This window comes from Pelophylax lessonae (assembly GCF_965119305.1).
Source record: "Pelophylax lessonae genome assembly, chromosome: 8".
Taxonomy (NCBI): domain Eukaryota; kingdom Metazoa; phylum Chordata; class Amphibia; order Anura; family Ranidae; genus Pelophylax; species Pelophylax lessonae.
Window position 1 is genome coordinate 56,905,106 of NC_138775.1, and position 72,089 is coordinate 56,977,194.

Sequence of the window (72,089 nt, forward strand, 5' to 3'; positions counted from 1 at the left end):
CTGTGTGCACTATGCCCCCTTCACACCTGTACCCACTCAGCCCCCTTCACATCTGTACACACTCAGTCCCCCCACACCTGTATGCACTTAGCCCCCCACACCTGTATGCACTCAGACCCCTCCCCCACACACACATGTACGCACTCAGCCCTCCCACACCTGTACACACTCAGCCCCCCACAGCTGTAAGTACTCAACCACACACACACATCTGTAAAACACACACAAAGCTCCAGCCCCCCCCCCCCCCCCCGTACACAAACAGCCCCCTCCTGTCACTTGTACAATACATACTGCAGCTACTTGTAAAGGAGGTCTTCTTAGTCCCAGGTCTTGTCTATAGAAAAGCTGACACATGTCCCTGAGAGGAGAGCAGCTGGAGCAGAGCACAGTACAGGATACAGTAGAAGCAGCGCACACATGAGGCGTGCACATGCAGGAGGTAGCCACCGGTGGCAAGAAGGAGCCTGATGTGAGAAAAATTACTCAGAGAAGAACAACTTCCAACTATTCTGTAGTGAATGCATAGAGTAAAACAGGGCAGCCATGCTCCTCTCGAAGCAGCTCAGTGGCTGGGCCCCTCCTAATGCTTGGGCTCCCTACATGTGTATAGGCTATCCCCCCCCTAATGGTGGCCCTGACCGTTGGCACAAGACAGTCTGGGTCGTAACCTTGGGACAGTGTTCACCACACGTAAACACATCTGGTGGTTAGTAACAGTTTGAAGATCGATTAATCGGACCATATTACAGTCCTCCCTTGATAGATAGTCCACAATTTATGGGTTTTGCACCACTCCCTCCTCTTCTGAGCATTAATATCGGTCACTAGTATTTTGGCAATTGCAGCTCGCCCGGGAATGTTTTACTTATGAAGTTCCCTCTGCATAGTTTTTGTGAACACTGGCTCACAGTGGAAGCAAGAGAATGTGAGGAAAGGGGAATAGCCTGTTTTAGGGCCCCTGTTCCCTCATAGGATGGTGGTGATAGAAGTTTCAAGCCCCCCATTGATTAATTTCAATGGGGGGTTTTGTGGGAATGGTCTGGAAGTTCTGGGGGTCCTCTAGGATAGGTCATTTAAGGTCACCTGACTCCCGAGAACTTTCCAGAAATTCCCAGGACGCCTATTTAAGCAGGGGGCTGATGTTGGATGATTTTGTTTGCAGTTTTAGAGTATTTATTTATTAAAAGAGTTATTGGTAATTGCTTAGATTTGTGAAAAATAATAAATAAGGCCGCGACCGTTATTAATCCAGTTTGGCGTATCTGGTATTCTTTGAATGTTTGGATTTTATGCCAAATACCATTCCATGTTACATCACTTACACTTTCAATGCGAAACATGTCGTGACTTTCACACCTGCAAATCATGTAGTGTTTTAATATTTGTGTCCAAACCTTGTATATTGTCCTCATTAATTCGGGCAGTTTAAGCCCCCATACACTGGTAAATGACATATAATTCCATAAGTTTGCTTGACAATTTTTGTTTCATAATTTGTTCATCGAGATAATAGAGATAAGCCAGTGCACTGAATCACCATCTGTGTATATGTATATACAGTATCAGGGGGTAACTACAGGGGTCACAGAGATTGCAATTGCAACCTGGCCCATGCTCCGGGGCGCCCCTGTGGCTCCCCTGTACACTTGGATAGGTGGGGCAGTGGGGGGCGGCATATAGAGGAACCTCCTCCTCCCCCTCCCACAGACATTCAATAGCTGCAGGAGGAAAATGGAGAGCATCTGTTCCTCTATATTCAGCTCCCACCACCCCTCCTATTCAGGTCCTGCTGCCTCCAGGTCCCTGTTTACTCCCTGGGTCCCCCCCTGGTCTCTGGCAGCTTTGTAGGCACCTCACCTCCCCTCGGCTGCTGCAGGATGGACAGTGAGGGAAGGGGCTGGTAAATATGTCATTTACCGGTCCCTTCCTTTTCTTTTTTTTTCTTTTTATTATTTATTTTATGTTTAAGGCATACAAAAAAGGGTATCAAAAGATACCACGAATGGAACAACAAAAAAAATCAAAACAAAATAATATACAAAACACAGTAGCATTACCTGGCGCAGCCAGATGCAAAACAAAAACAATAGAGCAACCAAAACATCCCTTAACCACTTCTTACCCGCCCGCCATCAAATGACGGCGGAGCGGTGCATCCATTGTTCTGGGACGCCGTCATATGACGGAGCACCAGAACTGCCTCTCTTGCGGCGATCGTGGCCGCGCCATGTCCTGGCAACCCCCAATCTTGGTAAAGAGTCAATGACATGACTCTTTACCCATGTGATCGGCTGTGTCCAATTACAGCTGGTCACATGTAAATGAGGAAGTGCCGTTTATTGGCTCTCCTCGCCTCCCACTGTCAGTGTGTGAGGCGAGGAGAGCCGATCAGCGGCTCCTCCTCACAGGAGAGACAAAGACAGGTAATCAGCGCACTGATCATAAGTGCCCTGATAACAGAAAATTTTAATAAAGTGCCAATCAGTGCCCACCATCAGTGTGCACCATCAGTGGCCACAATCAGTGCCCATAGTGCTGCCAGTCAGTGCCCATCAGTGCTTGCTCATCTAGTCAGTGTCCATCAGTGCCACCCATCAGTGCTCATCAGTGCCACCCGTCAGTGCCGCCTGTCAGTGCCCATCAGTGCCACCCATCAGTGCACATCAGTGCCGCCCATCAGTGCCGCCTCTCAGTGCCCATCAGTGCCGCCTATCAGTGCTCATCAGTGCCGCCTATCAATGCCACCTATCAGTGCCCATCAGTGCGTTATATTAGTACCTCCTCATCAGTGCCACCTCATCAGTGCCCATAAGTGCCTCCTCATCAGTGCCCATAAGTGCCACCTCATCAGTGCCCATCAGTGCAGCCTATCAGTGCCGCCTCATCAGCGCACATCAGGGAAGGAGAAAAATTATTTATTTACAAAATGTACTCACAGAAAATAAGAAAAACTTTTTTTTTTTTGTAAGAAATAAAAATCCCAGCGGCGATTAAATACCAACAAAAGAAAGCTCTATTTGTGTGAAAAAAATGATACAAATTTCATATGGGTACAATGTAGCATGACCGCGCAATTGTCATTCAAAGTATGACAGTGCTGAAAGCTGAAAATTGGCCTGGGCAGGAAGGGGGTGAAAGTGCACCGTATTGAAGTGGTTAATATTAATCAATCCGTACAGATAGTGGTTACTATGTTTCTTTTTGTGAATGAAAGGTAAGCTCTGTACAGACCTATTCCTGCCCATTCATTTTGTGTAGCAGAGGATGCAGAGATGGAGATTGTGGGCTTTTTCCTCGATCTCCGATCTCTGTCTCAAAGGTAAATCTTCAGAGGTCTGTTAAGAACCCTGATATTTCACCCCCCCCCCCAACACCATTTTCTAAACAAATTGGAAAAAAATAATAAAAAATAAAATTGTAAAAAATAATAAAAAATTTAAAAAATAATAAAAAAATGAATAAAAAACTACTGACACCAGTGGCAGAATTACCAGGTTCGCAAAGGTCGCATTTGTGACTAGGCCCATGGGGGGGCCCAAGACGGCAGGAAGGAGGCCCACTGCAGAACAGGGTTCCACGGCCAGACTGTAATAAATTGTCCCGAGACAGGAGTAAAATGCCCCGGGGTCAGTGGGAAGGGCCCTGGGCTTGGACGTCAGGGGTGCCCTTCATGGTTTTTTGCACTGGGACCTTGAAGGTTCTAGTTGTACCTCTGGTATATACAAACCCGATTCCAAAAAAGTTGGGACACTGTACAAATTGTGAATAAAAACAGAATGCAATGATTTGGAAGTTTAAAATTTTAATATTTTATTCAGCATACAAAATAGATGACATATCAAATGTTTAAACTGAGAAAATGTATCATTTTAAGGGAAAAATAAGTTGGTTTTAATTTTCATGGCATCAACACATAATCACAACATCTCAAAAAAGTTGGGACAAGGCCATGTTTACCACTGTGTGGCATCCCCTCTTCTTTTTATAACAGTCCGCAAACATCTGGGGACTGAGGAGACAAGTTGCCCAAGTTTAGGAATAGGAATGTTGTCCCATTCTTTTCTAATACAGGCTTCTAGTTGCTCAACTATCTTAGGTCTTCTTTGTCGCATCTTCCTCTTTATGATGCCCCAAATGTTTTCTATGGGTGAAAGATCTGGACTGCAGGCTGGCCATTTCAGTACCCTGATCCTTCTTCTATGCAGCCATGATGTTGTAATTGATGCAGTATATGGTCTGGCATTATCATGTTGGAAAATGCAAGGTCTTCCCTGGAAGAGACAACGTCCGGATTGGAGCATATGTTGTTCTAGAACTTGGATATACCTTTCAGCATTGATGGTGCCTTTCTAGATGTGCAAGCTGCCCATGCCACACGCACTCATGCAACACCATACCATCAGAGATGCAGGCTTCTGAACTGAGCGCTGATAACAACTTGGGTTGTCCTTGTCCTCTTTAGTTCTGATGACATGGCATCCCAGTTTTCCAAAAAGAACTTCAAATTTTGATTTGTCTGATCACAGAACAGTTTTCCACTTTGCCACAGTCCATTTTAAATGAGACTTGGCCCAGAGAAAACGCCTGCGCTTCTAGATCATGTTTAGATATGGCTTCTTTTTTGGCCTGAAGAGTTTTAGCCGGCAACGGCGAATGGCACGGTAAATTGTGTTTACCGACAATGTTTTCTGGAAGTATTCCTGAGCCCATGTGGTGATTTCCATTACAGTAGCATTCCTGTATGTGATGCAGTGCCATCTAAGGGCCAAAAGATCACAGGCATCCAGTATGGTTTTGCGGCCTTGACCCTTACGCACAGAGATTGTTCCAGATTCTCTGAATCTTTGGATGATATTATGCACTGTAGATGATGATAACTTCAAACTCTTTGCAATTTTTCTCGGAGAAACTCCTTTCTGATATTGCTCCACTATTTTTCGCCGCAGCATTTGGGGAATTGGTGATCCTCTGCCCATCTTGACTTCTGAGAGACACTGCCAATTTGAGAGGCTCTTTTCTATACCCAATCATGTTGCCAGATGACCTAATAAGTTGCAAACTGGTCCTCCAGCTGTTCCTTATATGCAGAGATGTATAGTAACTAAGTAGAACTACTTCACTACTGTACTTAAGTACCGAAAGGCGGTATCTGTACTTTCCTGGAGTAGAATTTTTTTCTCCTACTTCCACTTTTACTTCACTACATTTTTTCGATGATTTCAATACTTCTACTCCGATATTTTTTTTTTGTGCTGCATAGTTACTCGTTACAATTATAAAAATTACCACTGCCAGAACAGTAGATGGCAGGTTTCATGAAGTTCAAAAAAATGTGTATAATGTCATGTGTAAATCAGCGCATACCAAAATAAATGCTACTGTATGTATAAATAAAATGGTCTACATATCTGCTGTTAAGGGGAAAGAGAACCTCCCCCAACCAAGGAGAGTCACAAGCGTACATAGATCTTTTTTATGGTAAGAGGCTAATTTTGCTTTTTTCACTGGAAGTTGAGAGCACGGGTTTTGCAGTTTTGTTTCACTGGAAAAGTCTATTTGGATATTATTTTGCACTTACCTTCATCCGCCGGGTAAGGGGGACATCCACAAGGTGGTGGGAGTCTGCACCTATTATTTGGAATAGCACCTGTTTGATTCCTGCACCTTTGAAAATATATTCATCTTGTTTTGTCACATATATATGGTATTAGGGCATTATGGCATTATATATATGGACTTTTTATTGACTTTGATTTCATACACTCTTCCTTTATTTCATTATTGGAATATATTGTTGTATATCACATTGGTTTATATGTGCACACCAATAAGCTGTGGAGAAAAAAATAACATGCAGGGAAGAGAAGGAGGGATGCTTTAAAGGGGAAAGGGAGGGGCATAATTTATCTGTTTTTGTTTACAAAAAGTTACAGCCAAAGGAATTGTGATTGTCCTTTAGGTTAATCATTTGAAATAATAAAAAAAAATATGATGTTCAAACTTTTGACTTCTTTCTTTAATAACTACATAACACAGTACTTGTACTTTTACTTTCAGTACTTGAGTAGCAAGATTTAAAAAAAAAAAACTACTTGCAATACTTAAGTACAAAAAAATGTTGAATACTTTAGTACTTCTACTCAAGTCACTTTTTGATAGAGCACTTCCACTTCTACTCAAGTCACATTTTGATCGATCACTTGTACTTTTACTCAAGTATGGGTTTTGAGTACTTTATACAAGTGTGCTTATATGTACATTTAACTTTTCCGGCATCTTATTGATTCTTGTCCCAACTTTTTTGGAATGTGTAGCTCTCATGAAATCATAAATGAGCCAATATATGGCATGACATTTCAAAATGTCTCACTTTCAACATTTGATATGTTATATTATATTGTGAATAAAATATAAGTTAATGAGATTTGTAAATTAGTCCGTTCCTTTTTTACTCACAATTTCTACAGTGTCCCAACTTTTTTGGAATTGGGTTTGTATATATATATATATATACAGTCAGGTCCATAACTATTGGGACATCAACACAATTCTAATGTTTTTGGCTCTATATACCACCACAATGGATTTGAAATGAAACATCGCAGATGACGTCATCTGTGACATGAGTGGGCGGGGCCTCCGATTATGTCATTGGGGCCACGCCCACAATGGCTATATAACAAGCTGCAGAGACCGGAGACCGGCATAATCACCGGAGACATCGTCGGAGGAGGACTGGAGGAAGAAGAAGAGAAGAGCTGAGGACAAAAGAGCAGAAGAGCAGACAGCAAAAGAGCAGAAGACTAGAAGAGGGAGAAGACCAGAGCGTTGAAGACCGGATGAAGATTTTTAATAAACTTTCCAAAACGTCTCCTGTCGTTATTTACATACACTGCCTTTTATGGGGTGAATGGGTAGGGGTACAGTGTACCCCATACCCATTCACATAGGGAGGGGGTCCGGGATCTGGGGGGCCCCCTTGTTAAAGGGCATGTGGCCTGGTATGGTCCAGGGGGGGTGGGGCTGCTCGCTCGTCCCCTCCCCCTTCCTGCCCTACCGGGCTGCGTGCTCGGATAAGGGTCTGGTATGGATTTTGGGGGGGACCCCACGCCATTTTTTCCCATTTTTGGCGTGGAGTTCCCCCTCAAGATTCTCACAGCGCATCCTGATCCGACTTGCGGTGCGACTTCCATTCAAATCAATAGGCTCCCATAGGGTACCATTGATTTTGAATGGAGGCAGAAAAAACGCTGCTAAAAGCAACGTATCCAAACGTGCAATAACGCAAATGGAAAAAAGCTACTGAAAGCACATTTAACAGCTGCTTTTTCCCGGCGTCAGAACTAGCTTTGCAGCACGTTTTTTCTAACGTCCTGTGTACATGGAGCCTTACTTGTAAATGGAATAATGAGGGAATAACACACAGCTGGCCATGGAACAGCTGAGCAGCCAATTGTCCCATTACTTTTGTTCCCTTAAAAAGTGGGAGGCACATATACAAACTGTTGTAATTCCTACACCTTTCACCTGATTTGGATGAAAATACCCTCAAATTAAAGCTGAAAGTCTGCAGTTAAAGCACATCTTGTTTGTTTCATTTCAAATCCATTGTGGTGGTGTATAGAGCCAAAATGATTAGAATTGTGTCAATGTCCCAATATTTATGGACCTGACTGTATATATATATATATATATATATATGCGGAGAAAATAGGGTGGAAGAAGCTTAAATTACCTCTGCAGTCCATAGTCTGATATACGTGTCAGTCTAATTCAAAAATATATTTTAGCTATAGGTGGAAGATGATTGGTTGAGTAAGCCTCTTATGGGTTTTACTGAAAACAGAAAATGGAAATTTTAGGTGGACTGACCCTTTAATAAATAATATCTGCTCTTAGTATGGCAATTCTGCAATAGCTACATAACATGTAGGTATTTTCAATTTTGTCAGCTGTGACCGAGGGAGGAATGAAAAGCATTTCATTTGGAAAGTTATTTTTGGCCATCCTTTGTGCTATTTACAATCATGTGCAGCGGCTATGAAGGATATTTTGGAAAGCAGAGCATTCCATTGCCCGTGTCTGTCTGAGCCGTGTTTTTATTTACAACAATGCAATTAAATAAGGCTTACATAGTGACATAGTTGGATTGTCCAAGTGATCTCTGATTACACCACTGCTGGCAGCCCTTTGCTCCTACGCTAATGCTCCCAAGCAGAATATGTTCTCATATACTCTCATACGTAATCTGTCTGGGAGCATTAGGGTATTGGTGGAGGCCTGCCAGCAATGGTGCAATCAGAGATCACTGGGACAAATGTGCTATTTTACAAGATTATTGTTTATTTAAGAACGTGTTATCATACAGACCATGGACCTAACATGCAGTGGCCAAAGTTATTTGGACCTTTGTAGTGAAAGCTGGCTTGCATACATCAGGTCTTTAAATGAAAACCACCCTGTTGATTGTATGAAAGGATGGAGGCAGAAGAACCATGAAAAAGAGTAAAGCCTTTTCTTATCTCCCTGATAGTTTGCACACTTCCAGATTTTGGATAGTCTGTCCCCCTCTGAGTGCTGTGGTTTCTTCTGCTAGTCATTACACCATTATTGGGGCATGCAATGATATGGAGGAACCACAGTGTGCAGCAGGGGGACACTATACAAAGCGCTAAGAATAGAGGGGAGGGGGAGACAGAAAAGAAGAGAGAAAAAGAAAGGGGATGAGAGTAGGAGAGAAAGCAGGGAGAGGGAGAGGGAGAGGGAAAGGAATCATAAAAAGTAGGGCTGGAAGAGGAGATGAGGGAGGAGAGAAGATATAATAAGAAGGAGAGGGGAGAAGAAGGGAAGAGACAAGAAAAGACAGAGAAATGAGGGGGAGCAGAGAGGAGGAAAAGGCGGGAGGAGGGATACAAAGGGAAGGGAAAAGAATAGTATAGGAGAAGAAGGTGGGAGAGAAAAGAGGGAGAAGGAAAGGAGAGGAGTAGAACTGGGAGAAGAGATGTGGGAGGTAGTGATGGGCTTAACATTCGAATCGAACTTAAGTTTGACTCGAACATCGGGTGTTCGTGTATTCGCTGATGAGCACCCCATAATGCACTGCATGACTGCAGTGCATTAAGTGCTTGTGATTGGCCAAAGCATGCATCCACTGGGTTACTGGGTGTTGAAGATGGACCACTGGCCAGAACTTGCTCATTATGCAATTGAGCTACTGGCCTGTCCTGCTTCCAGCGTGCTTTATGAACAGACATTCAGTGCTGCTGGAGGTTTTGTGACAGATAAAAGGGTGTGTCTATCCACAGACTCCATTGACCGGGTGACATTTATCAAAATGAATCAGTCCTGGATTAACAGCAGCTATCAAACCCCTGATGCTGATGTAACTGATTGAATTTGCTAGGAATCTGGGATCCCTTGAAGACTGCCTATGCTGCCTATCTTATTCCTGAATCTTGATTATGCTAGCTTTCAACAATGTTTATGGTTTACGGCACCACCAACACCCAAGGCCCAATTTTCTATCATAGGTGCATGTAATTTAAATATTTGTTTCTAATTTTTAACAGCAGGACCCGTTCCTGCGCCCAGCAATATAACTGTGAGGTGTTACAGTGTTCAGGCACCACCAACATCCAAGGCCCAATTTTTCTGCACCTGTATGGCAAGTACATGTCATTTAAATTTTTGTTTCTAATTTTTCACAGCACACAGCAGGGCCCTTTCCTGCGCCCAGCAAGAGTACCTGTGAGCGGTTACAGTGTTCAGGCACCACTAACACCCAAGGCCCAATTTTTCTGCACCTGTATGACAAGTAGATGTACTTTCAATTTTTGTTTCTAATTTTTAACAGCAGGGCCCGTTCCTACACCCAGTAAGAGTAACGGTGAGGGGTTACAGTGTTCAGGCACCACCAACACCAAAGATCCAATTTTTATGCACCTGTATGACAAGTAGATGTAATTTCAATTTTTGTTTCTAATTTTAAACAGCAGGACCCATTCTTGCGCCCAGCAGGAGTAACTGTGTGGGGTTACAGTGTTCAGGTACCACCAACACCCAAGGCTCAATTTTTCTGCACCTGTATGACAAGAAGATGTACTTTCATTTTTTGTTTCAAATTTTTAACAGCAAGGCCCGTTCCTGCACCCAGCAAGAGTACCTGTGAGGGGTTACAGTGTTCAGGCACCACCAACAACCAAGGCCCAATTTTTCTGCACTTGTATGCCAAGTAGATGTAATTTCAATTTGTGTTTCTAATTTTTAACAGCAGGGCCTGTTCCTGTGCCCAGCAAGAGTAACTGTGAGGGGTTACAGTCTTCAGGCACCATTAGGGATTGGTGAACGATTTGGGCCAAGCATAAGTTTGGCCTAATCATCACCCATTCAGGTACTAAAACCTGAACTTTCTCGGCACTTAGCGGGATGTTCACTCGCCGAGTGCGCAGTCAATATTTGGCTTCCCTGCTGAGAGCTATTAATTAAAAACTAATTGTAAAAAGAAAATGTAAATGAAAAAAAAAATTGGGGTAAAAACAGCTTGGGGAACCCTTTGGGTCTTGTACGGCTTTTAAGGGGAACCCCATGACAGAATTAGGAAAAAAACAGCGTGGGGTGCCCCCCAAAACCCTATACCAGGCCCTTGGGGTCTGATATAGATTCGAAGGGGAACTCCATGCCAAAATGTAAAAAAAAAATGGCATGGGGTCCCCCCTAAAATTCATACCAGACCCTTATTGGAGTATGCAGCCTGGCAGGTGAGTAAAGGGGGGGACGAGCGAGCTCCCCCACTGAACCATTGCAGGCCACTTGCCCTCAACATGGGGAGGATGCTTTGGGGTGCCCCCTAAAGTACCTTGTCCCCATGTTGATGGGCACAAGGGCCTCTTCCCGACAACCCTGGGCTGTGGTTGTGGGGGTCTGCAGGTGGGGGGCTTATCAGACTCTGGAAGCCCTCTTTAACAAGAGGGCCCCCAGATTCCGGCCCCCCACTATGTGAATGGGTATCAGTTACATCGTACCCCTACCCATTCACTAAAAAAAAGTGTGCATAAAAAATAAACACACAAGGTAGTTTTTGACAAATCCTTTATTAAAAAATAAAAAAAAATTGTGTCCCCCCGATGTAAACCCATCGTCAATCACGCCGCCCGCCGAACCCGAAAAAAGCAAAAAAAACAAACTCTGCTCTCAGTGAACGCTTCCCGTGACTGCCTATTCACGTTTTGACACTTTACAGGCAGACTAAGGGGACCCCCAGGAACAATATTTAAAGGAATTTTTCATTTTTATTGTTTCACTTTAGGCATCATTAAAATCACTGCTCCTGTAAAAATGATTGTTTTAAAAAAATTTTTTGCATTGATGCATGTCCCCCAGGGCAGTTCCCGGGTCCTTATACACTTTTTATGGCAATAACTTGATTATAAGCCTTTAAAATTAGGACTTTTGATTTTTTATGTTTGTGTCCCATAGACTTTAATAGAGTTTGAATGTTCGCTAGAACGTTTCCCCTGTTTGAGATGTTCTAAAGGGGGGACCGAACAGGGGGGTGTTCGATCCATTACTAGTGGGAGGTGGATGAATATAAAAAGGAGGAGAGGAAAAGTGAGAGAGAGCACCTAGAGGAGAGGAGAGGAGAGGAGAGGAGAAGGAGAAGGAGAAGGAGAAGGAGAGGTGTAGGAATATAGGGGAGGAAAGGGGAAGAAATAGCAAAATGTGGGTAAGGGAGAGGGGAGAAGAAGAGGGAGTGGGAAAGGAAGGAAGCAATTGGAAAAATACGCCCTAAATATAAAAAGAGAGATGAACATGGGGGTGTTTGGCCCATCACTAGTGGGAGGTGGACGAATATAAAAGGAGGAGAGGCACGAGGAGGGGAAGGGAGAGAGAGAGCACCTAGAGGAGAAGAGAAGGGAAGGGAAGGGAAGGGAAGGGAAGGGAAGGGAAGGGAAGGGAAGGGAAGGGAAGGGAAGGGAAGAGAAGAGAAGAGAAGAGAAGAGAAGAGAAGAGAAGAGAAGAGAAGAGAAGAGAAGAGAAGAGAAGAGAAGAGAAGAGAAGAGAAGAGAAGAGAAGAGAAGAGAAGAGAAGAGAAGAGAAGAGGTGTAGGAATATAAGGGGAGGAAAGGGGAAGGAATATAAGGGGAGGAAAGGGGAAGGAATATAAGGGGAGTAAGGGAGAGGGGAGAAGAGGAGGGAGAGGGAAAGGAAGCAAGCAATTGGAAAAATAAGCCCTAAATATAAAAAGAGAGATGAACATGGGGGTGTTCGGCCCATCACTAGTGGGAGGTGGACAGATATAAAAGGAGGAGAGGAGGGGAAGGGAGAGAGCACCTAGAGGAGAGGGGAGGGGAGGGGAGGGGAGAGGATTGGGAATATAAGGGGAGGAAAGGGAAAGGGATAGCAAAAAGCGAGTAAGGGAGAGGAGAGAAGAGGAGGGAGATTGAAAGGAAGGAAGCAATTGGAAAAATAAGCCCGGAATATAAAAAAAGAGATGAAGAGAGGGGAAATGTAGAGAGGAGGGAAAACAAGAGGAGAGGAGCAGAGATGGTAGAAGATAAGAAAAAGAGTTCTTGCTGCTATAATCACACAATCAGGCCTAATATTGTCAAAAGAGAATCCTGCATCTTGTCATTCCTCTGGACTAAAGTGGGGTACACACTATAAGAAAATTGGGCGAATGATCATTCAAATTTCCTAGTTGTTTCACAGCAAATCTAAAAGGCTTTTCGTTGTTGTTTATTGTTTATGATCATACGCAGTCTTTCTTTTTTGATTTTTCTTGTACGAAAATCGTCCGAAAACATTAAACGAAAATCATTTGTTCTGTTACCACAGGAGAAACATTTTGGAGTTTGTCCCTACGAAAAGTCGGAATTGGCTGTCGAAACTTGTGTACACACTGTACAAAAATCTTATGTAAGTTCTTTGGACAAAAATTCTTGCCCGATTTTCTTAAAGTGTGTACGAGCCTTTACTGTACAGTACCCTCAGCCAGTATACTAGCAAAGATGAAAGGCTCACAAAACTAAGAACAGTGCTGCGGATACCTGGAACGTTACCCCCAGCCTACGGAGAAATATTATGGTTGTCATTGTTTAAATAATTTTGCCATTTTTATTTAATTAGTCCCAGTTCACACTTATGCGATGCGGGAAGGCTGCGAATTTGCAGCCTGTTTCCGCATCGCAAACGCACCCCTGGCAGCTCACACTGCCATATGCGATACGCAGGGGGTGTCAATGAAATGTTAACGACACATTTGATCGCATATCGAAGTGCGATCTGACAGTTCGCACAGGATCGGATCACACAAGTGTGAACCACTGTGCGATCTGATCCTGATGCGGCTAGAAAAAAAGGTCATGTGCGTGTTTGGTGCGGATACAGTGCAAATTCAGACATACAAAGTGTATGGCTGAATTCGCATCCGCACCTCCGATCGCATGTAATGAAGGAGCAGTGCGCTTCGAATTACATGCGATCGGCGCACTCGCAGGAATGTGAACCGGCCCTTATACTGAATAAAGATGAATAAAGATGAAATGGAAAAGTGTTTTTAAAAGCATTAAAACAGTGTAACAGATGATATAAGGTATATACTGCAATTTTTTGTGAAATGTTTTCTTAAGTAAGAACTTCGCTAAGCTCTAATTACATCTAAACTAGTAGCATAATATTAGTGCGAATCCAAAAAAAATAATTTTCTGGCTTCAATACTTGTTGGATCACTCACCCAAAGCAAGCACAGTGCAAGTAAAGTTAAAGTACATGTCAATCTGCATACCTGTTTTTACTATTGGTTGAACTCCTTGGACTTGTGTCTTTTTTTTTTTTTTTCGACCTGACTAACTTTGTAACTATGTTTGGCTCTGTGATTTAGACATTATTGAAACCAAAGAGCATGACAGCCAGTCAAGAAGCATTTTCAAACCGAGATGTTAGCATATTTCTCTCATGGCAGATTTACTCTAAAAACTCTTGAAATGGCCTCCATTTCAGTACTTTAAGAGATACCAGTACCCATGATTTGGAATGGGTGAAATTAAGAGTTTTCATTGCCTTGTAAGTTTTTAGAAAATTCTGGAGACTAAAATACTCACCGGAACATGCTCATCCTCATGCGGTATAGTTTTGACAGCCAATTTTTTTGAAAGGGCTGCAAAATGTTATGGATTGCAGTAAAAATAGTGCAAGCACTACTTTTTCAGAATGCGCTGCACCAACCAGCAGGGTAATTCGGTAGGATGCGATTTGGTGGCCACAAACGCACGTATGTTTCACTATGTCGAGCAATATCCTCTGATGATGTCTGTGCGGACGATACCCGTCAGGAGCTCGCAGTAGAACTTCATTTTAATACATTGCCTGTTACCATGCAATTCTTGTAAGTGCGATTCCTTTTATTTCATAAAAGTTTTTAGCAATGTTACGCTATGTGCACTCCTTTTTCTGGTTTTCATGTCATTTGGTCTTGAGAAACTTTCATCCCTCTGCCTACCACCTTATGAGCTGAAAACTACTTCCATGGGAATGATCGTAGGAGGAATCAGGATCACCTTGTAAAGCCTGAACAGGTCTGTTTGCTATATGGCAATTCAGACCCATTTGATCTGGTGAAAGCCCACTTTTACTGTTCACTTGGTGTTGGGATTCTTTTCATCACATCTGGATTTATATATGTATACCAACAAGATGGATCACTTCTTTGGGACTTTTATTTAAGCCCTATTTCAGTATTGGACTTTATTTCACAATATCCTATATATTTTTTTATATATATATATATATATATATATATATATATATATATATATATATATATGTTCAATTGTACTCTTGTATATTATGTACACTCATTAGCGCTGCACTTTTTTCTTCCACTTGTTATTTTATAATTTATTTATCAATTATGTTGTGCTGGCAGCTTGACTTGTTTTGGTACTAGCGCTTTCTAGACACTTTTTTAGTATGTTTGCGAGATGCATTTGGGGTTCCATTAACATTTTATTGTTGTGCAGAAAACGCACATGGAACGTGATTTTCCTGCAGAATTTTTGGTCTGAACTCACCCTTAAAGTATAACTAAAGTTTTGGATAAGAGGAGAGGTCATAGAACACCTAAATGGTTTTTATTGCTTTCTGTGCCTCTATTAGGAAGATTCACCCTCCCTGTTTGTTTACCGTTATCAATGAATGCAGGTATTATTTATTATTACAGGAATTTTTATAGCACCAACAATATACAAAGGGCTTTACATGCATACTAAACATTTACATCAGTCTCTGCCCCATGGAGCTAACAGTCTAAGGTCCCTACCTCACATACACATGCTAGGGCCAATTTAGATATAAGCCAATTAAACGATCAGCATGTCTTTGGAGTGTAATGCTTCGTACACACGCATCGATAGTTGGCCGTGAATTTTTGGCCAACGTCCGATCGGCCGATTTTCGGCTAATTAGTATGATGCTTTCGACAACCGACTCCGACTTTTCGGCTGAATAAAATCTGGTGTGCAGGCTATAAAATTTTTGTTGGCCGTCACCACAACGGCTGATTTTCCATCAGTCAGTACAGATTTCGGCAGACAAAAATCTGATGAGCAAGACTGGGCATGCTCAGAGAAGAAAAAACACACGGAAAGTAAACCAGAACATGACATCACTTCTGAAGTAGATTTTTGTTGGCCGAGAAAATTTGTGTGCAGTCTAGAGCACATTTCAACCAACACAACAACACTGGACAAAAGTCGGCCGATCGGTCGGCCGATAATCGTTGCGTGTGTACGAGGCTTAAGGCTGGCCGAAGATAATTATTTTTTTTTTTTTTTTTGTTAAGCCAGCGTGCTTTTTGAAAACAAAACAAATGGCTTCACGCATCCACACAAGCTAGGTAAATGAAGGAATCCTCCTCCCTCTGCTATTATATTCTGACAGCAGGGACTCCTCTGCTGTCAGGATACACTGACCAGCACTGCAGCTAATTGGCTGCAGCCCGCTGATCTAGAAATATTTTCCAACAGCCCGTTTAACAGAAGTCAGTTATTAGATTGACTTCTTTCAAACATGAATGGCCATAGATGGATCAATATTTGGCCAGTCCTTGCTTAACTAGCTGAATTTTGGTCCCTCTATGGCCAGCAAAAGAGGAAACTGGGACACCCCCAAACACTAGCACAGGGAGGACATGCAAACTCCATGCAGATAGTGTCCTGGATTGAATTGAAAATCTGGGATCTTTCATGATACATCAGTTTAAAGTGGTATTAAACTTAAAAGCCAACTTTTATTATATTGCAGCTTGCCTATTCTTAGATGTGGTAGCTTTATTCGTTTTCTCAATAAATATATCTATCTAGGTAGGATGTTGGATCAATCTAAAACACCAATTACACTAAAGGAGGCCTTGTTCCTGTACATGAACAACAACTCAACTGAGAATTTTCTATGAAACTCTAAATCTGCCTCCAATAGTGACCCATACCACAAAACATGGGTGTTAAAACGGTTGTAAACCGCTGGAGTTTTTTTTGTTTATTTTTTTACCCTGCAAGGTAAAGCCATAATGTGCTAGTATGCACCGCATACTAGCACATCATGTTAAACTTATCTTAAAATGAAGCCATCTTATGCCGAGCAAGTTCTGAGAGCTGCAGGCGCTTCCATCTTCACCCGTCTTGCTTCCAGGTTTGTGGACTCCAGGTCTGTGACATTAACATCACTCCCGCGCATGCACAGGAGCTGCCGATTACGGCACTGAGCTCTGAAGGAACGACACGGGCGGCCGTTCCTTCAGAGCGCATGCGCCAATGATGTCACTGGCTGCATGTACAGTAAATCACTCCTAAATGGTGCACGTTTGGGAGATATTTACAATACCTATAGGTAAGCCTTATTTTAGGCTTGCCTACAGTATAGGTAAAAGTCAAGAATGGAAGTTTACTTCCACTTTAAGACGTTATCACAATTTTATTTTCATTAATAATCTAAAAATCTGTTCAAATGGCTAATAATAGTGCATAATCATATACAGAAAAGTACATAAATGTTTGCACTGAAGACCATATCCTACGCGTTTCACGGGATCCCTCGCTTCTTCAGGACTCTTCCGGTCTCATGCTGCAGTGGTAGTAAAGCAACTAATAAATGGAGCTATGTTCTGTAAAGTTGAATGCATCTAATGTGATGGTTATCTTTTTTACAGTACAGTGTCAAAAAGTCTTCAAAAACTGTCTGATGTGTATATACAGTGAGGGGGAAAAAGTACTGTAGATTTTGTACGTTTGCCCACCGACAAAGAAATGATCAGTCTATAATTTTAATGGTAGGTTTATTTTAACAGTGAGAGACAGAAAAACAACAAACATATTTCAAAAACACAGCAATATTACATTTATACAATGATTGGCATTTTAATTAGTGAAATAAGTATTTGACCTCTTCGCAAAACATGACTTAGAACTTGATCCCCTATCAATCAGCTAGATTTCTGCCATTAAAATTATATAATGATTATTTCTTTGTCAGTGGTCAAATGTACAAAATCAGCAGAGGATCAAATACTTTTTTCCCTCACTGTAAGACCAGAAGAGTCCTGAAGAGGCAGGGGATCCTGCGAAACACGTAGACTAAGGTCTTCAGTGCCAACATTCATGCACTTTTGTTTATACAATTATGCACTTTTATTAGCCATTTGGCCAGATTTTTATATTAATATCTAAGAAAATTGTGATACCTTTCTGACAGTTATGTTTTGTGCTATGGGTCACTATTGGAGGCGAATTTAGTGTCCCATGAAAAAATTCTTATTTGAATTGTTGTATTATTTTTCTTTGGTCTGGTGATCAGGACAGTAAGTCTGTTTTTCAAAAGAACAGGCTCTCTTGCAGATGTAGCACTCTGAGTAATGAGACAAACAATTTACCACTGATACCATTAACCAGTTCTGGACCGGAAGGATTTGCCCCCTTAATGACCAGGCCCTATTTTGCGATTCGGCGCTGCGTTACTTTAACAGACAATTGTCCAGTAATGCGACGCTGTACCCAAGTAAAATTGACGTCCTTTTTTTCCCATAAATAGAACTTTCTTATGGTGGTATTTGATCACCTGTGCAATTTTTTTTTTTTTTTTTTATATATATATACACAAAAAAGAGCGACAATTTTTAAACTTCACTTCTGCTATATAACATTCCCGAAAAAAAAAGTAAAAATCTAATTTTTTCAACATTTTTGGCCAATTTGTTTTCTGCTACATAGTTTTGGTAAAAAAAATTGCAATAAGCATGTTTTGATTGGTTTGCGCAAAAGTTATCGCGTCTACTAACTACGGGAAAGATTTATGTAATTTTTATTGTTTTCCTTTTTTTTTACTAGTAATGGCGGCGATCTGCGATTTTTTGCAGGACTGCGATATTGTGGCGGACATATCGGATCCCTAACTGACATTTTTGGCACTTTTGGGGGTACCAGTGACATTACTACAGTAATCAGTGCTAAAAATATGCACTGTTCCTGTAATAATGTCATTGGCAGGGAAGGGGTTAACACAGTGTCAGGCGGCAATCGGAGCCACCTGACACATGCGCCGGCTTCCCCACTGACAATTGGGGGCGGGAGCGTGCCTGCGGTGGCGCGCGCCTGCCCCCTAGCTCCTCCCAGGCAAATGATCAGCTTTTTTTTTTTATTATTTATGTAAAACCTTTATTGCAAAAGGAAAAACTGGTTGCTGTAACTGATTATAAAGTGTGAGCTGGAGTTTGGCTTTGTCACTTACCTGGTAGCAGAGCCAAAAATGATGAGGAAGGCGAGTAGCAGAGCGGGTATTCATGTCAGGCAGGGGAGTCATCAGTAGTCTTCAGTGAAGCAGGTAGCTTGGTAGACAGCTGGTGGATGGCAGACTGAAGCAGGCTGGCACTGGTGAAAGTGGGCAGACAAGGCATTCACTGGTAGCAGTCTGTAGAACATCAGGCACAGCAGGATTAGTCAGGAAGCAGCGTCAGGCAAGCCGGGTCATACACTGGCAGGATGGATCAGGTACAGAGGAGCAGGCAGGACCATGGTCTGGGTACAAGCAAGGTCAGGAGCCAATCAGTGGAAGAGAAACTAAAGGAGCAGACAGAAATGGAGGTCAATGACAAGCCGGGATCGATGCAGGTGGAGTTCAGAGAGTGGTCAGGCAAGCCGGGTCAGCAACTGGGATCAGGATCACAGGCTCACAGGATACACAGGAGTCTGAAAGGATACACAGGACGGAGTCTGAAAGGATACACAGGACGGAGTCTGAAAGGATACACAGGACGGAGTCTGAAAGGATACACAGGAGTCTGAAAGACAAAGCAGCACTGAACCAGAGCACTGACAGCTTATATAGCCTATTTGGTGCCAACATCTGTCAGCTGTGCACATGGGCGGGGGCAGACTGGCCACTTTTGGCCCAGGGGGCAAGTACAAACCAGAGGCCCATGGCGACTCGGCCTCCCTCCCACTCTACCTCTTCCCATCCTCCCCCTGACCCCCATTCCAACCTGAAGCCCCGCTCCAGGTACTCTTTAGTCACCGATTAAAACAAATATGGCAATATCTGTGGCGCTAAATCCAAACAAATGTCCCAAATCAATTGAACAAAAAACACTCTTTAGTCACCAGCTGAATCTGGGATCCCGACCTGGCCAGCAGGGGGGAGCTGGGACAGCTCAGTCGGGGCTGCCTGGGGGAGGAGGGTCTCCAGTAGGGCATGGAACCGGGCCTCTGCTCAGACATAGTTTACACCATCCATGCTGGGGTTGGGGGAGGCCTGCACTCTCTCCTTGTCTTCATCCCGCACTCAGTAGTTTAGCGGCGGGGACTTTTTTTTACTTCTCTTGACCAGGAATCCCTTAGGCATGTCTATGGCAGAAGCAGTGCAGCCTTTTTAAGGGGCATCAGAGTGGCCCAGGGGGCAATTGCCCCCCTGCCCCCCGGCCCAGTCCTCCCCTGCACATGGGGGACGCTGATGATGTGCACATGTGCCCTCACCTCTTCGAGTGCCGATATGCATTCGTGCATGAGCATACATTTTCGGCAAAGGTATGAGAAGGAACATGAATTAGCCTGTGAAGAGTCACAGAAGTCCACCTAGAGGAACAATGTTGTCTATTGGCATGCACTTCCATTTATTAGTGTATCTAAATCTGCTAGTACATCTAATGCTCCCCTCTGCCCAGACTGACAATGCTGCTGTTCAAAGGTGCCCCCTGTGCTCCTTCATCTAGAGTGTAGGCACTCTAATACAAGTGGTGTGTTACGGCCAGATCACCAGGTGAAAACAGAGGGGAAAAAAGCCTAAAAAAAAGAAAAAAAAAAAAACAAATGCAGCCACCACATCTAATGATTGATTAGCTGCAATATATTACACTTTTGGTTTTGGGTTTAATTTATTAACGCATGGGAGCCATAGTGGGATCAAAACTAGCAAGCCCCAAAGCATTCCTAGTTTTCATCTGAAAAATCTGATCACCGTACAGTAGAACAGCGCCATGTTTACCGTCCCCTTCCCTTCACTCTTCATTCTTCCCTGTAATGTGTGCTGAGCACAGGTTGTTTTAATTCAGCACGCTCCTTGCTGACCTCTCTTCTTTCAGAGCCGTCTCTCTCAGGATGCCAGACTCCTTCACTGTCCACTTACTGAGCAAATGTCACGTCTTCTGCACATAAATCCCCGGCTCTAAAGCCAAGACATCTCCTCTTCTCTTCATAATGGCTCAGCATGGTATACCTGTCACTCAGGCCTGGGCCTGATGTTACCCCAGGTACATGTGAATGATGCCGTTTGCTCAGTAAGTTGCTGCACGGGTCACAAGATCAGCAACATAAAAACAAAAAAATGAACTCCAGTCATGTAAAATATGTCAGTGAGATGAAAGAGACCCTAACCACTTCAGCTCCGGAAGATTTTACCCCCTTAATGACCAGGCCATTTTTTTTGTGATACAGCACTGCGTTGCTTTAACTGACAATTGCACGGTCGTGCGACGTTGTACCTAAATAAAATTGATATCCTTTTTTTCCCACAAATAGGGCTTTCTGTTGGTAAAATTTTAATCACCTCTGCGGTTTTTAATTTTTGCGCTATAAACAGAAAAAAAAAGACCCACAGTTTTGGAAAAAAAAAGTAAAATAATAACTTTTACTTTCTGCTATAAAACGCATCCAATCAAACAAACGTAAAAAATCGAATTTCTTTATCATTTATTTAAGCCAATATTCTGCTAAATGCTTTTGGTAAAAAAAAAATCCCAAAAAGCATATATTGATTGATTTGCGCAAAAGTTATAGCGTCTACAAACTATGGGATAGATTTATGGACTTTTAATTTGTTTTTATTGTTTTTACTAGTAATGGCTACGATCGGCGATTTTTAGCGGGAATGCGACATTACGGCGGACAAATCTGACACTAAGAGACACTTTTTGGGGACCAGTGACATCAATTTCAGTGCTAAAAAAAAATGCACTGTCACTGGCCTAATGAGACTGGCAGGGAAGAGGTTAACATCAGAGGCGATCAAAGGGTTAACTGTGTACCCTGGGAGTGCTTTCTTACTGTGTGGGGTGTGGCTTAACTGAAGAAAGACAGAGCTCTGTGTTCCTGCTTAGCAGAAACACAAGATCCCTGTCTATCTTATAGCAGAACGGCGATCTGCCTTGTTTACATAGGCAAACCGCCGTTCTGCCTCTCTCCTTGCACACACCCCCCCCCCCCCCCCAGAGCCGAAGAAAGGAATCAGGTACAGCTACATGATTTTGTGCTTAAATGGGATGGTCCTTAACAGGTTCCCGACCGCCCGCCGCACATTTACTGCGGCAGGCTGGCTCTGCGCATGGTGCTGGGGGGCGAGCGTGCGCTACCACCGCTGTGATCTGGCCCCCACTGGGCAGCGGGGATGCCGATCTATGGGACTGGCAGCCGCGATTGCCGCTGGGCACCTACGATCGCTCCCCGCTGAGAGAGGACGGTCAGCTGTTGTAAACATTGTTCTTCTCTCTGGAATGATCACAGAGCGCCTGTGATCCTCCTATAACAGGGCCTTTTAAATCCATATGAATAAAACCACAGTTAACTGCTGTAGGCAACTAAAACATGGTTAGCCCCAACTACAACTGCCAATTTTGCTGGATGGCTTGGCCTGTTAAGTGCCCAAGTGACGTTTTGCCATTCTTGTCTGCTGTGTTAATGCACACCAATTAAAAGGTAACTTTTGTGGAGAAAAAAAAGCGAACAAAGAAAAAAACAATATAGCGTATACAATTGAGACACAAATCTTATTATTAATTGAATGTTATTAACAATGAGCTTTCCTTTTCAATCTGCAGCTGTTGTAATTTTCTGAAAATGCAATATGGCTACCTGGAGCTGTTCTGTACACAGAATGTATACTGACCACACCCCAGAAACATCATTTCCTGCTTGTGATTGGCTCACCAATTTTCCCAGAAGTCTGCACTAAGATACAAGTCAGATTTCTGGCATCCCCTGCACCAAAAAAGTCATTTTTGGTGAGATACTCCCAATAGGAACACATCTAAATGCAGACCCAGCAGCTTTCCTCATTAGTGCTCTGCAGCTGCCACAGCTGATAGATAATTATGAAACCACTCCCATTTGACCCACTCAGCACAGAGGCACAAACAGTGATTTCTTCACAATAACAAAAGGTAAGAATCTACAACAAAGTTTGTTATAATCCTTGTAATGTACAGAGATCACCCAGAGGGGAATGTTTTTTTCTCAACAAAAGTGGGGTTATGCTTTATCGCACGTCCTGTACATGCATTTTATTCCTATGCAGCGCACTGCAATGCACAGTATAGTGCATTGTTGTGTGGTGCAATGTATGTGCGTTTTACCTGCGTTGCTTTGGTGCATTGGTGTACTGTTTATAATGAATGGCTCTTCAATGTTAACACACATAACATGCGCTAATTTGCGTTACAGTAACCGCGTGTTATCGCAACTCAGAGCAATGCAAAAAATGTTATTTGGTTCTATGAGAAATAGAAGAATATCTGCTGGCAAGATCAACGGGTAAATAAACTATGTCAGGGGTTAACCAAAACAAAAAAAAAATGATAATCAATACTGTTGATAGACTGCATCATATAGGTCATTTTTTTTTTTGCCTATAGTTCTTCTTTGAAGTAAATCACAATTTGTCACCAAACGTTCCCTCAAGATTCACACATTTTAACACATTTTTTAAGAAAAATATAATCTCAGGTGAGTGAGAACATTGATACATAGACCCTTATAAATATAGAGATACAACCTTCATATACAGTTTTTCAAACCCTCCACACAGGATAATGCAGAGAAGGTAAACTGTGTACATACTGCCCTCTGGTGGCTCTTTCTGAAATGTTTTTATATATGTTCCCCAGTTCTGGGCTTGTTTATGTCAAATCCCAAGTCCTGAGACTGAATATTCAGTTTTGTTCATGCTGGCAAGTTGAATATCATCCTGGTTTCTTACTTACCCTGGGGACTCCAGATGTTAGCAATCAAAGATTTCTCTCCTGATCTGCCTGCTTTAAAGATTGCCCAGTTCTTCACACAGAATGCTAAACTCAAGTAATGACTGAAGACCAGCCATGACATTAAAGCTGAATTCCTGGTATGGATTGGATTGCATAGTTACATTAATCCAGCTTTGACCAATATAAGTATGCATATGCCATACCAGTGGGTCCGATGTGGGTGTGGAGGATCAGTGTAAAAGTCGCCCCTACTACAGTGATCGCTGTTCTCTCGGCTCCCATGTCTTGCAGCTGCCTTGCTGCATTGTAATCACAGGGGGTGGCCAGGGCTGCTATTAGAAATCGCGGGGCCCTGTATAGACTACCTGGCAGGGCCCCCCCCAAGAAAATATTAAAGATATATTTAGCTAAAATTACAACAAAATCACTATTAGCAGACACAAATATAACATAACTCGCACAATTCCTGCTAAATCTAAAAAAAAAAAAACAATGGTAAATAAAAAAGAAGATGAGATGAGAAAAATATACAGGCTGGGCAGTTGGAGCTCAGTGATCAGAGAGAGAGAGAGAAACAAAGTTACAATTTACAAATAAACTCCTGAGCAGAGATAAGTGCTGGGAGGGGGATTAGTGAGGGACAACTGTCTCTTTCTCAACAGATAAAAGCTGATAGCAGGGAGAGGGACAGATCAGATTCAGGTGCTGGAGGAAGATTTCTGTATTTGTTGTCCATCACTAATCCCCCTCTCTGTGTGGGCCCCCCTGTGAGCTCGGGCCCCCTACAATAGGGCTGGTGGTCCCCCCCTATCAGCGGCCCTGGGGGTGGCTATACTATGCAATTTGTCGCAAGAACCGCATTCTCGCTTTAAAATACTCTTATCGGTATATTCATTTCGGCTTCATTTCCATCCTCCTTTCTGCAGTTTAATTTTGATACATATAAAAAATGTTGATCCCAACCTTTGTGCGACTGCTATAAGAAAGTTGGGGCAAGTTAAAGTGGAACTTCTCTTAAAAGTGAAAGTTCTGCTCATCCACCTTCTGCCCCCTACGGTAATGAAATTGCTGTTTTCTTTTTTTTTTCTGGGAGCGGGTACTTTTTTCTGACAGGTACTCAATCCCAACTTCTGCATTCCTCATCTAGCAGGGCTGAATCTAGCTTATCTTATCTGGGGGGGCAAAATTAAAAGTTAGGGGGCATAATGTCAATAGCGTGGCAGAGATGCTGGAAACCATTATGTCCTGTTTACTGGGCATGCTTCTATACCATGAGTCACATCCCGGAAATAACATCTGACAGGTAGTGCAGAGGTGGTGCAGGGGTGAACAGGGAACACTACTAGTATGTATTAGGCTTTTATTAGATTTGGATGATTAAAGAAAACTGGTCCCCCCTTATACATAAATGCCCCCTTACATCCATTGTCCTCATCGGAGTGCCCCCTTACATAATTTTGCCCCATCAGAGTTCTCCTTACATTAAATGTCCCAACCCTAGTCCCCCTTACATCAAATGTGCCTATCAGAGTGCCTCCTTACATCAGGGTACCCATCAGAGTCCCCCTTACTTTAATGTCCCCATCAGAGTTCCCCTTACATCAATTGCCCCATCAGAGTCCCTTTATATCAAATGTCAACACCCTTGTGCCCTTTACACCAAATGTCCCCATCAGAGTTCCCCTCGTATATCAATGTCCCTATCAGAGTCCCCCTTACTTCAAATATCCCCATCAGAGGGCCCCCTTAATTTAAATATCCCCATCAGAGTCCCCCTTACATCAATTGCCCAAGCAGAGTCCCTTTATATCAAATGTCAACAACCTAGTGCCCCTTACACCAAATGTCCCTTAAGAGTGCCCCCTGTATATCAATGTCCCCATCAGAGTCCCTTTTACTTCAAATGTCCCCATCAGAGTGCCCCTTTACATCAGGGTTCCCATCAGAGTCCCTCTTACATTAATGTCCCCATCAGAGTTCCCTTTATATCAATTGCCCCCATCAGATTAGTGCACGCACCCCAGCAGCCAGATCCACACCTGTCGCCTAGGTGCGAGTAGCAGAAGTTCGCTCTCCCCTGCCCACATCCAACATTCCAGGAGGCTGCGGTACCAGTGGGAAAGCACAGTATATGCGTAGTGGGGAGCCAGCTGTAAAACAGCAGGACGTCATCGCCAGCTCCCACATCCAAGATGGTTTGACATTTTTGGGGGGGGGGGGGCAGTAACAATACTACAGTAATCAGTGCTAAAAATATGCACTGTTACTATAATAATGACTCTGGCAGGGAAGGGGTTAACTCAGGGGCAATCAAAGGGTTAAGTGTGAGCTTAGGGGGTGTTTTCTAACTGTGAGGGGGATGGGATTGTGGAATCAACACAGAGACCTGTGATCCTTAATAGGAGGAACACAGGTGCTCTGTGCTGATTCCTGAGAGAACAACGGTCTGCTGTGTTTACAACAGCAGACCCTCGTTCTCTCTCCATGGGTAGTGATCGCGGGTGCCTGACGGCAATCGCGGCCAGTGACCCCATGAGTCTGCTTACCTGCCGGCTAATGGGGGCATGAGCGTGCCTCCGGTGGTGCGCGCGCGCCCCAAGGACTGCTCCCACGAACTGCCGTACAGGTATGGTGGTTTGCGCAGCCTGCCACAGTATGTCTGCGGCAGGCAGTTGGCAAGTAGTTAAAAAAATGCAAAATGTAAAAAAAAAAAAAATTTAAAAACAAATGCTTTGTACCATTGCCGACAGCTGAAGTGTAAACAAAACAGTCGTGGTAGGTATTGATAATTGGTATCGTACTGGTATCGTATCGATAATTGGTATCGTACTCTTACTGGTATCAGTGCATCCCTAGTTATTATTGCTGTCCCTGTTTTTCTGCCTCAGTGACAACTGCTCCCATCATTTCTTATCCTGCTGTCATGGATGTCTCCAAAACAGGAAGTGAGATAAGAACTCCTTACTGGTGAGGATGAGAAAAGCTTGTCACAGGTAATTACTTTATGAAAGGCTATCCAAAAAGAAAACAATTTGGTTGGAGATGGACTTTAAAATACCAGCTGATCCAGAGGAAGGCAAAAAGTACGATCCAGTTTGCTGAAACTGGGAAAAAATCCTTTTCTAATCACAAGGTATGTTTACAAAGTGAATTTTCTGAATGAGATGAAATCAATCATATCCAAACAAAAAGAAAATGTTTTTTTAATTCCCTTTGCAGATGATTGGGTATTCTTTGCAAAGTGATTTTTCTTTTTGTTTCACCTCATTTGACAAGATTGGTGAAAATTTTTTTGGGAAATGAAAAAGGTTCAAACCATCCAGAGGAAGGCGAAAAACCCCAGCAAAGCATGATCCGATTCGTTACAGCAGGGGACAAAATTCCTTCCTGATCCCCCGAGAGGCAATCAGATATTCCCTGGATCAACTTTAGCTATAAATTTTAGTACCCATTTATATTATGTACACCCAGGAAATAATCCAGGCCTTTTTTAAAGCTGGCCAGAACCACCTCTGGAGGGAGTCTATTCCACATTTTCACAGCTCTTGCGGTGAAGAAACCTTTCCATATTTGGAGAGGAAATCTGTTTTCCTCCAGATGTAAAGAGTGCCCCCTTGTCCTCTGTGATGACCTTATAGTGAATACCAACACCAAGTTCACTATATGGACCCCTTATGTATTTATACATGTTGATCATATCCCCCCTTAATCTCCTTTTCTCAAGAGAGAATATATTCAGTTCCTCTAATCTTTTCTCATAGCTGAGCTCCTCTATGCCTCTTATCAGTTTGGTTGCCCTTCTCTGCACTTTCTCCAGTTCCCCGATATCCTTTTTGAGAAATGGTGCCCAAAACTGAACTGCATATTCCAGATGAGGTCCTAATAATGGTTTGTACAGGGGCAAAATAATATCTCTCTCTCTCTCTCTCTGGAGTCCATGCCTCTCCTAAAACAAGAAAGAACTTTGCTCGCTATGGAAACTGCAGCTTGGCATTGCATGCTATTATAAAGCTTATGATCTACCAGAACACCCAGATCCTTCTCTGCTATGGATTCCCCCAGTTCTTCTCCCCCCCAGTATGTATGATGCATGCATATTCTTAGCCCCCAAGTGCATAACTTTACATTTATCAACATTAAATCTCATTTGCCACATAGTTGCCCAATGAAACAGTGCATTGAGGTCAGTTTGTAAGTTGGAGACATCCTGTAAGGAAGTTATTCCACTGCAAAGCTTGGTGTCATCTGCAAAGACTGAAATGCTACTTTTATTCTAAGACCCTATATCGTTTATAAAGATATTAAAAAGTAAGGGTCCCAACAATGACCCTTGGGATACACCACTGATAACCTTAGCCCAAGGGTCTTCAAACTATGGCCTTCCAGATGTTCAGGAACTACAATTCCCATCATGCCCAGTCATGTCTGTGAATGTCAGAGTTTTACAATGCCTCATGGGACGTGTAGTTCTGAAACAGCTGGCGGGCCGTAGTTTGAGGATTCCTGCCTAAGACCATTCAGAGTAAGAATCATTAACCACTACTCTCTATATGTACTGTGAGTTCAAACATTCCTAATAAACTGACCACTAGATGGAGCTTTTCCCTTTCTATTGTAGTGCCACCCCCAGAAGAGCCGCTCAAGTATAAATGGCTCTGTACTTTGCCTCTGAACCCCAAGAACAGTCTCAGCCCCTCTGGCACACCTGGCAATAGTGTAAGTGCAAGCACAGAAATACCAAAGACACATTGTAGTAAAACAGCAGGAAGTCACAGCCAGCTCCTACATCCAAGATAGTTTGACATTTTTGGGGGTACCAGTGACATTACTTCAGTAATCAGTGCTAAAAATATGCAAACAAACAGATGTATAGTAAATTAATTGTAGAATAATGACTGAGAATCAAGAGCAATATACTCAATGGTACTGTCAGGTTGCTTTCAGGGGATTCCTCAACAGTGAATAACCCCAAGAGCAGAGGCAAACACTTTAATAATAACAGATGACAAATGGCAAACTCTATATAACGGATTGGTTGACCTCTTTACTTAAATTGGGCTCTATGAGTCCATGCAGGAGGAGAGCAGAGGAATGACCCTCACTTATGTCAGACCTCTTTCTTCTGTCCCCTGACACCACCGGCCCACAAACTATAAACATTATACTCAGTTCAGTGGTCAATGGCCTAACTCCTAAGACAGACTACCCTGCTCATGCATCATATATACTGAGCCCTGGGTATGTGTGCGTGTCCGTATCGCCACAATAACTTCAGTCCCTTTGGAGAAGAAGGCCTTGAGTCTTCAGCTAGCCGCTTTAGTTGGCGCACTTTGAACTCCTTATGGGTAGAGTGTAAATGCAGCTGGCAGTGTCTGGATAACAGGACAGACACTGTGACTGCTTAAAAGGGCATCCGTGTGATCCAGGTTCTGGCAAGTGTGGGCAAAGTAATAACAACGCTGTCTGCATGCAGTGTCTTTGATTCCTGAAAATAGGCAAGTGCCGCTCACCAATCCTGAGATCAAGGCCCAAACAAAACGCCCTGGAACAGGCAGACTCTTCAGGTAGCCGCCTGGCTGCCTCATAACTGGACACTTCACCCCATTGGTGCAGGTTCACCTGGATATGCACGTGGGATCCCCCTCTCAGGCAGGATGTCCCCCAACCAGCTGTGGATGCCTGGCAAGAACAGTACACCAACCTCTCCCCAGGTCTGGTGTTCTCCTCTGCCTCGCAATTTCCCTCCCTAGCTCCCCGTCAGCCCCTGGTGTCCTTTTCTGCTTTTTCCTCAAAGTATGCAGGGGTGTGTAGTCCTGTCCCCAGAGAAAACTATTGGGCCGTTTGTGTTAGGGACTATATCTCCCACAATCCTTTGCTGCAACAGCCCTGGCTGACGATTGGCTCCTTCCTCCCTGCCAATGAAGAAGCATGGGAGAGAGCAGAGTGGGTAGCTCTGTGTGTGTGTGTGTACCTGCACAGAGAGAGGAGGAGAGGAAGGGGGGAATTCCCCCGCTGGAGCTGACATGCTTCTCTCTCCCTTGTTGGAGCCTGTGTGATTCACGGCGGCGGCCGGCGGATAGTGCAGGGCCGTGGGGCACCCGCTACACTATACACATGTACAGGAGTAGTGGGGGAAATCACATGTGATTCTTTGCAGTGCGTTTTGCGCCCATTCATTTTGTACTGATGCAAATCACACCGCAAAGTATCAGTTTCGGTATTGGGAGCATTTGCGCAAGTAACAATACTCGCACAAATGCTTGGTATCGGCACCGATACTGGTATTGGCGCATCCCTAGTATAATGTATAGCCAGCTTTAGATGTACTAACACATTGAAGCCAAACTCCAGACAATACTTTATAATCAGTTACAGAAAAAATTTTGTTCCTTTTGTTTTAAAGGCATAATTAAAAGCTGATCATTGTAAGCACCCCTGTCAATGCTAAAAGGTTTGTCTTAACCCTCTGACTGCCATATCTGCAGGACAGCATGTTCTGTTGAAAAATTACAAACTTACTGGCCAGACCACCAGATAAAAATAAAGGAAACAAAGCCTAAAAAATGAATGCAGCCATCCCATCTAAGGATTGGTAAGCTGCAATATAATACATGTTTGCTTTTGGGTTAATAACCACTTTGTGTCCACTCATGCGCGATTCTCAATGATACTGGCTTGGAGTGCTGGAGCGTCCAGTATCTGAGCAGCTGAAGTCCGATTGGTTGCTAATGCCTGGATAGAACTATGTATATGCCTAAAACGAAGGTAGAATAAGTTAACCACTTCTGGACCGGAACGTTTTACCCCCTTAATGACCAAGCCATTTTTTGCAATACGGCACTGCGTTACTTTAACTGACAATTGTGCGGCCGTGCCACACTGAAAAATCGATGTTCTTTTTTTCCCACAAATAGAGCTTTCTTTTGGTGGTATTTCATCACCTGTGTGATTTTTATTTTTTTTGCGCTATAAACAAAAAATGAGTGCCAATTCTGAAAAAAAACAATATTTTTTACCTTCTGCTATATAACATTCCCAATAACAAAATGCAAAAATCGAATTCTTAATCATTTTAGACCAATATGTATTCTGCTACATATTTTTGGTAAAAAAAAATCCTAATAAGTGTATATTGATTGGTTTGGGCAAAAGTTATCGCATCTACAAACTAGGGGAAAGATGTGTGTCATTTTTATTTATTTATTTATTTTTACTAGTAATGGCGGCGATCATCGATTTTTAGCGGAACTGCGACATTGCGGCGGGCACATCGGATACCTAACTGACATTTTTGACACTTTTGGGGGGACCAGTGACATTACTACAGTAATCAGAGCTAAAAAATATGCACTGTTACTATTCTAATTACACTGGCAGGGAAGGGGCTAACATCAAAGGGTTAAATGTGTCCCTAGGGGGTGCATTCTAACTGTGGGGGGGGGGGGGGCTTGCTGCATGAACACAGAGACCTGTGTTCCTAAATAAGAGGAACACAGGATCCCTGTATTCATATTTGACAGAACAGCAGACCACCGTTCTGTCCGCGGGGAGCGATCGCAGGTGTCCGGTAGAAATTGCGGCTGCTGACTCCGCTGATCATCTTCCCCTGTGGCAAATGGGCCCCATGCTAGCAGTCCCATGAAGCAACGTACAGGTACATCGTTTCGTGGTACAGAACCCACCTGCCGCAGTAAAACTACAGCGACTGGTCGGCAAGCGGTTAAACACAACTTTGATAAATCAACTTTCACAATTTTACACTTCCAAACTTTAGCTCCCAGAATAAAGCATAAAGTTCATTGGAGCTTAGACAATTAAATTGCTTAGAACTGCTTCAGTTAATGAAGGCAAGCAGCCGCCTATGTTAAATTTTAATAGACTAATAAGTGTACATAAGCCTAAGGATAAACTAGAAAAATGATCCACTGCTGTCTGAATATTACACATTACCAAACACAGTGCCTTCAATGAAATCTGTCAGCATTGAAATATGGGAGCTGCCATTGCGGAAACAGAGGGTCAGAGGTCCTGCTCGCCCATCAGCTGCCTGATCCAGTGCCGGAACTGGGCTGCCCAGCACCCAGGACTGAAATTAATGTAACTGCGCTCCCCCTGTTCTGCTGCTAATATATGTTGAAGATGGGCATACTGCCCTGCCTGCACTGGCACACCCATTCTCTGCCACCCATGGCATGTAGTCATTTCCTTTCTTTATAGCAATTGGGGATGGATGGACAATTTCTCATGCAAAGAATTTTTTTCATGTTGGCTGTAGGCAGTTGGGGCGAGGGGGGCAGAGAGTAGGCATTATAAAGCGCAGTGTGCAAACAATAGTTATTAGAACAGACAGAAAGTCCTAGTAGAAGGAAAGCCCTGATTTATTAGTTGGCCATCACTGGAACATGTATGCATTGGGGTGCTTGCTGAGCAGCACCCTTCCCCCTTGGGTAAAGACACTGCACACAGGGCACTGCTCCCTTCTGAGGTATGGCCAAAACTTTTCTGGCCGTACTTCTCTTGTGTGTGCACACTTACGTTTTTTTATCCTGTAACCCAGAGTCAACGTATAGCGGGCTATTGACCACTATCAGCTGACAAAGCACAGCTGCTCCAGGCTTTGGAAGGATTCAGACAATATTGTCAGGATCCACCTGGCTACATGATTGACACCTGGCTCCGCCTCTCACTGTGCAGCTGAGAGTCAGGGCCAGCTTCACCCACCCATTGCACAGCCCTGTGACCCAGTGAGTGCTGGAGAAGAGTGGAGAGCAGTGACTGACAGCTACTTCTCTGAACTACAAGCAGACCAAGAGCTCAGTGATCAATGGTCATTTAAACGCTCGGTCTTAGAGTCCACATGGGACAACTGCAGCATTGAGATGAGTATTGATATTTTTTTTCATAAATCCATGCTTCTCCATTGAGGTGCTGTACTCCATTTGGAAATAAAAATGTATTGGTATTGTATTTTAAAGATCACAACAAAGACAGGTTTTAGTTGGTTTCTAACAGCTTAGAAACATTTGCTAATTGTTTATGTTAAAAGGGCTGGCAAGCTTTTAAGATGCTGTTCTAATAAAAAAAAAAGCTAAGATTTCATTGCCTGTGTTGTGAAATTTGAAAATTAATTTCTCCACAATGCCTATAGATACAGAGGTGAATAAGGGCCTGTTTTAAAGTAGTCTGATTTCTTGTTCAGAATTTGTTGTCATGGAGATGCACAATCGTCCGTTCCGGGACTCAGCCCTGATTTGTGGGGACTCCAGGACATGGACCAATTTTCTGGACGGTCCCGGCGAATCAGGAATGGTTGGTAGGTATGCAATCTCATACATTCTCAATACACTTTGTAAAAAAGTCCTTGCAATTTTCACCTAGCCCAAAATGAACAATATAATGCTGCTCTAGGTCTGCCTGCTGCCACAATCCCACACACTTCCTGTTTGGGTGCAAGCCCAGATCATCACGCTGAACACACAATGAAACAGCCTAAAATGCAATTGTTTTCTGTGAATCTTATTTGTGCTTGCAAAGGGAGACTGGGCTGCCAATACTAGGAAGATATGCTGGGCTGGTGGCCCTGAGTGGAGATACCTCACCATTTAGATATCTCGTTGAGCAGGATCTACAGTATATTATGACAATCAGTGTTGGTCATGTAACCTAAAAAAAAGTAATTAGTTATAGTTACTGATTACTTCTCCCAAAAAGTAACTGAGTTAGTAACTGAGTTACATCAGTAAAAAAGTAACTAATTACCAGGGAAAGTAACTATTGCGTTACTTTAAAAAAATAATCAAATATGTCAAATAAATTGTATGCCCCTTGAGTGCGTGGTATTTGCTTAGTGGCACCTGCGTGGTATTTGCTTAGTGGTACCTGCGTGGTACACTGGTACGGTACCTGAGTGGTATTTGCTGAGTGGCACTGGTGGTACCTGAGTGGTATTTGCTGAGCGGTACTGGCTGGCTGCGTGGTACACTGGTACCTGAGTGGTATTTGCTGAGTGGTACCTGAGTGGTATTTGCTGAGAGTGGCACTGTGGTACCTGCGTGGTACACTGCCGGTGTATAGGGTGGGTGGGTAGGTGTATTTGGGGGTCAGTGGGTATATAGGGTGGGTGGGTAGGTGTATATAGGGATCAGTGGGTGTATAGGATGGGTAGGTAGGTGTATATAGGGGTCAGTGGGTGTATAGAGTGGGTAGGTAGGTGTATATGGGGGTCAGTGGGTGTATAGGGTGGGTAGGTAGCTGTATATAGGAGTCAGTGGGTGTATAGGGTGGGTAGGTAGGTGTATATAGGGGTCAGTGGGTGTATAGGGTGGGTAGGTAGGTGTATATAGGGGTCAGTGGGTGTATAGGGTTGGTAGGTAGCTGTATATAGGAGTCAGTGGGTGTATAGGGTGGGTAGGTAGGTGTATATAGGGGTCAGTGGGTGTATAGGGTGGGTAGGTAGGTGTATATAGGGGTCAGCAGGTGTAAAGGGTGGGTAGGTGTATTTGGGGGTCAGTATGTAGGTGTGTATATAGGGGTCAGTGGGTGTATATGGTGGGTAGGTAGGTATATAAGGTGGGTAGGTAGATGTATATGGGGCTGGGGTTGTTGGATGTACAGGTACAGTGCAGTTCGGTATTGGTGGGGCTCTCACCGCTCTCATGGTTCCCCTCGGCCGGTCCGCTCTCCCTCTCCGCTCTCCTCCATGTCACATGGCACTGCCAGTATCGCAGACAGCGCCGGCAGGGTCATAGAGGAGTGAGGAGGAATTACACTACTGCCATCGAGTGGCGGTAGATGTAATTGCGGTAACGCCACCTAAGTAATGGGAACGGCATTACCATGAGGGGAAGAGTAATCAGATTACTAGTTACCCTCAAAAGTAACGGCGTTAAGTAACGCCGTTTACTTTAACGCAGTTACTACCATCACTGATGTCAATAAAGCTAGTTTGGTGTTTGTAAATACTGGAGGCACATTGCCACATCCCAAATAAGTGAAACAATGGGCTAACCAGATACTAGTAGTAAAAAAAGTAGAAAGTATGTAAAAATCGATAATTTTTATTAAAAAAAATAACATAATAAAATGGTGAATCATATCACCAAGATTTGATTTAAAAACAAGAGTACAATGGAAGACACAATATCATATGCAAGAAATGCTCATGGTCTGGAACATGGGGTCGGTCTCATGAGATGAGAGGCCAACCCAGGTCATAATTCATAGAAACATCCCAACATGTTTTGAAATCTGATAAAAATTTCTTCTTCAGGGAAAGATCAGAGCACAATCTAGGTTTCTATAAATGTAATAGTAACATATAAGTGTTATACATAAGTAGAAAAAGTAAAAGATCTACAGTATATTTGGTGGCACCTGCATCTCCCTTGTCCCCATCCTACACTCAGTAGGAGCCGCTCAGGAGATCACATCTGTGGAAGCCATTGGGAGACAAGCTGTTACATGTAAACCCAGAAGCCAGCCTTCTGTATTTACAAGTGATAGTGGTGAGCAGGGAGGAGAGGGCCTGAGCCAGAGGTGGTGGAACTGAGTTCCACCAAGTTCCAGCTGAAAGAAAACCCTGCCTTTAGGAACACCCACTTTTCATCATGCCCACCAATAACACCATTGCATACATTGTGTGGTACAATGTCATTAGCCAACAGAAACCTGACCCTACCAAGAAAGAAGTGTTTGGTTGTTTTCCCCCCACCCCTTGGCCAAAGGCTTCCAGTCCTCCTCTGGTGCCCATTTGCCTAACTTTTGCGCGCTATCAGTAATATAAACTGTTTAAAGAACAAACACAAGCACAGCATCTTGCTTCAGAACAAATATTAGAGGTTTCTTGTGATCACATATTGTGATCAATTTCCACTTTGGACATTCAAGGTCGCGTATGATGGAATAATAGGCTCCTGACTTCGGCACACTTGCGGTGTAACGCGGAAAGTGATTTATGGTGACTACAAAAGAGGATGCTTGACATTTTAAAAATGTAATGTAGTGCAACAGTAATTAAGGGGAAAGCAGACTGCTGAACAATTGATTACCTCTGTCAGGAAAGCCTGATTAACTTAGATGCTTGAAAAAGTGCCAGTGACGAATTAAAACTTTGTAATTAAATTGATGGCACTTCTTTGCCTTCCCAGGCTTCCGCCTCTCTTCTTATTGAGGGAAATTATACTTTCAGGTACGCATCGTATTTTAATTCCCAGTTATTGTTTGGAAGGGTTATGAAGAAAGTTTGGAGCATAGAATTGGGAATTGAGGCTTCCTGATGCGAACAAAAATAAAAGGACATGATTGCTACTGGGACATTGCAGCACAGTGAAGTGTTTGGTACAAATATTCTATTGTGTTGTCTTAAAATATGATGTATTTTAAAATCTGAACTCCAGACAAAAAGCTAATTACACCACTAAAAGGAAGATACGTGAATAATCTTACCTGCTAAAAGAAGTGTAATCCTGTTCAGCCAGTCTTGTGATTCTGACTACCCATACAAGCAGAATGTTAGTAGAACTGGGTTGGTGACCTCACTATTCTCTACTGCAGTTAATCAGATAAGCTTGTTAACTGATGCAACCCCAGCCTGATAAATGAGCAATAAAGGAGCATAATCACAATGATGAGATAATACCTGTGACGGTACTAACTGTTACTGGGAGTGAAAGACAGATACTTAATGGCTTGGATTGCTTCCAATGGGTTCTGTGTTTACTTATGATAATGTGTATTGAACTTCAATGTCAGAGACAGGCTCTCTCTATTGTCTGTGTATTGAGGTGAGACGTGTATTCTGTTAAGCCTGTCTGTTCCATTGTTAAATGTTAATGAACTCACATATTGTTCTGTCCAGATGGCTAGATAATTAGTTCAGGTTAATTCTCTTTCTGTGTACAATTTCATCTGCATATGATAATGTAATCAGGCCACCCCTTACCTGATGGGGTAATTTGATCAGGAGGGGGGTGTGCTCATGTGTGTATAAATTGAGTGTGAAACTGTTCAATAAAGGAGAAGATTCCAGTACAAGCTAAGCTGTCGGCTAGCTTTGTATGGGGACGGCTGGAAAATCTGATATCTATGTTCATGACTGGGTGGAAGCCGTATACTGACAGAAGTCCACAAATACAGTGTGGGTTGAGGTTCCGTTACAATACCTTATCCCTTTCCGCAAGCAGAACACAGAATGGTCCTATCATGCCATATTTACACAGAGGAAAAAACTATTTAAATATTAACCTCGTTCCACTTGCCCCGGCCTCCCTTTAAAGAATTCTTAACATCCAGGGGGTTGGGAAGGATCAGTGATCATGTGATCACTGTAACAGTGGTCATGTGTTCAGAAATCAGTCCAGATGGCCCCTGATCTATAGTCTGGACCGGGAGCTGTCTTTGACAGCTTGGCCCATGTTTTGTGAGTGTGCAGGGAGTGTGCTCTCAGCTCACACTGATATGCCTATGTGTGTGTGCAATTGTCCACGATCTCTGATTGATGGTGCTTTTCTAACATTTCTTTCCCTTTCTCTCCTTTTTTTTTTTTTTTTTAAGAAATGGAGAACATCACCACTTAAATGTTCAGATAAAGTGGCGTTTACCCCCATTAAACGTATTTTCTCATTCTGCTATATAATCCAACGGTGAATCCAATGGTCTGTAAAATTAATCTAAAATTTGTGTAGCTCCTGACTCTCCAGAGGGAGTTATCAGTGTCCTTCACTTCTCTATAAATCTGCCAGACGCTAATTATTATTATGCATTTCACTTGAGTCTCTTTCTGCTCCGCTTCTCTGATAATGTCATCTAAGAACCACATATCTGTGGCTTATAGTCATAAAATAACTTTAGGATTATAGTATGTGAATATTAGGCCGAATGTACACTATATGGTCAAAAATTTGCTACTTCCTTTCTTTACTAACAGCCAAGCTAGACAATAGACCTTTTTTATTTGGTTGAAGCTAAACTCTAGGCAGATATAAAAGACACAGAAGAATGCAACTCTATAATCATTAATACATCATTAAATGTATTTGAAAAATGCAAGCAGTGAAGGATCTGAGTCTGACCAGGTATACAAACTCTCGCAGTCCAAGTACAGAAGGGCTGGAGTGTGAAAGGAGGAAGCAGCACAAAGAGCCAATGAGTTCATGTGCTGATAATAAGCATACTGGTAGGAAGAGAAAGCTCATCATTGCGCAGCTTCTCTTTTTACTGTCCAGTCACAGGCTGAGGAGGGTGGAGGATGACCAGGACGTGGGTTGAACAAAGCTATGAGACTGAGGACATCTAGTGTAAGGCAAAAAGTACCGCAGGGGAAATCTCTGGGCTAAAGGTAAATATTACAGCTGCGTTTTTTGTTTTTATCTTTTAATGTGCTATTAATTTTTATCTTGTTATTTTTGGCTTGAGTTCCTCTTTAAGGCTAAACACCAGCCAGCCTAAAAACCCTGTGAGAGCTCTGATCTGGTGATCGGTAATCAAGTTGTTTTATGAAGAAGATCCTGGATACTTTCCATATTTTTAAAAATGCTGCTTTATGGAATGGTTTATGGAAGCCCAGTTGAATTTTCAGTTTAAATCAGCTAAATAAATTCCAGGTGAATCGAAAGGACACAAAGATGTAAAATTATTGCTTGAAAATGAAAGAACAGAGTAAATAACCAACTTCCAATGTCTTGTTATATGGATCAATGAAAACCTGAAGAATGAGGTTGATGTCAAAGCTGGAATCCCCAAGGCCAGACAAAATTTCTGAAGGCACAAAGAGCCGATGAAGAAGAATCTTCCTCTTAGCACAAAGAACAGATTCCTACAAATGCAAGTCTGGTCCATTCTTCGGTATGGTACAGAGACATTTTACCAATGTCTCTAGCACGAGTTTCATTTAAAGTCCCATTTTCCCTTTCTTTCCCTCCATTCCACATCCCCTTTCCTTCCCCCTTTTCCTTATGTCCTTTTTATTACAATGTCTCTAACAAAAAAATCACTAGTTTTCAACTGTGATGCTACAGGAAGATCTTGAAAATCAGCTTGGGTTTAGATGCTGCCAAGGTCAATAAGGGAAAACCATGTCTGTTGAATGGAATATTGATGAAACAAAGGAACTATGGAAGATTGTAGAAGAGAACAATGTAAAAGCATAAGCAAGTGGGAAAAACATGGTGGATGGGATGGATGACGTCAAGAAAATAACCGGTAGTTTTGACCTAAAGCAAAACATTAACCTGGCAAAGAATAATGGTGGGAGCACTGTTCCAGATCTGAAGTTTACAAAGACTGCAATTGGTCATGGGGGTGGCAATGGCAATAGTTATAGTGCATCAAAACAAAAGGTGTACAAAGTCTTAAGCTGGCCATAGATGGATAAAAGTTTGGTTGGTTCAGATGGGACCATTCAAATTTTAATCCATCTATGGCCGTTACTGTGCAACAAAAGTCGATCTAATGATTGAATACTGTTGAAGGGGAATGTTGGGAAATTTGCAGTTACAAACAAACAAAATATTTCCCAGAACACTGCAATACAACCAAATTGGCCCTGTCTAATTTATGTTAAAGGGTTTTGCTTGCATACATTTGCAAATATATGCGTGAGCAGCAGTGCCCACGCCAAGGGACCTCTGTAAATACTGATGTCCTGACTCTAAATTTCCAGAGTCTTCATTGTAGGAACACATATAAGAATAGATAGATTAAAGTAAAAGTAAAGGCAATTATTTTGAAAATGTGCTGACAGGCATGGTATTTATGACAGAAAACACCCTATTGGTCTCTTTTGCCATAAATGCATCCTCCTGCCTGTCAGCCATCATGTACACTGAGCCACGCATGCGTAGCTCCTTGAACAAGTACGGCGCTGATCTGTATTGTGGCGATGTGACTGCTGTGCAGCATGCGTGGGAGTGACGTCATGGTGGCCCAGCCTATCAAACAGACAAAGGCAGGGAACCCGGAACAAAGACTGGGAGAAGGTTGAAGCGCCGGGTGCCAGCTTGATTGGTCCCAGCGCAGTGCTGAAAGGCAATGTTTGACAGGTAAGTCTGTCATAATGTACTAATATGCATACCAGCATATTATGGCATAGCAACCTAGGGGGCCCTAAACAAAAATTATATAGTGAAGTTTACTATCGCTTTAAGGTCAGGTATGCCTAGAGGGAGCCCACCCCTCCTAAAAGGCACAGGGATGCACGTGATGCCCAGCAAGTGCACAATGGCAGCGAAGGCATCCAGTGTGTCCCTGCTCCAAATTATTTAACTGTACAAAAAGATGGCAACCACCCCACCCTAGAACTGGCTTTTGCAGCAAGGTGCACATGAAAGGGCAATGCACATCACAAAAAAAACATGCCTTTAAGGGAGGAGTGGGCTCACGCCAGGCATTCCTGCCCTTAATCTATCCATTCTTATATGTGCTCCTAGTATGGAGGCTCTGGAAATTTAGAGTTAGGACCGCAGTATATACAGATGTTCCTATGCCTATATTAACAAATGTGTGCAAACAAAGCCCTCTGTTTTTAATGTAAACTGTTAGACAGGGCCAATTTGGTTGTTTTGCAAGCTGGTGGGTAAGTGTGCTGGGAAATCTTTTGTTTGTTTGTGATGTGCATTGCCCTTCCATGTGCACCTTGCTGCAAAGGCCAGTTCTAGGTTGGGGTGGTTGCCACGTTTTTGTACAGTTGGATGAATTGGGTGCAGGGACGCGCAGGTTGCCTTCACTGCCATTGCACTCTTGCTGGGCGTTACATGCGTCCCTGTGTCTTCAAGGAGAGATGGGTTCCCTTCAGGCATAGCTGCCAGTAATCTATCCATTCTTATATGTGCTGCTACTATGGAGACTCTGGAAATTTAGAGTTAGGACCGCAGTATATACAAATGATCTTTGTGGGCACAGCAGCTTATGCATAAATTTGCAAAAAGGTGTAAACACAACCCTCAGTTTTTAACAGAAACTGTTAGACAGGGCCAATTTGGTTGTATTGCAGACTGGCTGGTAAGTGTGTTAGGAAATCTTTTGTTTGTTTGTGATGTGAATTGCCCTTCCATGAGCACCTTGCTGCAAAAGCAAGTTATAGGTTGGGGTGGTTGCCACTGTAGAATTTTCAGCCAATCAGTTGAAGCCCTGATCAGTGTAGTCTGACAGAGGAGGAGTCCCCGCTGTCAAAATACAATGGCATAGCAGGAAGGTTCCCCCATCCACATCGCTTTTGTGAATGGGGTAATCTATTCCTTTTTTTCGATTATCCTGCTGGCTGATTTAAAAAAAAAACTAAAGCTACCCATCTATGAACAGACTAACAGTTGGTTTTCTTTAAAAAACATACACAGCCTGAGTATAAAAGCCTGTCCTGTGCCAGCAGTCTGCTCTCTGTGTAAAAGCAGTAGTCTCCTTGCAGAGCTCTGACATGTTCCCTGCTTAGTCAGATCTAGAGCTCTTCAATCAGCGGGCAGCATGAGCTATAGGTCTGACTCAGCAAGGGTTCCAGGCCAGCTGAGGGACATTTTGTGCGCTTTTATTGCTTGCAGCCTGACAGCTTTGGAAGCACATCATGGGAGGAGGCTATTGGCAGGTGACCTAAGATTCTAGATGGGTGTCACAAGTGCAATACTATACCAAACTAGTACTGCACGTTAGAAAAAGGAACGAGGATATCCCGACCCACTTTATGGCTCACATGACCATCATTATGGTCATGAAACCAGGGCATCCAATGTAAGGCGCCACGTCTACACTGACCACAAACATAATGGGGCACTAGACTGTGTACCAATGTAAGGGGCACTTCCCCAATAACCACCAAAGTAAGGGTGACCTAAAATGGTCACTAATGTAAGGAGATGCAACAATTTTTGCTGCCTGTGCCATTATTATTAATGTTACTATTTCTTAAATTTAGGATTATTACTGAAAATAAATTTGTTATATAGAGCAGCAATGCATTATAAAATTAGCTTGAATAGAGAGCAGGTAGGAACCACACAAAGTTCTTTGGACTGAGGCTAGTACACACTATAGAGGGATATTCAGTATTCATTTTTCATTTCAGAGCTTTGCAACCATTTTAACCAAAAAAAAAAACAAAAAAAAAAAGATTTTATTCAAAAGAAAAACAAATTGGAAAGGAATGCCATTCAGAAATTGCAAAGATCACAAAGATCACGATGGTGGCACACTGACCAATGTATATAAAACCCTGCCCTAGACAAGTGTGATAAATGGGATTTCAAGCAACTCGCTCTGCAAAATGTGAAGTTTACGTGTGCTCAGCATCATAATACATCATCTTTTTGTCAGTCCGATCATTTTTTCCCTTAAAATGACTGTGGGAAGCCAGGTGTTGACATTTCAGGAGCCAACCGTTCGGGTGACAGCTGCTCCTATAAGATTTTCATTTTCAAGCCAAGCTGGCCATGGGAAAGAATGCCAGTGCAAATTAAGGAGTTTCAGATAATCAGTATCTGCGTCTATGCATAATAATGTATCAAATGGAACGACCTTTGCAGAAGAGTGTCTCGGTGGACTCTGCCCCGGTGACATAAGATATTTATTTAAAAAATGATCCGTCACATGCTAACAGAGGGCTACTATTGACTGAGGACACTCACTACACAATGATGTTAATGGCAGATCGGCCTAATAATATCGTCTGGGAAGATAATGTCATTCTGGAGGTCTGGGGTACCTTTTCCTGGCAAAATTAACCTATGTACGAACATGTTTATCATCTGAACCATTGATAAAATGTATTCCTGAAGGGGAGGGTACACTTAAATGAAAGATCTATTTGTAAATAATGAACTATTATTAATATTATAAAATATATCTTGAATATATGGCCTAAAGAGGGGTAATCGGTGTTACATACTGTATAATGATGGTAAATTCAAACTCTAAAAGAAATTAGTAATTGCTATACCCCAGTCAGCCATACTTTATGACCACGTATCCAATATTAACCTCCCTGGCGGTACGATTCTTTTGGATTTTAGGTGCTGAAAGCGGTACCATTATTTTGCTTGTAATTATTGTGAATGAGCAGCCCAACCAACTGTATACATTTATTATATATATTATATATATATATATGTATACATATATTATGTATACATATTATATATATATATATATATATATATATATATATATATATATATATATATATATATATAATGTATACAGTTGGTTTGGGCTGCTCATTTCCAAGAATTACGTATATATATATATATATATATATGTATATATATATATATATATATATATATATATGTATATATGTATATATACGTACATATATATATATATATATATATATATATAAAGTACAGTAAAACTGCAGGAAAGGGCACTGGGGGGCAATGTAATGTGATTTTATTTTATTTTGAATGGTATCAGTGTGTTTGGTGTGTTTCACATTTGAATTTGCCACCGGTTCCACCCCCCTGCGAACGTCACGTCGCCGGAGACGGAAGCCGGGGCTCACAGACGATCGGGAGGAAGCTCCGCCGCCGCATACCGCCCGCATTCTTCGCTGGATCCCGGAGAAAAGTTAAGTAAAAACTCTACCAGGATCCAGCGATCTTCCTAGCGGTACCCCGAGTGTGGCTCGGGGTTACCGCTTTTGGCTCTAAAATCTAACCCCGAGTAGGTCCCCATTTTGCTGCCAAAACAACCCTGACCTCTAGAGGCATGGACTCCACTAGACCTCTGAAGATATGCTGTGGTATCTGGGACCAAGCCATCAGTAGCAGATCCTTTAAAGTTGGTCATAGTTGGATTGAATTTGAAACAAAAGATTATTACAAAAAGTCTTATGAAAATTCATAAGAAAATTCTCAGAACATTCGTTTGTCTTTGGAAAGTTTTTGATTGCTTTTAACATGTGATTTTGGAATGAATGGACTTTACTGAATAAAAACCACATACAATGTTAGAAATTAAATTTTCCATCTTGCACCTTAGAAATTTCTTGCCACTGCAGTTGAAAATAAACATAAATTTAACCCACTAATGATTTAAAAAAAAACTTTCTTACAGCCTTCTTTTCCCAAGGATTTTCGTTTGAAATTCTTCCTTTCTATGGCCAGCTTCCTGTAAGTTGCAAGGTGGGACCTCTATGGATTGGTTTTGTCTTTCCAGCCCATCCAACAGATGCTCATGGATTGAAATTTGGAGCATTTAGAGTTCAAGTCAACATTTTAAACTCGTTGTTGTGTTCCGCTAAAAGAGGCCACTGCCATCAGGGAATACTGTTTTCATTAATGGTTGTACTTGGTCAGCAACTATGTTTAGGTAGGTGGTATGTGTCAAAGTAGCATCCACATGAATGGCAGGACCCAAGGTTTCCTAGAAGAACATTGGCCAATGAGGACCTAATGAGGACATCTGCACTCATCAATTGCCAATGATCCCTGCAGTGTATGCTTGTGTATATGTAGTAATAAAAGAGTTCCCTCCTGAAACCCTGGATCAGCTGAGTGTCTCTCGTAGTAAGGGGTCAGCTCTAGTACACAGTGTCAAAAAAACAGTCACAAGGGGGAGAGATCCCGTAGGGATGGATGGATGGATGGGCCGCATCAAATTCAGGAGGACTGAAGGTGAGACTGGGCCAAGCCCAGTTTGGGCAATGAAGTGGTCATTGTTCCGTGAGTGAGAATACCATGGATAACAGGGTCACTCTGGCTGGTGCTGCAAGATTTCAGGAGAACACTGCCTGGCAAATCTCCAAAGAGGAAGACAGCCAGGTGGGCTGGTAAGTGTTACAGTTGAGGAGGATTGAAAGGCATAACTGAGAGGACTGGGTAAAAGCAGTCTGGGATGGTTGCAGAGTCAGTCTGGGAGGACAGGACTTCACTGAAAGTAATAGTACCCATTAACTATGTCAAAGAAAACCAAGTAGTAAAGGCAAACATGATATATTGTCACTCAACATGATGACTAGGCAGGCATAAAATGGATTACTTTTGGGAATAACACAATTTAGCACACAATGTGAATAACAGTAAGTAAGGACTAGGCATAAGATGACATTTAACGTCCAGACCAGCATAAACAGTAACAAGACCACCTCAAATACAGCAGTAAGCAGTAGTAAAGTTTAATCTACCGAGTGCTGGAACTATACTGCCAGAGCGCAATTATGGCAACAATGCTAGTCCTAGACCAACTGGGTATGCACTGTCCAAAAGAAAAGCAGGATGGTAGCAAAGGGGGCAGGGGAACAAAGAAGGCATGCAGAAAAATGAATATGGAAAGGTCAGTCCTTTGTGATTTTCTTGTGCCGGCTATCGTTGGGGCCCTTTAAGAGCGTCTTTGCACTTAACGCTAGTCCCAGTTAACCTGCATGCAGTAAAGGGACAGTATAGTCTCGGCATAGGTGCCAGGTAGATGTGGTTCAGATGCGGTAATGGTTCGGTATAATGCAGTATAGGGTATACTGATATACTGCAGTCTAGGTTTGGAATGCGTGCGATATAGAGTGCCTTATGGGTGTGGTATGGATTGGGTACACTTGGTGTCTTGCTCTCAGTGGCTCAGTCCCTGCTAGAAGTATCAGCAGTGGGTGAATAGCCCTCTCACCAGTCCCCAGGATGCTGGGGTGACCTCTCACTGTAGAAGGGAGGACCCCCTTGGTCTTTCATCAAAATCGTCTGGCGATCAGTGGTGGGAAGCGGACGGTGATTGGAAGCTCCAATCTCCCTGTCATAAAGGTGCAGGTGCTGTGGGCAGTGCTACCTGGCCCCAGCTCTCTTTACTTCCACCCTCAGGCTCGAATCTCCACTGGTATGTTCTCCCGCTGGCAGGTGAATATCCAGACAGAGGTGCTTTCTCCCTCAGTGCCAAGAACAAGAACTTTCCTGGGCATTTTAATAAAAATAATGGATTTGCAGTGTAACCATTATAGTGTACCCATTATATGGCTACCATCTTAAATGACAACTCCCAGCATTCTCAACCCTCTGCATAGAAATCCATGGGCTTGCTTGGCTTTAGCTCTACCCTGTTTGCTGGAGGAGGATGGCGCAGCATAACATTATTATCACAGTAGAGGGTGCTGCTGAAATAAATAGCAATGTCTTCTTTATGTTGTTGTAGCCCAGCACCTTGCTACCGGTTTAACAAAATTCATTTTTGGGAATATTTATACTTTATCAGTCTATCAGTGAATTCCAAGTACTACAGCTTCTTGCAATGGTGTGGTAATGATACTTCACTGTAAAATGTATAAAGGATGCGCCAGCCGAGCTAAAAGATGGCAACACCTAGAACTCCCTCAACCCTGGGAGAAAAATAATGTGAATAAGAACTAAAAAACTAGTGCGCTATCTGAACCAATGTTTTGACATAATAAACATTATAAATAAAATACACTGTGAAAAAAACATACGCAAATGTAGCACTGCCCCCTAGAGGACTGCTGGATATAACACTTTCTGGATTCCCCTGGGTTACCCGTAGCAACTGGTTGCAGGAACTTAGCACTTTAAGTACTTGACTAACTAATCAGTCCAGGGGATGTTGTTTTGTAGTTTTATTTAGAACCTGGATAGGAGAAGGGATGAGTGGGATACTCCAACTAATAACTATTCACAGTGTTGAAGACAGCTGACTTTAGGATGTCTCAAGGCCGCTGCTTCACTCTGCCACTGAATTGAAGATATTTTAGGTGTTCCTGCTTGCAATTCTCTTCAGGGTTCTAAACTTGGCACCCCCTTGCACTCTCACTGTGTATGCTGACACCCATCCACTGACTCTATCCTCTGGAGTGGTCCCCTTGATTGACAGACCCCCCGGGCAAGTTCCTCTTTACACACAGACACTGTTTTTCCAGAGTCACTGTTGCCTCCAACTCCACCAGTCAGCTTTCCTGGACCTCTGGATTCAGCCCCACACTCTGGTTCACCAGGCCGACTGCCTGTGACCACCATCCACAGCTACAGAAGGAGAGACAGCCGTCACCCTCCTTCTGGGACCTGGCTTCCCATCCAAAGACTCCCTGCCTTATGTGCTCCTGGCTTTTATACCCATCCCATGATGCACCACTCTCTGTGCCAAACCCATGGGACGGTATCAAAGCCTGTGTGTCATTGGCTGGGTTTCCTCCACTGTCCAATGTACCTCTCCATTGGATACAGTGGGGACACTCCCTCAGCCCATATGAATCACACATGGAACACATGAAACAGGCTGGCTCTATACAGACACGCTATGGTAGTATACAGACAGGCTAGGGTAGTAAATAGACAGGCTAGGATAGTATATGGACAGGCTGGGGCAGTATAGGGACAAGCTAGGGTAGTATACGAACAGGCTAGGGTAGTGAATAGACGGGCTAGGGTAGTATATGGACAGGCTAGGGTAGTATATGGACAGGCTTGGGTAGTAAATAGACAGGCTTGGGTAGTAAATAGACAGGCTAGGGTAGTATATGGACAGGCTAGGGTAGTATATGGACAGGCTAGGGTAGTATATGGACAGGCTAGGGTAGTATACGGACAGGCTAGGGTAGTATATGCTTATGCTGTGTACAGTGCCTCCCTCTCCTCCTCCCTCCTCCAGTCCTGGCTGTCCCTGTCACCCCTCTGGATCGCTCTGCACAGTAATGGGGTGACAGTGGTAGATCGGGGATCTCAGTGCTGGATCAGGGGATGGGAGCTCCATGATCGGCCGATCAGTATGCAATATGCTGACTCTCTACACTTCTCCCTAATCCCCCCACTTTCATGACCTGCACTCACCTGGCGCCACCCCTGCACATCAGGAGCTCGTGTGAGAAAATTCCTCCCGGCTCTATCATATGGGGGGGGGGGGAGCAAGGGAGGAGACTCGCTCTCACACTAATCCCTGGCTGTCACTAAAACATCAGGTGCAGATTCAGCGGGAGTGTTGCGGCTGTGCAGGACAGCACTGTGTCAGGCATCCTCCAACACTGTCACTGAGACTGCATTCACTGCGGATCATATAGGTAGCACCCACCCTGCTCTTCCGCCCCTCTCAAATTTCCACCTGGGTCCAATGGACCCAGTGGGACCCATGGTAGGGTCGGCCGTGATCAGCATTGTCTCCTGCATTGCTGATTCCCAAGCCTGTAGGTTGTCAGTTCTCACCTGGCCCCAACTAATTCTGCACACTACTTTTTGGATTTGCAGAACTGACTGTACTGCTGAAACCCTCCCACTATGAGCTGCAGTGTTTGGGAGGAGGGTGTGTGAGACAAAGGAGGATTGGGCTCAGTCAGGGACAGTAAAAAAGGTTTGTTTCTTACTTTATGAGGCTTGTACATCACATAGTATTTAGATTTGGTACTTGTTTGGACTGTTATCCAGTAGCCTTTAATTTTACATTAAGGTTTGGAATCAAGCTTCTGTTGTGTGCTAGACTAGTTCATCCAGTTAATCCACTCTCTGATAGTCATACATCATTTAGTTGATGGGAAATTTTCAGCGCCTCTCCTGGATTTTATCCTCTTCTAATTATTTTTTATAAATGCTTACATTTGAATACATTTTCATTTCTGTAATGGTATAGTTAAATTAGACTGAAAAAGCTCATAAGAGAGAGCTTATTAACGATGACTCAATTCACCGGCAAATATTACCTTTTGGGTTTTAGCAACGATTGTAAGAATGTTTTTTTTTTTTTTTTTTACTATTTTAAATTTTATTTTATGTTTTAATCCCGTACAGACTTTTGAACAGCGTGAAAAAGAACGGATGTATATTTATAGAAACATTAAAATGAAAAAAAAAAATTAACTATTTGACCCGACAGATGGGGAGATTTGAAAAGGTTCTTTTAAATGGATTTTTACATATTATGGTGCGCTGATGGGGGTTTTGAACGGAACTTTAGCATTTAGATTAGCTGCATAGGAAGTGACTGCATTGTGGGCTTACTTTTGTCTCATGTACAATATCTCGGTATTTTAGACTCATTCAAATGTCAAGCGCACAAAAATGTATTCACTAAATGGTGGCAAGGAAATCAGTATTGGCTCCTACTTAATATTACTCATTTCTGAACGACTAGTTCTAGAATATTAGGCTGTATTTTTTTTTAAAATGTAGTACTCCCAAAGCTGATATTTTAGTTATGGATAGATGATGGCTGGTTTAATTTGCCATGGGCATTGCATAAATCCCAGTGACAAGACCCCCCAAAATAAATGGACAATGACAGGAGGGAATCTCCATCTAAAGCAGTCATAGTAGGTGGATGCAGCTGGGAACTCTGGCCTTATTCTGAGGGCTCATAAGTTTTAAGAAGCCAACATAATCCCATAAGTGAGATATCAGTTTTGGGTGGAATGGTTAGAGAGCTAAACTCTCTTAACTACTTTAATACAGGGCACTTTCACCCCCTTCCTGCACAGGCCAATTTTCAGCTTTCAGTGCTGTCGCACTTTGAATAACAATTGCAAAAGACGTGCAACACTGTACTCAAATGAAATTGTTATCATTTTCTTCAGACAAATAGAGCTTTCTTTTGGTGGTATTTAATCACTGCTGGGTTTTTTATTTTTTGCTAAAAAACAAAAAAAGACCAAAAAATGAAAAAGAAAGTTTTCTTAATTTCTGTCAGCAATTTTTTAAAAAAAGTAATTTTTCTACTACACTGATGTGTGCTGATGAGGCTACACTGATGGGCACTGATAGGCTGCACTGATGGGCACTGCTGAGGTGGCACTGATGAGGCGGCACTGAAGGGTACTGATGAGGTGGCATGGATGAGGAGGCACTAATTTGCAGCTCTGATAGATGGCACTGATATACAGCACTGATGAGCACAGATAGGTGGCACTAATGGCACTGAGAGGCGGCACTGATGGGCACTGATAGGTGGCACTGATGAGCACGGATAGATGGCACTTATGGGCAGTGATAGATGGCATTGATAGTCAGCACTGGTGGGAACTTATGGGCAGCACTGATGGGCACTGATGGGTGTCTCTGATGGGCACTGAAAGGTAGCACTGTTTGGCATAACTGATGGGCACAGATTGGCCCCACTGGTGCGCACAGACTGGTGTCTTTGATGGGCACAGACTGGTGTCAGTGATGGGCATAGAGTGGCATCACTGATGGGCACTTTTGGGGCTGCATTGTATGAATACCTTTACACATTTTTCCTGTGAGGAAATGCTGCTTATCAGCTCTCCTCATCTCACACTCTGTCAGTTTAAGAGAGGAAAAACTGATAAACGGCACTTCCTTGTTTACATGTGATCAGCTGTGATTAAACACGGGTGATCACATGGGTAAAGACCTGCGGCCACGGCTCTTTGCCGAGATCCGGGTCTCGCTGTGTCCCAGGAACACGGCGCGTCTGCAGCTGCCACGCCGTGTGCTCCCAGCTAAACTGATCGCGGCTAAACTGGGTACTGTGATACAACGTCATCCCAGAACGCGAGCCGCACCACTCTGCTGTCATTTTAGGGCGGGTGGGCAGGAAGTAGTTTATCAGCATTAACTAGTTTTAATCCTTATGCTGCTAGCATTATTTATTAGACAGGAAGATATATTATATTGACTGGTTTTAAACTTTTTTTTCCTTACAATTCTTAGTTTGCTTCCTGGTTCCTGGCCTAGGCTAAAATAATATAATTAAATACAATACAATACAATGTAATACAATACAATATAATATAATACAATACATCAAGATTCTTCATGGGCATATTTTTTCTTTCATCTGGAGGAGGGGCTTTTTCAGCTAAGCAAACCGTCCTGCCTGCATGCCTGAGCAGATGCCTAGGCAGATGAATTCCAGGAAGTAAATGCTACATGAATCATCCACCCTTACTCAAGATGGCCAGAAAAGCTAGGAGGGAAGGGGGGGGGGTTCAAAGTGATTTATCAACAAAACAAAGCATAGAGACATGGATGGATTGAGTGAGTTTGCTTTGAATATTAAAAATGTATTAAATAGCATTTTCAGTTTATGTTGCTCAGATACACTTTAAATAGGCCAATTTTACATCCACAGACGCTAAGGTTATAAACTTCAGTTAAATCCGAAACTGTACCCCAGAGTACTTCCGCTATGTCAATAGATGTCCTCTGTCTTCAGTCATTCAACCCACATTTAATGAGCCCAAGCTTTCATGGACCCGCCCCTCAGCCCTAAAATATTGCTGCTGAGCACCAATCAGTGTTGCAGTAGGGATCGCTGACTCTATGTCCAGAGGAGAAGTCTGTATATATATATTTTTTTTAGTGCAACGGGGGGTCCGCAAAACTTTATCTTTAAATATTTGTCTTTTTTTTATATGGCAAACTATTGAAGCTATTAGTAGTTTAGCATTATTCATCAAATAAAGCTTTAGATGGCCACGTCCAATTTAGCAGCATCAGCTATTTTGACAATAAATGTATGCTAATTTGCATATCTAAATAATTTGCAAATTTGAAGGACCTATTTAAGGACACATTTTTTATTATAGATTTACAAATGCAAAAAGAGTTTTCATTTACATATTTTTTTTTAATACCGCAGTTGTATCTTACAGTTACAGAATTAAACTGACGAAACTTGCCACCTTCAGGCTGCAGTGCCATCTACAGTCTGAAGGCTTATTATGACAATGGAGCTTATGATTACAATATCACGGCTGATTGTAAATGACCATGATTAGTTCCAGATCATCAATGGGGACTGGAGCTGTCAGAGACCGCCAGAATTGAGAGCCCCAAGCCTTGCAAATGGTTGGCTTATGGCTCTCAAAGGGAGGTTTATTATTGTAAACACGGCACGGGGCAATACAGATTGTGGACAGTAAGAAGTTAAAGCTTTTATTTCCATTTCAGCCTACACAAATTCCTCCTTTACATTCATGCTTTATGTCTTCTATCAGCTCTTTGCTGTGTTCTGGCTACGAATGGACTGCACAGATGTATTCCCAGTTGTTGCGCTGCATACTAAGATGTAGAAGAGTGTGAGAACTGGCAGTTTGCCTGCTGCTAATGCCAAGAACAAGCCAAAGCTTTCTGTTTCTTCGTTTGATGACACTGAAAAAAAAAAAATACTGCAAGTGTTACTAATGTACAATGGTATATGATGTGTTTTGTAAAGTTCTTCTTAAATGTTCTGTAGGATACAATGATACATCATCTATCAACCACATTACACTGCACACATTACACAGCGGAGTTAGATGTATAAAGACAGGTGCAGGGAGAGACAGCAAAATAAAGTGTGAGATTAGCAGACATAATCCTCCACCCCTTGCCCTTACAGGTCAGAATCGGCAAGCCAAAATGTGTCTCTGACATATCTACCATACATGTTTTTAAAGCATAAACTCCTTTTTTTAAAAACAATGTTTGACTTGCACCCTTTAGTATAGGTCATCATGTAGGAAAGAGGACCTGTACTGTAAAAACATTGCCAAAAAGGGCAAGCAGAAGGCGAAGGGATGATCACCAATGTTTCTTGTAGACATCCTGCAGCTTATCTCTGCATCTTGGTATAAGTAGGTCTTTGCTTCCTCATGTCAGAGCTGCCCCCCTGATCAATAGTGATATCATGACTCGTTGGTTAATAATCAGGAAGCATCAGGAGGGGTGGAGGAAGCACAGATCCAAAAAATAGATGAAGTAGAAGCAGAAGAATGAATGAAGTAGAAGCAGGGAGATACTTGCATACCTTCTAACCGTCCCAGATTCACCAGGCTGCAGAATGGGAAAGGAGGTTGGCTAGGTCTGCTCCACCTCCTCCCTATGTCTCCTGTGCCTGCCCACAACCCCCGATGTGCAGCCAATCCTGTTGCTGTGAAGGGGTTGTGTCCATGTGTCATAGTGATCCTTCCTTCCTGCCTTCCATGTGCCATAGTGATCGCTTCTTCCTGCCTTCCATGTGCCATAGTGATCCTTCCTGCCTTCTATGTGCCATAATGATTCTTTCTGCCTCTCATGTCCCATAGTGATCCTTCCTGCCTTCCATGTGCCATAGTGATCCTTCCTGCCTTCTATGTGCCATAATGATTCTTTCTGCCTCTCATGTCCCATAGTGATCCTTCCTGCCTTCCATGTGCCATAGTGATCCTTCCTGCCTTCCAGGTGTCATAGGGATCCTTCCTGCCTTCCATGTGCCATAGTGATCCTTCTTGCCTTCCATGTGCCATAGTGACCCCTTCTTCATGCTCTCCATGTGCCATAGTGATCCATCCGGCTTTCCATGTGACATAGCGATCCTTCCTGCCTTCCAGGTGTCAGAGTGATCCTTCCCACCTTCCATGTGCCATAGTGATCCTTCCGTACTGCCTTCCATATTTCATAGTGATCTTTCTTGCCTTCCATGTGCTATAGTGATCCTTCCTGCCTTCCATGTGTCAAAGTGATCATTCCTGCCTTCAAGGTGTTATAGGGATCCTTCCTGCCTTCCATGTGCCATAGTGATCCTTCTTGCCTTCCATGTGCCATGGTGCCCCTTCCTTCCTGCCTTCCATGTGCCATAGTGATCCCTTCTTCATGCTCTCTATGTGCCATAGTGATCCATCCTGCCTTCCATGTGCCATAGTGATCCTTCCTTACTGCCTTCCATGTTTAATAGTGATCCTTCCTGCCTTCCATGTGCTATAGTAATCCTTTCTGCCTTTCATGTGCCATAGTGATCCTTCCTGCCTTCCATGTGCCAAAGTGATCCTTCCTGCCTTCAAGGTGTTATAGGGATCCTTCCTGCCTTCCATGTGCCATAGTGATCCTTCTTGCCTTTCATGTGCCATGGTTACCCTTCCTTCCTGCCTTCCATGTGCCATAGTGATCCCTTCTTCATGTTCTCTATGTGCTATAGTGATCCATCCTGCCTTCCATGTGCCAAAGTGATCCTTCCTGCCTTCCAAGTGTCAGAGTGATCCTTCCCACCTCCCATGTGCCATAGTGATCCTTCCTTACTGCTTTCCATTTGCCATAGTAATTCTTCCTCCCTGCCTTCCATGTGCCATAGTGAGCCTTCCTTCCTGTCTTCCATGTGTCATAGTGATATTTCCTGCCTTCCATGTGCCTTAGTGAGGCTTTCTTCCTGCCTTCCATGTGCCATAGTGATCCTTCCTTCCTGCCTTCCACATGCCATAGTGATCCTTCCTGCTTTCCATGTGCCATAGTGATCTTTCCTTCCTGCCTTCCATGTGCCATAGTGATCCTTCCTTTCTTCCCGCCTGCCATGTACCATAGTGATCCTTCCTGCCTTCCATGTGCCATAGTGATCCTTCCTGCCTTTCATGTACCATAGTGATCTTTCTGGCCTTCCATGTGTCATAGTGGTCCTTCCTGCTTTCCATGTACTATAGTGAGCCGCCCTGCCTTCCATATGCCATATTGATCCTTCCTGCCTTCCAAATACAATAGTGATCCTTCCTGCTTTCCATATACCATAGTGATCCTTCCTGCCTTCCATGTACCACAGTGATCCTTATACCTTCCATATGCCATAGTGATCCTTCCTTCCTGCCTTCCATGTACCATAGGGATCCTTCCTGCCTTCCTAGTGCCATAGTGATCCTACCTACCTGCCTTCCATGAGCCATAGTGATCCTTCCTTCCTGCCTTCCATGTTTCATAGTGATCCTGCCTTTCTTCCTGCCTGCCATGCACCATAGTGATCCTTCCTGCCTTCCATGTGCCATAGTGATCCTTCCTGCCTTTCATGTGCCATAGTGATCTTTCTGGCCTTCCATGTTTCATAGTGGTCCTTCCTGCCTTCCATGTGCTATAGTGAGCCTTCCTGCCCTCCATGTACTATAGTGAGCCTTCCTGCCTTCCATATACCATAGTGATCCTTCCTGTCTTCCATATACCATAGTGATTCTTCCTGCCTTCCATGTATCACAGGGGTCCTTCCTACCTTCCATATGCCATAGTGATCCTTCCTTCCTGCCTTCCATGTACCATAGTGATCCTTCCTGCCTTCCATGTGCCATAGTGATCCTTCCTACCTTCCGTATGCCATAGTGATCCTTCCTTCCATGTACCATAGTGATCCTTTCTTCCTGCCTTCCATGTACCAGAGTGATCCCTACTTCCTTTCTTCCATATACCATAGTGATCCTTCCCTCTCTCTTTTTCCCTAAGGGTTGATTCAAACTGGAACACAGTGCAGGAAAGGCACTTTACGTGTGCATCTCCCGCACTCTATGCAACCATGCTGCCCTTGTGAGACGCACAATTGTTAATGGCAGAGTGTTTGTGGCCACCAAGCCACATGGTACAACAATACGATGCGGTTTAGTGTGGTACGATTTGAAAAAGTAGTGCTTTGCAGAGTGTCCCCATTCGCTTGAATGGGTCGTGGTCGGTGGACAGTAGTGCCCGCCAATGCATCAGGGGATATAACTTCTTCCACAGCCACTAAGCAAAGCATTGCGGCTGCAGCATGGATTTTACCACCACTACAACCACTAGTGTGAATGAGCCCTAAGTGTTTTGTAGCATATTTCTGATACTTGACATAAGATTTCCTTCTGATCTTCATTTGTTCAAGCAGTTCTGCACTGTATACAGCAACAAGGCTAAGCTTCTGTTTAATCATCCCTCGTTAAGCCTCTCTCACTGTAAGGCACAGCTTGACCATGACCATCATTTGCTACTTCATGCTACACGTACTGCAGTACTTATTTTCTGGCACCATCCCAACGTCCCCAGGTCCTTCATAATCTTCTATGTTAAGATCTCTGTCTATTTTAAAGCGGAGTTCCGGGCACAAAAACGATATTTTTTTTTTGTGCCCCTCCGCTAGTTCGACATTACCTGAAAAGGAATTGGATAGTTATTTTTTTTTTTTTGTTTACTCACCTTGTAATTGAAGATCGTAAATACTCACCTCAGAGTACTTCCTCCCTCAGCGCCGCGGCTCACCCCGTCACTTCCTGTCTCGCGATGATTCCTGGGAGCTGAACGTCATCGCTCCCAGGCACCGGCCCCGCTCGTCACTTCCGGGCGACGCCGCATTCCCCTGCTAAACAGCTTCTGGGCATGCTCAGAAGCTGTGGAGGAATGCGGCGCCGCACCGGAAGTGACAAGAGGGGCCGGTGCAGGCGCATTCTGGGACAAGAAGACGCGGAAGAAGACACAGAAGAGAACCGCGCCGGCTTCAGCTGCCCACAAGAGAGATGGAAACGCTGTGGAAGAAATTTTATAAGTAAGTATTTCTTCTAAAAGGTAAGTGCGAACCGGGACAGATCAGAGGCTAGCCATTGTGGAATGTGCTAGCCCTGACTGTCCCGGGGGTATGTTTATTAAAAAATGACTTCTGTGCCCGGAACTCCGCTTTAAGTAAATACAAAACCAGATGTAATTATCAAAATAATTGTGTTGATATTTATACAGTATGTATCCCTGAGACTCCAGCTTGTGGCACAGCAATTAAAGCATACTTTATGGGTACAAGGAAGCCTACATTTTGTTTAACTACGGCCCTTAATCCCCTCCCACTATCATGTTTGGCCACACTCACTCTTTTCTATGCCACGCTATGAGCACCACAGGTCACTGTCTCCCTGAAATGTCCCTCATTTTCAAGTTCCAAAGTTAGGAGGTATGGATACTTGCACTGCAGGTCCTCAGGTATGGCTTTTTCCAGTAAGGAGAACAGTGAGTAGGACAGTAGAGACATCACTAAATCTTACCCCAAATCTAAGGAAACCAGCAAAATCTTACCCCAAATCTAGAGAAACCAGCAGTTTGAAGCCCGGTGCCTTAGATGATCTTACAATGCAGGGAAACACCTTGGAGGCTACAGGACAGTAGTGCCTAGGCACTACTTAGGAGAAATATGATGATTGCCATTGTTGACCTCTTTTTCTAGAAATAGTAGTTACCTGGCTGTCATACTAATTCTTTGTCTTCAATACGTTCTCAGTCACAAAAACAGAACAAGTAAAAATAATTTAGAATTTTATTCAACTGTTTTTGTTGTGTGCTTGTTTTTGGGCTGATATTTAGAACTATTAAAGACAAATACAGCCAGGCAATCATAGAATGAGGTTCAGTTAAATTTAGGGCTCCCTCTAAAGGTTAATATACAAATTTCTATATGTAACAGCCCTCAAAATATCCACTCGCCTGCTTGCATTTGGCGAGTGGAAATAAGGTGAGGGCAAGTGTGGAGCCGCATGGGGGGGGGGGGCACGATTCTCATCCCAGGGATTGGCCAGGAAACTGTGGGATGAGAGAGGAAGATGAGAGCCGGCCGAGTCACGCAGTATGGGATCTCCTGCTTGGATCTGAAATGCTGTCCACTGTCAAACAAAGTCCTGCCTCCTGGACCGGCTGTATGGACCAGCCTTGTATGTAATACAATATTCAGAATACGGAAGAGCAAATATTTAAGAATATAGCCTCAAAATGGCTTTCATTCCTTCCTGCCACGCTGGTGTCCCTTTAAACTGTTCTGAACTCCCGGGGGGAGCGGGAAGGATCAACGATAATGCGACCACTGTCACAGTCTGATCTTTGACAGCTCACACTAAAGTGAATTTAAGGGGGACAAAACACAATAAATTACCAAATGTTTGGTAAAATATAAAACAAGAGGTCGCACTGAGTAAATAGATACCCAACATGTCAAAACCTAAATTTGCGTGCACCCGTGAAATGGCGACAAACTTCAGTATCCTATATTTTTTATAGCCAACACTTCAAAAGACCACTATAGGTCATCAGTTTAGTGTTACAGAGGAGGTCTTATACTAGACTGATTGTTCTCACTCAGGTGTGTGTGGCGATATGTAACATATGTATCTCAATAGACGGTTTCATGCGTAGGCGCCCTGATGCATGCGTTTACGTTCATGCGTGCATATTTGCGGGGGCCTAAAAATTTTGTTTTGGGGTGGGGGAATTTTATATGTGTAGCGCTATCCCCAAAGGAGCTGCTTGAGTATGTTTGGTTCTGTACTCTGCCTCTGAACCCCAATAACAGTCTCAGCCCCTCCGGCACACCTGGCAAAAATGTTAGAGCAAACACCACCAATAAAAGAGACACGTTATAGTAAAACACAGAAGTAGTCTTTACTGTGAAATTTCTTTAGAAGGTGAACAAAGCAACAGCAGTATATCTGAACAGTAGGCAAATATGTCTCAAGTAAATTAACCGTGTAATAAGGGCAGAAATCAGTAGCAATAGAACTCAATAGTAATGTATGGCTGCTTTCAGGGGACTTCTCAAGGCGAGGCAAGAGGCAAAACACTTTAACAATGACAGATCACACACATGGCAAACACTGTAAAGGATTGGTCACTACTCTACTTAAATTGGACTCTATGAGTCCAGGCAGGATGAGAGCAAAGGACTGACTGTCTCTTATGTTAGACCTCTCTCTTCTGTCTCCTGACACCACAGGCCCACAAAACCATAAACACTGCGCCTAATTCAGTGATCAATACCGTAACTCCCAAGTCAGGCTACCCCGCTCATTCACTACATATACTGAGCCCTGGGTATGTGTGTGTGTGCCCATATGGCACCAGTAACTTCAGTCCCTTGGAAGAAGAAGTCCTTGAATATTCAGCTAGCCACTTTAGTTGTTGCACTTAGAAATCCTGTTTGGTAGGAGTGACGCAAAGTATACTGTGAAACTCCTGGAGCAGAAAGAACACTTTTACTGCCTGGCAGAGGATGAGTGCAACATAGTGTTCTTTTAGTGTAGGTAACCACAGGCAACATTGTCTGCATGCAGTGTCTCTGTATCTCTGTAAAACGGGCAAGTGCCGGCTCACCAATCCTGCGATCAAGGCCCAAGCAACGAGTCCTGGATCAGGCAGGTACTTCAGGTTCCCGACTGGCTACCTCACAACTGGAATGCTTCACGCCGTCTGTACAGGTGTGCCCGGACAATGCACCTGGGATCTCTCTCTTAGGCAGAATGTCCCTGACCAGCTGTGGATCTGTGGGAGGAATGGCACACCGACCCAGGAGGCAACACCTCTCCTCTGGGTCCAGTCTTTTTTCTTGCCTCATGGCATCTGCCAAACTCCCAGGCAGCATCTTGGTCTATTTTCCATCAAAGCATGTTGGGGTGTGCACTGTGCAGTCCTATCCCTATAGAAGGCTATGGAGCCATTTGGTGATGGGGACTACATGTCCCAATATGCATTGCTGCTCTTGCAGCTTTGTAGCTTTGGCTCCTGATTTGCTCTTTCTCCCCCTACCAATAAAAAAAAAAAAACATGTGAGTGAGCAAGGCGGGCGGCTTGTGTGAGCTTGTGTGAGCACCACTCACACACAGACATTTTCAGTGAGAAGAGGGAGGGGGGAACCCCCGCAGCTGCTGACAGGGATGCTCTTTCTTCTGAGAGCTGGTACGTGCCTATGTCAACCCAGCAGCGGCCAGCAGGAAGTATGGGGGCCGTAGGGCACCCACTACATGTGCTCGGGTATAGCTTTTTTTTTTTTTTGGCTAAGAAAAAATTTACTTTTTTTATCACATAGGGGTCCTTTATGTGACAATTTTAAGTTGACAAGTTCTTTTTTTTTTTATTGAGACATCTTTTAGACCCTACATGTCACCTCTGGGCTCCACTGAATGTATTGCAATGAACATTACATTGCAATACATCCCTTCCTGGCTATGCTATGCTAACCTGGGAAAGTGACAGGGTGTCCAGGAAGTGATGTCATACATGTCACTTTCCGGGTAACAGCAAAAAGACTCCCATTCACCCGCCGGCACCCACCATGTTAGTCGCAGCAATCACAGCACGTAAAACATGGCGGGGGCGTGCGTGGGGGGGCATTACTGGGGGTGTTGTGGAAGCAATCGAGCTGCAGCACAGCCATCCCAATGCGCCCAGATTCCAAACTCCCTGCTGACAGCAAAAAGGTTAAAGACCTACAGAGGACTGTCTCTCCTACTGCATAGGCCCCAGACCTACATGATAATTGGTCAGGAGTGTCCTGCCCCCATACAAAAAATGGCCAGGCCTCACCCAAAGCTAATAATAAAAGGACACAGACTCACCCCTGGTGCAAACTGAACCTCTTGTTTTAACATGAACTGTTAGACAGGGTAACTCAATTTGTTACGGGCTGACTGGTAAGCAAGCTGGGAATTTGTTTGTTGTTTTATGGATAAATGTCATGCCTAAAATACTGTAAGGTAAATGCAGATATAAACTTATGGGAAGATTTTTATTGAAATGAACAAACAGAGGCTCTTTGAGGCAGCCCATTCATTTAGAATAGGGCTACTAATGTACTGCATTAAATAAGTCTGCAAATTTTCTTTCTTAAATTAGTGCACCACAAAAGTGGCATTAGCGTTGTGATATGTTGCAGCAAGGATTTTTTGCAACCTACTGACGGTGTGCATTGGGTTGCCATTGATAAATGAATGTGACTGCAGCACAATGCACAAAACATCTTGCGTTACCAAGAGTTGTGCAGCAAAACACAAATTTCACCACAACACCTAGGTGTAAATCCAGCCTCAATGTTTCTTACACCATAACAAGGAGGGAAAATATCATTCCCCTACAATATATTTCCAAGAACATTTCACGTCTTTATATAAAGGAAAAAAGACAGCACATGATATTGACATGGACAAATACAACACAGCTTGCACCACTTTCAAGGGGAAAAAGATAATAAAATGTAATTAGAAAATATTGCTTGTGTAGGCTTTATGCCATTTTTTATTTCATTAGTGTTTGTTTAAGGTTATCACAAGAGGATAAAGTCATTGAGGTAGGAGGCAGATGTTAGCCATATACGTCGTCTGCCGCTGACAGAGAGAAATATGCTCAGGACTTTAAATTGATTGGCACTATAGGGTCATCACGGTCCTAATGGCTTGCGATCTGGAGAGAAGAGCAGCACCAGGTGCAGAGAGGCTGTTTCATTCCTCTAACAACACAAATGTAATGCTTGCATAGAGCGAGGCACTAGATCATTTTGTAGGGTGCCAGGGGATATTAAGTACCATTAATTAGGTGACTGTATCCAGATGTCTCACAAAATCTCCACCGCTGACGATACATCAATGTGAACGTCATTTGTTTTCAACTCAACGGAAACCAGACGATGGATTTTTAAAAGCATGCCATGCCTGGCAATGGGATTCAGCTCTTCACTGCAAAGTCATTGTGCCAACCAAAGCACAAGAGGGAATCACATTTTAACAATGGACGAGGATGAATAAGAGCTTGCACTTAATTGATCAAACATATGATTTTCACGATAACAGACGCATAAAAGGCAAAGTCCCAGAGAAAATAATGGACAATACCAATTTTAGGAAAATATATACCTGGAAGCTGTATGTTTATGTACTCTAAAATCACCACTAGATGGAGAAGGAAGACAAGAAACAGACCGCTCATGCATCCAATTATAATGTTGTTTCCTTTTTACCTTTTCTCACTATAGTGGTGACCAGACACAGGCACTGCAGGAAGAGAACTTGAAAACATACTGAATGTTCCTGTCCTTGAAACTTCTGTTTATTAGAAATAGGAACCCCTTGCCACTGCTTTTTTGATGAGGGTACAGGGGCAAGTAAGTAAAAATGAGATTTTTGACTTACCGTAAAATCCATGTTTCTGGTGTTCATTGACGGACACAGCTCCTGATCTTCTTAACCATTGGGTTATACTGCCCCCTACAGGAGTAGGACACTAGGCAGAAAAAAAGTCTGTCTACGCATATGGGCAGTCCCAGGGGGTATACTCCCTCTCTCTTCTATAGATACTCAGTTTTGTTACAAGCAATGTCAGAAGAATTACAACTCCACAGAGGGGTGGGTGCTGTGTCCGTCAATGAACATCAGAGAAATGGATTTTACGGTAAGTCAAAAATCCCATTTTCTCTTTCGTTCATTGACGGACACAGCTCCTGATCTTCTTAACCATTGAGACATCCCAAAGCAGTGGTAAACATGAAGGGTGGGAACTGAAAAAAATAAATTCCCAAGGCTAACTATAACTAACCAGGTAAACAGGAGCTCAACCAAAATAATTGGAGCTCACCTGAAAAACAATACACCCTCAAAGAGGAGCAGGTCCTCTAAACAGCAGCCAGCAAAAGCCAAAGAAAGCATCCGCAGTTGCCAACACATCTACGTTATAGAACTTTGTGAAAGTGTGCACCGACGCCCAGGTGGCTGCCTTGCAAACCTGCGTCACTGATGCCTGATGACGGAAGGCCCAGGAGGCACTGAGGGCCCGAGTAGAGTGTGCCTTGACAGGGAAAGGAGGTACCCGACCCTTGATGGAATAGGCCTAAATCACCGTCTGTCTGATCCATCAGGAAATGGTCGCAGAGGAAGCGGACAACCCTTTCCTTATGTATTCAGTCTGACCAGACTTCTGTGGTTGAGCATCCCACCCCCCACACACACCTGTACTCTATCAGAGTCCACCATCAAGTAGATACAGGAGGAGTCCTTTGTAGTGCATTAGCACATCCATCCCAGCAAGGAGTGTTGTCTCCAAGGGTTGGAGAGGCTGGATTCACCCCTTTTCTAGGCAGAAAAAAAGTCTGTCTACGCATATGGGCAGTCCCAGGGGGTATACTCCCTCTCTCTTCTATAGATACTCAGTTTTGTTACAAGCAATGTCAGAAGAATTACAACTCCACAGAGGGGTGGGTGCTGTGTCCGTCAATGAACATCAGAGAAATGGATTTTACGGTAAGTCAAAAATCCCATTTTCTCTTTCGTTCATTGACGGACACAGCTCCTGATCTTCTTAACCATTGAGACATCCCAAAGCAGTGGTAAACATGAAGGGTGGGAACTAAAAAAAAATAAATTCCCAAGGCTAACTATAACTAACCAGGTAAACAGGAGCTCAACCAAAATCAAGTAGATACAGGAGGAGTCCTTTGTAGTGCATTAGCACATCCATCCCTTTTCTATGGATAGTGTAGGACCCACTGATAATGGGGTACTTTGACGCAGTGGTGGGCTTGAGCACGATATGGCCATATGGTGGGACTAAACCCCCATTTTTATTTATGGATGGTCTCCATATTTAATAGTCATTTCTTTTGCATGGTTGCGCTATTCTTTTTTAATATACATGTTGCTTGGTCCATAGCTGCACCGGCTTTAGATATACATGTTCAGTGTTTGCTCCCCCAATTTTTTGCTTGTTTATTATGTATTCAGTCTGACCAGACTTCTGTGGTTGAGCATCCCACCCCCCACACACACCTGTACTCTATCAGAGTCCACCATCAAGTAGATACAGGAGGAGTCCTTTGTAGTGCATTAGCACATCCATCCCAGCAAGGAGTGTTGTCTCCAAGGGTTGGAGAGGCTGGATTCACCCCTTTTCTATGGATAGTGTAGGACCCACTGATAATGGGGTACTTTGACGCAGTGGTGGGCTTGAGCACGATATGGCCATATGGTGGGACTAAACCCCCATTTTTATTTATGGATTGTCTCCATATTTAATAGTCATTTCTTTTGCATGGTTGCGCTATTCTTTTTTAGTTCTAGTACTAGACCTCCTCTGTAACTCTAAACAGGTACTGTAACCGTTAAAAAAACTGAATACTGACAAAAAAAGGCTTAGACATGAAGGGGTTAAACTCCTCAGTTTGCTGTGGTGTACCACAAACACTGGTGTTATTTCATTAAATTCTACAAACATTACATACATTTTGGTGCACTCTGCTATTGGCCCCATCCCCTGCCCCACCTAGTGGGGGGCGCAGTTTCCCATATTCACCTTGGGCACTGGATGACCTTATCCCTGCATCATATATCACACTCCTGACTCCTGCACTTAGTACTTTACATATGCTCTGACCGGAGGCACATTTAGAACCTTCAGGGCCCCAGTGCAAGAAACCATGAAGGGCCCCCTGACCCCTTCCCTCCAAGCCCAGGGCCCTTCCCACTTTACTCCCTTCATGCAGCCCTTTATTGCGGTCCCACAGCTGGACCCTTTCACAGTTTGCTATGCTTCAGTTATGAACATACACAGGAGCGATCAGTGCCGATCACTCACTGTGACCATTCAGAAAAGGAAGGGGCCGGTAAATTACATATTTCCTGGCCTCTTCCCTGCTTTCCATCCTTGGACATTCCAACATCAGGGGGGGACAAAGAGTACAAGGACAGCTGGAAGAGGAGGAACAGGAGGGGCAGCGTGGGCAGCACATAGAGGAACCGATGCTCTCCAACTTGCTCCTGTAGCCACTGACAGCCTGCGGGAGGAGGAGGAGAAGCAGGCTTTCAGCGGCTGCAAGAGAAATAGGGGCATAGATTCCTCTATATGCCACCCCCACCACCCCTCCTATCCAGGTGTACAGGGGAGCCCCATGGGCCCCCTGAAGCATGGGGCCAGGTCGCAGTTGCAACCCCAGTGACCCCTATTCTTGCACCCTTGGCTCTGACGCTATTGACAATCAGTGCAAACAGAACAGCAGAGGCAGAGAACACAGAGCAAGAAGGTTCTACGATGTTACTGTGCACTTCCAGGTCCACATGAAATCCAATTGGCGATCTGGAGCTGTGCAGTGATGCTATGACAAGAAGATGATGGGGTTTGCACATCAGAGAAGAATGTGCATCTTCCCCCATGGCAACGGAAAACGCTGTCCTCAATAATTAACTTCTCTTATTTGTTCCCTGGACCTTATAGTCAACGATCAGGCCATTACTCTTGGGTCAGATTGGGTATCCCGATGTGACCACATGTGATTAATATTCAGGTCCTATTTACATTATTTCTTTAAACCATTAATCTTTCCAGAAAGATGTGTTGGAAATTTTCTTTGACCGACGCTATGGGTTCTTAGCACTAGATAACGCTCATTAGGCACATATCATTTGAACCTGTACTTTGTCCATGGTCATGCTAAATTAAGAAAGAAATAGTGGTTTTCAAAATAGTGGTTTTCTGTCTGAACTGATTAATCTGAATCGTTCCCTTTATTTCCTGTTAAGAGCTTTCAAAATCTATCAATTGAGAAAGCATTAGTTTCACCACGTCACAGTAATCTCATCTGCCTGTATTAATATTATGAGATTAATTACAGCCACACTATTTGCACGTCAAATTAATTTCTACTTTTTCTATCTAGGAATCTGAGGAACTATTTGTATGTACTTTATGTATGTATCTTAAACACAAGCATGCCTTAGGATTTGAGTTAGATGTTTGACAAATGGCAATCTGGTTGCCTGACTTGACTTTGAAAGGTTATAGTTGCAATCTTGCTTGATTTACTTGCATATATTAGGGACTATAATAATTAGCCTATCCTCTAAAAGTATTTGGAAAAGAACAAATTGCATTTCAATAAGTCAAATATTTTCTTTCCCTTATTTGTACGAGCAACATAATATTTTAAAGAGAAATGTGATATTTAATTTTTATATTTATTTAAAAAATGCACTTAATCTTTACTTGTCCAGTATATGTTTTTTATGGTTTTACAAATACTAAGTAATTAAAGTAGATAAAATCAAAGAATGCATAAAAGCCTTGCTAAGAGTCTATTCCTCTATTATATACAAAAAAAAATGCTATAAAGATGAGACATTCAATGGATAGCTGAGCACATAAACACTAAATAGTAACAAATATACCTTTATTAATTCATAAACCCAACAGCACAATATAACAAAACAAACCTTTAAATTGGTAAAATCATTTCTGCTATGGGACCAAAAAATCATAACTCATATTAATAGCAATCTTAAAGGACACTGCCAACCATGTCTCCATTCTTCATTTTAGAATTGCTCCATTTGAAATTAACGCAGACTTCTTCAATTAAAGTCCTCCGTTTTATATCCAAATGAAGGACTTAATGATTATTGGGTGCTCAAGCGTAGAAGCTGAATGGGGGTTTAAGAAACTTAACAGTCCCACCAACATGAACATGAATGGAAAGTTATTGCTTTAATCAAGGGACTTCATGAATAGGCTAGTCAACAATTCTAAGAAAAGAGTCCATAAAAGGCACTACGCTGGAAGACTACGATAAAGAGGGAAGCGTATCGTTAGCTGTGCATGCATCTCTGATATAACCAAAGTCCATGTAACAATATATGGTGTAACCACAGTCAACCACATACGGGCACTGCACCGCCTCTCATCTCAAGTCCACCTGCATTCCTCCCACAAATATGGTACATATGCTATTATAGAACAGCTTAACACAGATGTATCACACAAACAGACACCAGCTGTAGCCCAACAAATGAGGAAAGCTCAGCAAGAGGGGTGTTAGGGGTGTTACCAGTCCCTGTATTCCTCAGTTTTAGCCATTCCCAGTCCAATGTTATTATCCAGCATCCAAGGTAGAAGGAGGGGGGTCCAGGCAGTATTGAGTAGCCTGACCAGTTGTATCTTAGGCAAGTAAGGCAATCTTAGACATACTTAGTCGTAAAATACAATACAATATCATATAATATCAATAAGAGGTCCTGAGTCCTGACATCAATTATGGAGTATCAAGATGACTCTTGATCTTTTCCTAAGAATACATAATGGAATTACCATCATGAGGTAGGATATCTAGTGGTGTTACAATTCTGAAAGCTATAACACTTGTAATCTGGATTAGATACTTCTTTACAGATTCAGCAAGGCAGGTCTGGAAATGGCCCAAAAAGGGCTTTGAGTAACTTCAGCCTGAGAATTCAATGTAACTGTGTTGCATGTAGAAAAGAAAGCAAAGTACAAAGCGGAAGAAAGATATAGAAGGGTAAGAGAAACACTATAGATATATTAGGACTGTATGGTTCAAAGAGGGGAAGGTAAAAAAGGGCCTGTAGGTGGAGGCGCATTGGGGTGTAATAACTCACACAATCTGGTGTAAAAGAAAACTTATATTGAAGTAAGGCAGCATCAGTTCACAACAACCTGGTTGCACAGCTACCCAGCTGGGTACACTTACTGTTCCAGTGAGGGGGGGGGGAGTAGGTTCCAGATGAACCAACAGCATCTGTTGAGAGGGGACAGAATGTGGCCTGGCCGTCAAGCACCCAATCAGGAAGGTATCTAGAAGAGATGCAGCCCTACGCTTTCCCTCCTCGTCAGGAACCTTTCCCTATCACTGGTACTGTCCTTAACAGGCGGGGTACCTTTCCCTGCACTACCTATTCACATAAAACGTGCCAAACCCAGGGAATAAAATAGACTCTGCCACACCTAAGATGGCTGCCAGAGTTACATGTGTGGCCACAATGACTGAGGAAACCATAGAGGAACCCTGTTCCCCATGACTGCCTCTCCCTCTGCTTAGCCACTGCAGTTGAGCTCCACCTGTAGTGGGGACAGTAGACTGCACCTGCCTATAGGGATTAGCTAGCCCTCTGATCTGTATTTTAAGCTTAGAGCTCTCTGGTTAGAATGTTAGTAGGCTATTCATGGACACCAAATATAGGAAACTTCTTATGTTTGTCCCCTAAAATAGCTCTTAATGTTTTAATCCTTTATATGCTAATTAGTTGTGTTTTAACCTCTTTAAAATTCAATGTAGGTGATTTCCAAAAGTGTCCTTACTCCCTGAAATCCTGGCTTAATAAATATTGTCTTTATACAATAGGCATGTGTATTTTTAATTCCAAATCTTTGCTGTAATCCAACATGAAACAACTGCTGCACTGCCTCTGTGCAGGAGCTTCATAAAGACTGGTCTCTGTACTTGCCTGTACTTGTGCAGGGTGACTGGTCTTGTCCCCGCCCCCCCCCCCCCCCCCTGTAGTTTTCTGCAGGCAGCCTGTAGTGGGCAGGGCCAAATGAGGCTCTCCTACAGCTCTGCTCTCTGCACAGGTTATGTACAGCACAGTGATCACTATTGGATTTGTTAGGAAACAACCGGGCTTGCAAAGATATTTTGTGCAAACAACATAGATTGATATCAATGGCTATTGAAGAATATATTTAAGTGAAAGTTTTTGTGAAAGTTTACTTTTAAATATTTTTTTTTCTCTTAATAGAACAGGGATACAGGTGTGATTCACTGGAATCAATTTCATATAGTTTGAAAATATTAAACATTGCAGACTTAGACCCCCTTCACATCTGCCCACGTTGCAGTGCTATACCGCATGCATGCGATATTTCACATGTTAATGTGCGTTGGGTTAAATCTGCTTTCATTTTGTCTTGGCTGGTTCCCAACTACCCCCTTCATCTATATATGCAAAAAAAAAATGTTTTCATTAACCTCCCTGGCGGTATGATTGTTTGCGATTTTAGGTGCTGAAAGCGGTACCATTATTTTGCATGTAATTCTTAACCACTTGCCGACCGCTCACTGGAGCTCTACTGCGGCAAAGTGGTTAGTTCCCGTCCAGCAACGTAGACCTACGTCGCTGGACTCCTCCCCTTGTGGACAGCGCACGCGCGCCGCCGGAGGCTCGCTCCCGCTGTATTCAGTCACAGCGGGAATCGGGCCAGGGGAGGAGCGGCGGTGATCACCGCCGCTCTTCCCCAATCGTCGGGGAATCAAGTTTGGAGATCCACCCGCTTGTGTAAACAAAGCGGGCGGATCTCCTAAGTGACAGGCAGGGTCAGATTGCAGGGTTCAGCATAGCTGAACCTGCGACCTGTCCCTGTGTCACTCAGTCACCTCCCCCCACACACGTCAGTAAGCACCAGGCATCAGAGATGTATAGTAACTAAGTAGAACTACTTCACTACTGTACTTAAGTACCGAAAGGCGGTATCTGTACTTTCCTAGAGTAGAATTTTTTTCTCCTACTTCCACTTTTACTTCGCTACATTTTTTCAATGATTTCAATACTTCTACTCCGATATTTTTTTTTTTTGTGCTGCATAGTTACTCGTTACAATTATAAAAATTACCACTGCCAGAACAGTAGATGGCAGGTTTCATGAAGCTCAAAACATGTGTATTATCAGCGCATACGAAAATAAATGCTACTGTATGTATAAATAAAAGCTGCATTTGAAATAATAAAAAACAATATGATGTTCAAACTTTTGACTTCTTTCTTTAATAACTACATAACACAGTACTTGTACTTTTACTTTCAGTACTTGAGTAGCAAAATTTTTTAAAAAACTACTTGCAATACTTAAGTACAAAAAATGTTGAATACTTTAGTACTTCTACTCAAGTCACTTTTTGATCGAGCACTTCCACTTCTACTCAAGTCACTTTTTGATCGAGCACTTGTACTTTTACTCAAGTATGGGTTTCGAGTACTTTATACAACTCTGCCAGGCATACATTAACCCCTCCCTCTCCAATAAAATTAACCCCTTCCCTGCCAGTGTCATTTTTACAGTAACAGTGCATATGTATAGCACTGATTACTGTAGTAATGTCACTGGTACCCCCAAAAGTGTCATAAATGTCAGTCAAGGGTCCGATCGGTCCGCCGCAATGTCGCAGTCCCACAAAAAAAAATCGCAGATTGCCGCCATTACTCGTTAAAAAAAAAAAAACACCAAAAATCACAGAAATCTTTCCCTTAGTTAGTAAACGCAATAACTTTTGCGCAAACCAATCAAAATACACTTATTGTATTGTATACAAATTGGCCAAAAATGTAAAAAAAGTTTGATTTTTACATTTTTTTGGGGGGGAATGTGAAAAATATTGTTATTTTTTCAAAATTTACGCTCTTTTTTTGTTTATAGCGCAAAAAGTAAAAATCAAATACCACCAAAAGAAAGCTCTGTTTGTGGGAAAAAAAGGACTTAAATTTAGTTTGGGTACGGCGTCGCACGACCGCGCAATTGTCAGTTAAAGTCGCAAAGTGGCGAATCGCAAAAAGTGGCCTGGACGTAAGACAGCAAAATCCTCCGGTGGTAAAGTGGTTAAGGACGAGCAGCCCAAACCAACTATTTACATATGATTTTTTTTTACTGTGCGTTCTTCTTTATATATATATATACACACATACACATATACATATATTAGGATTGTTTCCGATTTTAGGTGCTGAAAGTGATACAATTATTTTGCATGTAATTCTTAGAGCCGGTTCACATTAGAGCGATCCGACTTGCCGGGGCGACATCACAAGTCGCGGTGCACCGCGACCTCGGAGCGGCCGGCACGGACTTCATAACATTGAAGTCAATGCAGGTCGCTCCGGGTCGCCCCAATGAAGCTCCGGACCCTTTTTCTAAGTCGGAGCGACTTGTGTCGCTTCTATTAGAACGGGTCCACAGCTTCTCTATGGCAGGCGACCTACGGCGACCTGATAGGTTCGCCCCAGTGTGAACCGGCTCTTAAGGACGAGCAGCCCAAACCAACTATTTACATATGATTTTTTTGTACTGTGCGTTCTTCTTTATAACATCTCGGGTATGATAAAGTTTGAAACACAAAATCATAAATTATAATATAATAAATAACTAAAAAAAAGTAAAAGTATATATATATATATATATATATATATATATATATATATATATATATATATATATGTGTGTGTGTGTGTGTGTGTGTGTGTGTGTGTATATATATATATATAAATATACACACACCACACAGCAGTTCAATCTGCTTTCATTTTGTCTTGGCTGGTTCCCAACTACACCCTTTATCTATATATGCAAAAAATGTTTTCATTAAAAACCTTTCTGCTTTAATTACAGACCTTACATTAGATCCAATTAGGTCATTACTGAGTCTTTGCTTCTCTATGCAATGCTGACAGATCATAGCTGATGGGAAGACCAACAAGGTGCTTTACATAGTTACCGAAACTAAACACTGCACCGTACCTCAGAACACTTCTCTGGAGCGCTCAGCTCTGATGCAAGCAGTGGGCTGGCTCTAGGGAGGATTGGTGGATGTCATTCTGGAGGAGAGGGCTTCCCTAGGCATGCTATTTGTATAGGAAGTGCCTATATTTGTTGCTGAGCCTCCATGATTGGAAGAACTGAAGTGCAAAGAATGAAAGGGGTAGATTAGAAACAGCCGTGTTGGGGAGGAAATATCTAGATTAGTTTTTCTCAACTAGGGTTCCATGGAACCAGTGTTCATTTAGAAGTCAAATTTCGATTTAGTTCTAGTCATAGTCTTTTGATTAAAATGCCATTTTAGTTTTAGTTGTATTGAATTGTTTTTATTCATATTTTAGTCAACTAAAATCTCCTACATTTTAGTCGACTAAAATCGAATAGCTTTAGTTAACCAATTGCCTACCAGCCACCGTGCATATACTGCGGCAGGTTCCCGTGAAACGACGTACCCATACGTTGCTTTGCAGGAGCGCTCATGGGGGCGCACGCACACCCATTCACCAAAAAGGGAATTTGATCTGCGGGGCCAGAAGAGACAGAACTGTGGTCTGCCTATGTAAACACAGCAGACCGCTGTTCTGTCAGCAATGAACACACGACTCCTGTGTTCCTCCTATTTAGGATCACAGGTCCCTGTGTTCATTCCAAAAGTCCATCACCCACACAGTTAGAAAGCACCCCCTAGGGACACATTTAACTGTTTGACCGCCCCTGGTGTTAACCCCTTCCCTGCCAGTGTCATTATTACAGTAACAGTGCATATTTTTAGCACTGATTACTGTAGTGATGTCACTGGTCCCCCCAAAAGTGTAAAAAATGTCAGTTAGGTGTCCGATCTGTCCGCCGCAATGCCGCAGTCCAGCTAAAAATCGCAGATTGCCGCCGTTACTAGTAAAAAAATTAATTAAATTAAAATTAGATAAATCTTTCCCCTAGTTTGTAGACACGATAACTTTTGCACAAACCAATCAATATACTCTTATTGGGATTTTTTTACCAAAAATATGTAGCGGAATACAATTTGGCCTTAACTGATGAAAAAATTTGATTTTTTATTGGGAATTATTTATAGCAAAAAGTAAAAAGTATTGTTTTTTTTTTTTTTTTCTTTCAGAATTCTCGCTCTTTTTTTGTTTATAGCGCAAAAAATAAAAAATCACAGAGGTGATCAAATACCACCAAAAGAAAACTCTATTTGTAGGAAAAAAGGACATCAATTTTATTTGGGTACAGCGTCACACGACCGCGCAATTGTCAGTTAAAGTAACTGCCGAATAGCAAACAATGGCCAGCCCAGAAGTGGGTAAATTGTAAAGCATTATTTAAGTATTTCGCTACAATTTCCAAACTCATTTTATACTCCTGGAGTAAAAATCGAATTTATGGTATAAGCCCCCGTTCACACTAAAGCTTCCTGTGAGGCGACCTGGTCGCCTCACAGGTCGCCGTAGGTCGCCTTCCATAGGGAAGCTGTGGACCCGTTCTAATAGGAGCGACACAAGTCGCTCCGATTTAGAAAAAGGGTCCGGAGCTTCTTTGGGGCGACCCGGAGGCGACCGCCATAGACTTCAATGTTATGAAGTCCGTGGCGGCCGCTCCGAGGACGCGGCGCGCTACTCGCACCGCGACCTCGGAGGTCGCCACCCGAAGTCGGATCGCCCCTATGTGAATGGGGCCTTAAGGTTTGAACATGCACTGCAGACACAGATTTAGCTGTTGTGATAAATAACCAGTGTTCATTTTGACATCAAATTTTGATTTAGTTTTAGTCATAGTCTTTTGACTAAAATGCCATTTTAGTCTTAGTTGTATTTTAGTCAACTAATATAATGGTAATTTTGTCAATGAAATTAACACTGTATGGTACGCTAGGGTTCCTCCAG